Source organism: Centroberyx affinis, unplaced genomic scaffold, assembly GCF_046629955.1.
Source record: "Centroberyx affinis isolate AG114_WGS23_722 - 3 ecotype Tasmania unplaced genomic scaffold, CSIRO-AGI_Caff_v1 ptg005318l_1, whole genome shotgun sequence".
NCBI classification, from domain to species: domain Eukaryota; kingdom Metazoa; phylum Chordata; class Actinopteri; order Beryciformes; family Berycidae; genus Centroberyx; species Centroberyx affinis.
Window position 1 is genome coordinate 3,699 of NW_027282653.1, and position 72,089 is coordinate 75,787.

A 72,089-nucleotide genomic window follows, 5' to 3' on the forward strand; every position below is an offset into this window, starting at 1 on the left:
AAACTTTAACTTCATAGTGTGCGCTGGTACCCTGAAAATTAAGTGTCTCATACAAACTTGTATAAAAAATAGCAGTTAAGCCAATATCTGATGACTACTTAAGTATGTTATGTACCTAGTACAAAATTAAATAACAATAAAATAACAGTAAATATTGGCATAAAGAAATAATACGACTACACATATAGAGATTTATAAATAAAACAAACATGGAGAAAATTGTAATAATAATAATATGAAAAACAAAAACAACCGTACATTAAGGAGAACAGTATTCAGAAGAGACATGTGAGAGGGGGGGGGTTAAAAACAGAAATCCTCAGCATTCACATTATTCAACACGACCAAACAAAAAATCCATTCACTTTTTTTTTGGACACGGCCACCAGGGGGCAGTACAACCACACACACACACACATGTTCTACGCTAGCAGGGGAGGAGGGATGAGGGGGGGGGGAAAGCTACAGTATCTATATGGCTAAAGCCCAGAGCAGCTCACAGGATGGCTCGAAGCTGACAGGTGTTACGGAGGAGCAGAGGGCCGCGGTGACACCGATGATGAGGAACAACGGGGGACACACCATCATCACACCTTCCATTTAAAAGCAATGGTCCACTTAGTTTTAACATGGGGGTTATAATCTATTCACCAAGATCGGATGCAGCTGGACGAGTTTGTAGCGTTTGGATTTTTACGTCCCATTCATTTGATTGAGGCATGAAAATAAACTGAAAACTGACATTTAACACGTTGGAGAACAGATTCAACAACAGATCCTGCTGCTGTGATCTTCAACTGACTGTTGGTCCAACGTTTTAGAACAGAATTTCGCCCAATAGCATTTTTATTGATAGAAGAGAACATAGCGGAGGGATACCATTTAGGAGAGATAGTTCCTGTTTGGGAGACCGGATCTTCTTTTGTTTTTAAATACAAATTTTTGTGTAAATCTGTTGTTTAAACCAGTGGTTCTCAACATGGGGTCCGGGGACCACCAGGGGTCCTTGAGGGGGTTCCAGTGGGTCCCCAGCAAATTGATGAATTGTTAAACATCAGCATTGTTTCATTTACATGAAGTTAGCACAATTAGAGAATGTAGAGGAATGACTGTTTTGATCATAGTTTCTCTGTTATCTCTCTACCTACAATACAGATAGTCATGGGATTCTGGACAAAATCATATCTAACAATAAAGATATTCTCAGATTTGGGTTTGAGAGACAAAATCTCATCAAATGGGGGTCCGGGGCCCAAATGTGGACTAAATTAGGGGTCCTTGATATGAAAAAGGTTGAGAACCACTGGTTTAAACTGTTCACCAATGTGATCAATGTCAGTTTTCAGTCTATTTTCATGGCCTCGTTCAAATTAATAAGTAAAAATCCGAACACTACAAACTCATGGCGGTCAAGTGCTGAATAACCCCCATGTTAAAACTAAGTGGAACATTGCTTTAAGCTCACGGCTGAGTGTGCCGCCGATAAAACGACGACAACGTGTCACTTCCTGGTTTAGATCACAAGGCTTTACACAACACCCACGAAAAAGAAAAAAAAACAAAAACAGAAATCACATCATCTTTAAAATGCAGCCAGCGCATTTTTTCTTTTTTCTTTTTTTTTTTTTTTTTTTACACATCACAAAACCTTCAGAAAAAAAAGGGGGGATGGTCGACCACATGGAGCGAGAGAGAGAGAGAGAGAGAGAGAGAGACTCAGGAGACGAACACGAAACAAAAAAACGACAAATAAAGAGTCGCTTCATAAACAAACAACAGTGTTGCAGGTGAGGTTTGAGTTCTCCGTACAGAGAATGCTGGCTTGTTGAAACAGAGGGAGAAGCCGTTTTTGTTTTTTTTTTGTTTTTTTTGTGTTCTACCCGTTAGGAACGAGTTAGCCGACCGGCGGCTAACGTGTAGCTTCAGTGGAAAATACATGTTGAAAAGTGTGCGGGGGAAACAATCACCCCCAAACACACCGTCATGCTCACAGAAGGAAACTCGGCAAAATGCTTCGCACAAGAAGAAGAAGAAGAAGAAGCAGCTGCCTCGGCCATTACTGTGACTGGTCGTAGCGTTTTCTTTTTTTTTAAAAAGACTACAAATTCATACAAAGAGATGAAAAAAAAATAACAGCTGTCCTGAAATATACAGCACAAAGAGCAAGAGGATAAGGAAAAGCAGAGCTCGAGAGCCTCTATAGAAATCCGACGCCGGAGGAACACAAAAGGAACTCTCCAGCCGGAGTAGAGATTGTCGTTTCCCTTCCAAAATGGGGATACTCGTGTTTTGGACAACAACAGCAACGACGAGGACGGGGCGCGGCTCGCTCGTCACGGGGTTCACCTTCTGCTTTCTCCAGGGGAGTCTAGACCCTGCTTAGCAGAGTGGATCTGTGGAGACACAAGAGAGGGGCAGCTGTTAGCGGCAGGACATCACTCACAAAACAATAATAACATTTTCAAATCACACCGGCAGTTATATGTATACTGTGATTTGAAACAACAAGAACAAGATCTCAGTCACACACACAGACACAGACAGCTTGTTTTCTTTGGTCTGAACAGTAGTGGAAAAGTTGACTTTCACTATGTGTATGTATTAATCGGATCGAAATGCAATATATCGCAATACAAAAATGTGACAATATGTATCGTGGGGTAGAAAAATGAATCATCATTTTATTCTGCTGTAGTAATCACAAATGTGACGCTTGACCGTTACAATTTCACAAATTAATATTAATTATATTATTTGCATTTTGTAATGGCATTTTTAAATTGTTGTTTACATTCTGGCAAGCCAAAGCCATCGCTAGAAATATTTGTGACTTAAACTTTTATTTATTTCATCGTATCGTGGTTGTATTGAATTGTATCGTCCCATCCCTAATGTTTTACTATTCTTGTGTTTTACTATTTTTGTGGCTTCCTTTCCACTGCAAACTCTGCTTTTAGATAATTGAAATATGAATCAAGTTTATTGTTATATTCCAATGCTATAACTTTATCAAGCTCACTGAACATCGAAGCCAGGTGTCTGTATAGGCGTCCAGTGTAAACAGCACATGGGGTCGTTGCATCAGATCCTGTTTATTGGTTAATCCACTCTTAGACTTCCGACTCCTCCGCTCTTTTCTTTGCCATGGTCAGATGAGAGGAAGGGGGGGGGGGGGGGGGGTTGGGGGGTGGAGGGGGAGATTCGTGCGTCCCGAGCCGAGCGCCACACACGTTCTGCTGACACGGCCCGACTGGAATAAAGTGACAGATCGTGTCACAGCGGAGGAGGCGAAAGCTCGCGGGGCAGGAGAGGCTTGGCAGGCTCTCAGGAAACGTGACCACACACACACACACACACACACACACACACACACACACACACTGCCAAGTGGATTCAGCCGGTCCAGCACAGCCAGGATCTGGATCCAGTCAGACTGACACCCGGCCTCACCTCTGACCCCCTACCAGCAGATTTAACCATCTGATTCATGTGTGTGTGTGTGTGTGTGTGTGTGTGTGTGTGTGTGTGTGTGTGTGTGGGTGTGTGGGTGGTCATCTAGCTTAAGCCTCACTCTCAGCTATGAATCATTTGTTCAGTGTCTATAAATAGCAGTTCTATTTTTCTGCTGCGTGTATTTTCACATTAACTGTCAGTCCTGTTAAAGTGCTGATCCTACAGTTCCTTGTTTTTTTTCTATTTTGGTGACATTTCTGGTTGATAGTTGTTGTTTTTTTGCACTGCATTTCTATCAAAGAACCGCCATTTATTTATATGAAAATGTTGCAAATTCTTACTTTTAGCTACAGGATATTGATTCCGTTGTGTTAAAAGAACTGAAACCCTTAAAAAGGCAGTGATGGATGGGACAGAAATCATAAACGCTGAACAACTCGCTTCGTCTCTGCTGAGAAATAAAAAAGCTCCTGACTCGCTTTGTTGTCAAATTAAACTTCAGAGTGTGATGCGAGCCGGGCTCCAGAGAGAGGACAGACCCCCCCCCCCCCGTCAGCTCCCCCGGGCCTCCTGACTGAGTTACTACTACAACTGCACAAAGACTATCCTCGCTCTCATCCATCTTCCTGGAGGTTTACACGTACACACACACACACACACACACACACACACACATTAAATGTCCAAAGTGCTGTGTGATGAGGAGGGTATGGTGTGTGCATAGGATGTAATTGTGTGAAAATGACTGATGTGGTGTCCTGCGTGTGTGTGTGTGTGTGTGTGTGCACATGTGATGGTGTGACCAAGAAGAATGATGAGCACATGCACTTCTGCTTTTGTGTGTTTGTGTGTGTGTGTGTGTGTGTGTGTGTGTGTGTGTGTGTGTGTGTGTGTGTGTGTGTGTGTGTGTTTAATGCATTTTATTGAGTAGCGTGCAGGTCAACGTGCGTCTGACCTACATCCCACTGGGTATGCGTGGTCAACTTGGATGCGGGAGGGAATATGGGGTGACAGCCATGATTGAAAGACTCTAAACCCCTGGGGGTGTATGTGTGTGTGTGTGTGTGTGTGTGTGTGTGTATGTATGTAGGGGGGGGGGGGTTTATATACACACCTCAGAGACTTCCATCTGTCCTTCTCCATGTTGTTCTCAGGACCTTCGCTCTCGTACGAAGCCAGATACAGCGCTGTGGTGAGAAAAAACAAAAGGAAACATTTGAGTTTTCGTTCCAGCATCTGGAAAATGCGGCACCTGCTCGGACAAAATGATCGCTAGCATGAAATTAAAGACTCGCTATTAAATATTACTGAAGTTATTAACTATATCCCCGAGTCCCCGCCAAAATGAAACATAGCCGTGTGAAATGAAGACCCAGTGGAATTAATTTTAGGTCTCTCAAACTTGCTTTTTCCTCTCATTCTCTCACTCTTCATCCTCTGCTTTTACGGGTTTCCAATCACCTTAGTCCTTTCTGTATTGATCGGTGAACAAACACCAGGCTTCACTGACCAGCGGATGCCACGTCCTTCGTTTATTCACGGTATTTTCAAAGTTACATAAGCGTAGTTAACGGTGGAAAGCTTTGTTATGATACATGATTCTGATGACTCATCTTCAAACCGGACAGTGTGTTTTTGAATGTGTGTGTGTCAGCCCAAAACAGGCCTGGAACTAATCTGAACAGGATGCTATGGGTGTGGTGTGACGTCAGGGTGATGAAGATGAGTTTGAGTCCGATCTGTTTTGAGAGTTTCAGCGTTCTGAGATGCCAAAACGTTCTATTGAGACACACCCACTAGTGTCGGGCGACTGGACAAATACACGGGGGATCGGTAATATTTAATAAACGGAAAAACTCCACTGGCATCAGGGTTTTTAACTGTTTTTGTTGTACAGTTTGGTTTTATTGGTCTGTTCCACTTTTAGCTGTGGTCTTCTTCCTAAAACTGTACATTCCGCATTGTTAAACCTTTGTTTTGCAAGTCATAATGTTAAATAAACTCAAAGTCATGGGCTGAACCCATCACCGGTGGAAATTCCCTTGCCGATTTAAATTCCCCGTACAGATCTTTGGTCATTTAAAATGTGGCCAAGTGCAAAACTCCAGAAATGATGCTCAAGTTGATTTAAATTTCATTTAGAGCCTGAACACAGCAGGGTGTGTTGGTTTTCATGCTACTGCTTCCTATTGACTGATACTTGCTCAGGTTGTTTTTGTACATATTTAAAATGTAAAAATACCCCTTCCTTGCGCATTTAAAAGCTATTTTTCAACTCAAGTCGTCTCACCTACACTGTGCATACTGTGTGTTTTTCACTCCTTATATGTGATGATGATTGGTTGACAGGAGGTTTTACACTATTGCCCAAACATAACACCCCCCCACCCCCCTCCTCTACCCCCACCACTACATTCTAGTCTTGTTAAATGGCTCTCTGTTCTCAAAAGGAAGACCAGGTGGGGTATGGAGCTCACGGATGGCCGGTCGGTCCTGTTGGTGCATCAGGAGGATTACACAGACTGTCCTGTCTAGCTATGATAAGAGACTGATAAGGGCCGGGCCCAATGACAGCTCTTTGATCTAGATTAAAAGGGGAGGGGCTTCTGTCGGAGCAACCGAGGCGTGGGATCGATGCTGCTCAAGTATGGGGAGCTGATAACAAGGTGTGTGTGTGTCGGGTTGAGGCTCAGCTCAGATTACTGGCAAAAACAAACAAAGCCCTTTTGTTTCCCCAGGTCGATTATATTTTAGCGTGCTATTTAAATAAAGCTTGATTGATTGATTGACTGGCGTACCGTCTTCGCTGAACACCGGCGCAGTGAGCAGGTACTGCAGGATCTTGCGGTCCTTCTCGAACGGACACTCCACCTTCTTCCAGGTCATGAACTCGCTCACTTGCTTGGCGAGCTCCCAGAATTTCTAAAAAGAGAAAAATAAAAAAGGTTAATATTCACATGGCTGCCACAAAATGTTTTAAGAAGTGAATCCAAATGATCCTCTATCAAACGTCATCACTTAAGTGAATATTTTGTGTAGTCAGGAGGATCTGGCTCTGACCCTTGACCTCCTTTGTAAGCTGCTTGTTTGTAATGTTTGGTGTGATAGGAATTTATTTTAATGTTGCAATGTTTCTGAAATCTGTTGGTCTTTTGACATTTTAAGTCCTTTACTGTCAGGTTGTCTTTATCCTTTAACCTTATGAAGCACTTTGTATCAAGTGATTTAGTGTTCAAGGTGCTATATAAATAAAGTTGCTCTGGATAAGAGTGTCTGGATATTCACTGAACACCGGTGGTTCATTTGAATGGGGTTTGTCGTCTCCCACTTGTTAATTAACAGTCATTAGGAGAAAGATAAAACAAATAGGATGTACATTAACAAATCAAACACTGCTGAATATTATCGCTGGGAAAGTCTGGTGGGGAAAGTGAAGGAGAAATGTTTTTTTCCCTGCCTCACTAGCTGCCATCACGCTGCCTTTGAGCAAGGCACTTGGCTCTGAGTGGCACCAGTGACCAGCAGGAGGAAGCTGTGGTTGACCTGGGCCAGTCCCGAGTGAGAATGTGTACAACTGTATGACTGTGAAGCAGGGCGTTGCTGAAAAAGGACATACATATGGGCGCAGCAAACCTTCCCATGATAAAATGAAGCTTAAAAATAAGCCTCTGATTCAGAATAGCTGTTAGCAAAGGCCAGTGGAAATCTTTGTGTATATTTGGTCACTACTAAGTGTGTTTTGTTCCATGGAAACAGCAGAAACTGAGGCAGTCAAGTCTTACTTCCTCGTTCTCCGGCACTCTTGGGGAAGTTGAATAAAATAGCAGCCAATCTGTTGGCACGCATAGTAAATATGCTGATGTTTAGAATGTGGGGAAGTAGGCGACGGGGAAAACTGTCCTGGTTAAAACCTGGGGAAATTCCCCTGGGAAATTTTAACATTCGACGCACCTCAAAGTTGACGTGTCCGTTCTGCAGCCTGTTGGCGCATCCCTCGTTCAGGAAGTAGATGTCTTTGATCAAGAGGCTGAAGAAAGGGATGACAATCTGCAAGACAACAGAAAGAGAAAGGGATTAAATTTCACTGAAGAGATATGAAGGGGATTTCCACATGATTCATAGGTAAACGGCTGCGGTGTGGGATCTTTATATAAACCTGTATTCAAAGGAAGGGGGTCACACCTGACAAAGAGGATCTACAATGTTTGACTCAATTACATGGCGGGAAAAACAAAAAAAAACAAAAAAAACATGGACACAGGACACTTGTGGATGACAGCTGAATCCATTTGGCATTTGACTATTAAAATATTCAAAGTAATGGTTGACCGCAGTGTGTATAAATAGGACCTTTATTAACCACAAAAAAAAAATACCAGACACAAATTCCTCTAGCCGAAAATGGAGAAGTGAGACAGAAGAGAAAGAGGTTTGTTAGGGAGAAAAATCCCCCTTTAAAGTCCCTTAAATAATTCATCGGCACCTTCATGCACTGATGTAGGTCAGTGCTGACTGAGGCCTGACACTGATGCTGATGGAGAACATGCAGAACCACCAGACACCGGGTAAAGGCCAGTCAGCTTTGGGCTGGTAGGATTTGTCTTTTCTACCAGTTAGTTTGGCAGGTAACCAACCATCATATCAATGTCCTATTATATAAAAAAAAACATCAAATTGGCTGGTTAAATCTGGTATTTATCAGCCACTGTGGCTTGTAGACAAAACATCACATTCCTTCCAACCAGTGGAAGAGAGTATAGTCTGAGCAGAGTCTGTCACTTCTCCCCTCTCCTGCCTGTCCCATCTCAGCCCGGCCCGGCTCCACCCTGGGACATCAAACATTCATGACAGAAGCTTTTTTTAAAGAATGCCACGGGGGAAGGGAAGAGACTCAGCTGTACCTCCGCCTGAGACATTTCACATCCAACATCATCTCTCTTTTCTGCTTTTCATGTGTAGCATTTAGTCAAGATAATACTCAAGATCATACTTCAGTATAAACCATCTATCCTCTTTCCTCGTATTAGTTAATACAGGTTTTTGCAAAGCTGGTGAATCCATTGGATGTGTATTTTTTTTATATATATACTCTCCATAGATTTGCACTGAGATTACGTGAATTTGTGCCCCTTCAAAACATTTTGGGTGCACTGACAACTCAAGTGAAACCAGGAAGGATGCAAATAAAGCAAAAATGGAGGCGATATGGAGAGCTTAAAACCAGAAGGGTGTACCTGGTATTTTGGGCAAAAATTAGATCTATATGTCATGTAAAAGCTCTTTAAGAGATTTATTTACTAGAGTAAGCATCTATATTTGTGTATTTATGTGATGAGTCCAGTCCAGAAACTACTGTACAGTCCCTCCAGGAAACTGCGATTTTGCGATCACAATAATTAAAACGTGAATTCAAGAAATCTCCGCAATATTTGCGAGAGCTTGCAGTTTTGCAAAATTGCCGCAACTTTTCCGCATGAAATGACCAAATCAACAGACCGCTTGTGATTTGGACAAATTGTCGCATTTTGTGGAAGATGAACAAACCTCAACTGCCAACAAAAATTACTGCCATAGACCGTGCAAAACAAAACAAAAGCAGCAAGAATCGAGGTGAGTGCAAAATTCAAGCTCTTGGAAGAGTTAATAGCTTAAACGGAGAGTGGGAGAGAATAGGGGGAGGCTGTGTGTGTGTGTGTGTGTGTGTGTGTGTGTGTGTGTGTGTGTGTGAGAGAGAGAGAGAGAGAGAGAGAGAGAGAGAGAGAGTGAGTGTGTGTGAGAGAGAGAGAAAAAATCAAAAAAAATTTCCTTTGCTTGCAATTTTTCCAAATTCCTGCAATTTTACCGCAAAAAGACAACATAAAACCTCACAAATTGTATCGCAATTTTTGAGAAAAGCCGCTGCAAAATCAAGCATTTTTGGCCTCAATAATCACAAAAAAACTCAGACATACAGTCAGTCCCACCAGGATTTCGCTCAGTGTTTCACAGGTCAGTCGGACAGTGAGCTCTTCTCTCTGAAATGTTCCCTTCATCATCCAAGTTTGGAGTGTTTCGACAATAACAGCAGGGAGAAGCGATGTAACTGGATGTAAACTGTAATATGTCCTTGTAAGATGTCTCAGTGAGCCGTTGCCGTAACGACCAAACATGTGACACGCCAAGTCTGGTTTAGATCAGCTGTTTGGCATTTGTGAAAATGTTATTTCACCCAACATAGCAACAACTGTCTGATTATTCCTCACGCTGACATGGGCACAGGCCAAAACACTGCAGGGAAAAAAAAAAACGGGGTCGAGGAAAAAAACATGTTGCATAAATGTTGGCCGGGTTACTTCTGTTCCTCCAGCAAAGTCAACAGCTTTCTGCATGCCTGGAAGAGACCATAAACACCCCCCCCCCCCCCCCTCCAAAAGTAGAGGTCATAAGAGCGGGAACATACCAGACTGCCTGGGAACTTTCCGTTTCATGACCCCGACCCTTTGTCCGGGTCTGTTTGCATGCCGGGGCTCGGCTCTCGGCTCGGCTTCTCAAACCATAGATTTCCCCAAAAAGATCCCCCAATCCTGGAGGAACCCAAACCTCAGGCAACCAGATCCGTTACCGACTCCCGTCTCTCGGTCAGGAAACACTCACTCTCCTTCACTCTCTCTTGCCATGTGATGACGCGAGGATAAGCTAACCGCTAACGTCTGGCGACCCGCGATGCGTTACGGCGGTTCAGATGCGGTCAGGGGCGCAGAGAGGCAGCAGAGAACGCTATGTGATCTGGCAGGCGGCCATGTTTTCTTTTCCCTCCTCCCTTCAAGAGAACAGAACGTAGCTGATGAGGAGGAAACCGCGGCCCTCCTGTGCCGCTCTGCAGACCTTATCATGACCCACTTATAACTTCACCCCCGCGACCCCTCTTGAGCCTCACACACACTGTTACACAACCTTCCCCCCCCCCACCCCCCCCTCCCGTCCAAATCCCCCTGAGCGGCTGTTTATAGCGTAAACACGATGGGAACGCCGCTCCCGGACGATAACAAGGCCCCGAACGTGGACGTTTGTTTTCGCATCAGAGGCTGGAACGCTTCATAAGGACCTCGACATCAATGCTGCACTCAAGTTCAGGGCCTCAGTACAAGAAAGTAGCGGGGAAGCATGATAACCATCTGCACTTTTTTTTTTTACATAACTGTTATCAGCTTAAAGTGTGATGGAGCGGTTTGTCTGGGCTGCTAAAGAGAATGCAACATGCGTCACCAAACACTTAAAAAAACCCTTTTAGTTTAGGGTGTTTTGTTCTGATTTTTGTGAACCATCGAGGACAGCGTTGGAAACAAGTGTGTAAGTATGTATGTGGGAGTAAGTCACACATGTGCAAGTCACAAGCAAGTCTCAGGTCTTAACCTTCAAGTCCCCAAGCAAGTCCCAAGTTACTGTGGTGAGAATCAAGCAAGTCAAGTCGAGTCCCTGCTATAAGTCAAGCAAGAAAAGTTAAGTCATTGCTCAGGTCAAGCAAGTCATATGAAATTCTGATGATCTACCCCAGTTTCCACATTTAAAATCAGTTAAAAGACAGCGGTCGTGAAAAGTTGAGTTTTATTTTCAACATTAACGAAAACCTTTGAAGCCTGCTTACATCTTATAAATCTTACTGATGTTTCACATTTTGTGGCAATCAATAACAAGCCTCCTAAATGAACAACAAGTAAATATTTAATACAAAAAAAAAAAGTCAAGTCCTTTGGAGTCATCTGTCTCAAGTCTAAGCCAAGTCTCAAGTCATGAATACCAAGTCAAAGTCAAGTCGAGTCTTTTATCAATGTTAGTCAAGCAAGTCTCAAGTCCTCAAATTTGCGATTCGAGTCTGACTCGAGTCCCCCACCTCTGGCTTTTAAGTGTTATCCTCTGGGTTGTACTGTTGTTTGTACCACTTTATACCCAGTAAATCAATCAATCAATCTAGTGGTCAGAGAGACCATCCTGAAACTGAAAGATCATGTCTGATCCCTGTCAATTTTCCTTAAGCAGGATACTGAACCCCCTGCTTGCTCATTGGAAGTCACTCTGGAGAAGTGTGAGCTAAACGCCTACATGTAAATGAAATTGTGGGGAAGATCTGGAGGGCAGATGTTCCTCAAATTTAAGGTTTATGCTGCTAGATTTCTCAGGAAAGGGGAAATGTTCTCAGACCGTTTGGCAGATTGGACTCCGTCAACTGCCACCCACTCAACTGGATTCAGATTTTTTTATCCAAAAACTCCCAAGACTAGCCCACTTTCAAACTTTCCCACTGGTGGTTTTAATAAAATTTTAACCACATGATCACTTAATGAAACAAGCCGCACTTTAAATGTCAACTTATAAAATTGATTAGCACTGCTCACTACTGCCAGCAGCCAGGCACAGTGCAAGTTGAGACTGTACTAAAATAAGTCCTGCTCGGTGGATCATGTGTATGGCAAACTGAAAATTACACTCTAACAATTCAGAAAAGGTCGTGTTCTCCAAGGTATGCGTGTTTTCAGATAAGCACAGGCAACATTAAACTATCACATTCGGTCATGCAGTCCAGTGAGATGATCTCTCCTATAGAAAGAGATAAAAGTCACGTAGCGCTGCGACAGCTCGGCCTCACCTTCTCTCTGCTGCTGTTGGCGGTGATCGACCTCTGAGTGGCTCCTCTCAGCGCCGTCCTGTAGTTGTAGAAATTGCTGGAAGGATCCATCTGGTGCTGAAGAGAGAGAGAGAAATTGCACAGGATGAGTTTGACCACAGGTGAACTTCTTTTCAAAGCCTGACACTCGGCACCAGGAAGGCCAGTGGATTTTGGGGGTTTATGAGAGCCGTCAGTTCAGTTGGGTAAATATAATTTTTAAGCACCGTTAACTGTTGTGATATTGAAAATCTAACAATACTGGTTTGTACAGAAAGAAAAACTCATGGAGGGACATTTTGAACGCTTAAATCTGAAAACAGCAGGGAACTGATAGCCTTTCTAATGTAAATTGAACAAATGATGCAAGCAGTGGCAAAAAAATGGAAGAAATTAAATACCCCCTTCCCTCAAATCAACCCCCCCCCATAGCTCCTGTGTCTCACCCACACACACACACACACACACAACTCAGTAACTCAATCAAGCTCTCAGTGGTGTGACATAAGCTGTCTATGTCAGGAGATGGATGGTGCCATCAAGTCCATGACCTCTATCAAACCGGCAGCGGAGGAGCAAATTAACTCCGCATCACCGTCACAGCAAATACGGCTCGGTGGAACTGAAACTTCACGATTCACCTCAAAGACAGAAAAGGAGGGAAAAAAAAAAAACAGACGAAAGAAGAAGGTGTGTGATTGACGGAGAAAGAGGATGAGAAACAGAAAGTGAGAAAGAGAGAGAAATGGGATCATGCAAGCAAATGAGGCAGCAGCAGCAGGTAGTAAGGTAGGAAGGGAACCTGCAGGTCTGAGCCTTTGAAGGCAGCAGGATCCCGCTGAGGGTCCCGACCTGACTCCGCTCTGCATCTCTGCCACTTCACATCTCTAGACTTCCAAGCAGCCGCTGAGGACGAGCCTGACAGCCTGTTGGGCTCAGTTAGCCGCTCTTCCCCTCGCTATCTGGGGCTTCTACGGGCGCCGGAGGTGGAGGGGGGGAGGTGTATGTGATGTGAACCCCAGCTAGACCTCATCATCTGGGGCTTACAGCCTTCTGGACCCCCCCCACCTCCCCATGGAGCCGACACCATCGTGCTTGGTGTTAGAGTTGCTGGTTTGTTCATGCCTTAACACTCGACTTGGCTTGTGGAAAAGTGTGTTACGTCTTCTGAAAATGCCTACTGTGTTTTGTTCATTTTTGTTACATTTTTAAAAACAGCAAAATATGTAGCGCAGGAATGACGGGTTTCAAATAAAGAGTGATGCGACACTGGAGCTGCCACTGAGAAAAGGGATTCAGATGATAAGGTGGGCTGCACAATTACGGCAAAAAATAATTCTTATAATTGCTCTGCTAGATTTTATTATCACCCTTCTTAAGTTCTTATGTCCATAGTTGTCTGTAGCTGCTACCTGCATCGTTTTGTGAAATCGTGACTTAAATATTGTTCTGATATCAGTTCAAAACTGTTTCCAAAGCCGTTTTATAATTTTTTTCCTGTGCCATAATACCATATTGTGAATATTTTGTGTTCGTTTAGGGTTGACTCTGAACTTTGCCTCGTCCTGCACATCTCTATCCGTCAAATGGCTTGCTGGGAAGAGAAATGAAATGTTTCCGTACTGCTGATACGCAAATACTTGACGATTATTTAATCACAATATACGGTTACACATGATGAATTGTGCAGTTATAAAGGAAACACGTTGATTTCCGTTGTTTTCCTCCCATCTGTGTGGGAAATGGGTGAGTCACGTCTGCATGCAGAGCAAGGCCGATCTCTGATCCCCCACTCTGAATCTGAATCTGATCCATTTTCATAAAGTTTCTCTCAGCTGCGTTGTTTTCATCTGTCTTTGTCATTATGTTTAACCCAACAATTCATCAACGAGAGAGAGGGGGAGAGAGAGAGAGAGAGAGAGAGAGAGAGAGCTCCCCCACCCGCCCACAACACGGTTAGTCATCAGTGTCACACACACCCAAATCAAAGAGGCGCTAATATGCGTAGGCAGACGGGAAAACACACACACACGCCTCTGGAGTTGGACAATTAATTGAAAAACAAATGAAATCCCAATATTCATGACTGCACTTTCTAAATAGCAAGAGGCTGCTTTTTCCTGGCAGAGGGTATTGCGTTTCAGACGGGCTCTCCTGCTGGCTCACAAATCAAACCCCTTTATTCATTACATCCATAAATCCTAAACATCAGCACCTCATTTTTCACTTCGTGTTTCTTTCGAGCGCCGAAGAACAAAAAATTACGCAGAAAACGCTGCGTCTGCATGTTTTTGAAATTCAAACGTCGCAGTAATCAGCAAAAAAAAAACAAATCGCAATATAAATCTTTTTGGGCCGACTCACTTCTAGGATGTCAAACTTGGCCGTCTTGACTTTGCCCCAGGTCTTCTTCAGGCGGGACACCGGACTCATGTTCATCCCAGCTGCAGGGTGGAGCAGAGAAGACAAAAACAAAAACTACAATGAGAGAGATATCACACATCCAGGCACACACCCAAACATGCTCGCTTTAACACATGGCATTTTTCCCATTCAGCCAGACGCACATCCCCCCTTCCTCCCATGGCAGTCATCCTTCAGTTCGTACACCCCCCCCCCCCCCCCGCCCCCCTTTCTTTATACTGTTGTTTCTTCTGATGCAGCGAGGCAAAGGCCAAAGGAACAATGGAGTTAACACACGCCTCGTTTCCCCTCCCAACACTCTGCTTCCCATATGGTAATCCTCTGTGTGTGTGTATGTGTATGTATGTGTGTGTGTGTGTGTGTGTAGCGGGGTCAGCACCAGAGCAGAACTATTCTCATAACACCAACAACAACACAACACCCTCAAGTAAACAAAAAAAAAAAAAAACCTCAGCATTTTGCTCGGCACACGAAACGGAAATCTGACACCCAGCTGGTAAACCTCATCCTCCGAAAGCCCAATTTTTCTCATTGAAGTCTGTTTTCTTCCACTTTCCTAGAGATAATTTCAGTTTGACATCTCATTTCAACGCGGCATCCCGGGCTAAAAAAAAAAAAAAAAAAAAAAAAATCAATGAATGTTTAAAGAGCGACCACAATGGCATGCGAGGGCGTGTGTCAGAACGTGTCTTGCCTAGGAAGTCTACTCACAAAGACAGCCTGTGTGTGTGTGTGTGTGTGTGTGTGTGTGTGTGTGTGTGTGTGTGTGTGTGTGTATATAAGGACAGGTGTTGGCAGTGGTAGTCGGCCCCATTGGGACACACACACTCCCTTTATGCGAACATTAATACGACGTCTCCTCCTTTTGAGCGCTGACACAATGTGGCGGAGGAGTTTAAAAGAGGCGAGGGGGGGGTGGGGGGTGGGGGGGGAGATGGGTGCTGACAGCAGCCATCCCGGGACAGGACAGGACAGAGGAGGGGAGCCGCTCTCTCTTCCCACGTCGGGCGTTTGCTTTTCTTTAATCACATCACTAACACACACACACACTATCTCTCCCCTTGTGGCTCCCTGGAGAGCGGCCGGTCGGTGAAGAAGGGATTTTGCCTGTGGCGCTCTCTCTGGGGACGGGAGTCAGGCAAAAGCGAGAGACAGCTGGCACTCCAATATAGTCGTCTATACTCTCCATCACAAACCCCCCCCAATCCCTTCATCCCATCCTCCCCTAACTCTCTCTCTCCCTCTCTCCCTCCTCCCTCCTGTTCTCAAACTCTCTCTGGTCAGTGCTGACCATCTGCCTGGATGGGTTGCTGTGTGTCCCCCTTTCCAGCTGCCTCCTCCCTCTCTGCTCCACCCCACCGGACGCTCAAACGCACCCCCCCTCCTCCACCCATCCACCCCCCCTGGGCCTATAAGCCTGACCAGATGCCCTCCTCCCCAGCCGCTTGGACCTCGGACATCTCCTGGACCCCTGGGGACCCTCTGCCTCGCCTCCAGCAAGGTCTCTAAACTCTTTAGGGGGAGCTTTGGGTCTCTGTGTGTGTCTAAGCTTTATTTACCCTGGGAGGATTTGCAGCAAACATGTTTCTGTTTCAGCAAAGTACTCAGCTACAGATATTCACACCTGGGAGCAGTCCAGTGCAACCACAGTCTTAAAAAAAAAAAAAAAAACTATTGGATGTATCTTAAATTTCTGGGTCCATTTTGTAATCTTTTAGTGTATTTTTCTTGTTCCTGTGGATAACTGGCCAATCGTACACAATGTCACATCCCGTCCCGTCCAGATATTTCCAGCGCAGCTATAACGGAGTTTGATATCAGCAAGTGTTTCAGGATCTAAAACTTCAGCATTAAACGTCAGGTTTCGGTGTCAGCCCCCCAGAATCAAAGAGCGAGGGGCTTCTTTCTAGAGCCGCCATTTTGCACCATTTGGCGGTTGTTAAAAGTCGTTCCGGGAAACGTAGGAAATCACTAACTGAAGCAGAAGTAGACGAGGCGGGTTGAGGGAAAGTGGGCGCAACAAAAAAAGTTAATTATAACACTTAATCACAAAATATCTCCTGGAATGCAGTGAAGATCACAGATTGATGTCTAACAGCGTAAGAGGAGTTTTTCCTTTAAGCGTCTCATTCAGAAGCACATCAGTGAAAGATTTTGAGTGAGGAGAGAGGGTCCCAAAGTATCCAGGGTGCTTTGCGGCACTGTGTGTGTGTGTGTGTGTGTATGTTTCTGTAAATACAAGAGATCACAGGTCGATGGGTTTTCCTCCTTTGACTCAAGGACAAATTCTAGCGAGACAATTATCTCAATGAACAACTGTTCCATTTCCTTTTCTGCCGAGTCTCACTGACATCATTAGAGTGAAGTGAGTTACGTAACGGAGGTTATGGCTACAGGGGGAGATTAGATCGCTGCACAAATTGTCACTGAACAACAAATTGCATTTACTGTGATGATCGGATTTCCAGACGACCAAAAAAGGTCTTTGTGCGGGAACGTGGATCTCGCTATTGAATTGATTTGCTGTCTTCAGGTCGTTTACTTGCAAAACAATAACATTTTAGAAGACTTAATCATCTGTGTTTATTAAGAACTGAGAGATCTGTTAACTTTTTTCCGCCCCAAGATAAGATAATAGATAATATAATAGATTGTTTTGGATTGAAACCCTTAAAGTTATCAGGCAGTCTTGTCTAGCTGAATGGGTTAGGAGTACGATTCCCACTGGGGCTTCCCATGCTAAGAATATAGACACCAAATGGCATATGTCATGTTATTCTGTCTCATAGGGAAGGAACAAGAACACGACAAAGACACAATAACTTACATATGATGGCCATGAGGGAGTTAAAGTTGCCGATGTTGAAGCATTCGCGCGCCACGTCGATGAAGAACTCGATGACTCGGGCTCGGTGCTTCTTCTTCACAGGCTGTTAGCGAAATGGAAAAAACACTGCATTAGCCCTCAGGACACTATACACACCACACTGTCTGCTAAATGCATTGTTGGGAATCGGCTGAATTTGCTGAAAGGGTATTATCATTATCACGAAAGTTGGTTAGTGAAGTGTTAAGGTACCATTAAGTTTTTCCACATTTTCAAGCTACATTTTCATTTAGTCCTAGTGGGATGGATGAAGCAGGTGTGGGGAAGAGAGACAGCGCAAGTATAGTGAGCGTTTTACACTAATCTAGGCAAACCCTTCTTATAAAAAAAGCGGCTCAAAAGTGGGTCACTATGCATGCATCGTAATAGGGGGTGTAGTGGAGGATGAATCTGCCTAAACTCAGCTTAAACACCTTTTATTTGCAGAAAACAGTTTACTCACTTTGTTAGGCTGAATCTTTATGACGTAAATTGATACTATACATCACAGTAAGTCCTATCAAACTGATGGAAGTTACATGAAGATAGGGTATTTTAAGGGAAAAGCAGAAAGTAATGTTTTTTCTTGAAAGGAAAGCTGTTTTTTGCTCATATAGGTGGTTGTTTGCCTTATGATGGTCACCGACTAGAGGTTACAGCCTAGTTTACCCAGCATTTATTTACCACTGCATTACTGATTGTAAGGACTCCCTTAGTGACACTATTCATCCTCCTTTCTCCTCCACTAGAGCACGGAGGACTCTTATCCAAGGAGGGAGTTGGCTCCATGCTAATTACTCACCATGCAGATCTCTGTAGCCACCAGATAACTGAGTCTGTTGAACCATTCCACATAAGCTTCCAGGTTGCTGGCCTTCTTGTGATCACTGAAGCAACTCTGCAACAATAAAAACACACGTTCAATTAGCACTTAAGCAAATTGCTAAGCAGGAGCAGTGCTGAACGGGTGAAATAAAGCTGATATCTGCCTTTTTTTCAACCCCAGTCACTGAGTCATTGAGCACAGAAAATAAACTCCTAGCTCAGTGGGCCTATATAGCCGATAATGGTCAACTTCACTCTGCTTTCCATAAGCACAATTGGGGCGCTTCGTTATTCACATCATGCAGGCCTGGTCCTTTGTGTTGATTCCTCTTGATCTAATTCCACACATTCCTTTGGCCTTACGCCACTCTCCCCCACGCAGTGTTTCCCGCCAGTGGTCACCTCTCACATTTTAACACACACACACACACACACATACACACACACACACACAGCTATTCCTGTCTTTTTCCAAGTGGATTGCTGGGGGTACGAGGAGGGCTAGCCCGAGGCACAAAAGAGAGCCTTCACCCCCACCACCTTGCTTCTAAAAAAGCCTGTTGCCTAGCAGCAGAATGCCAGACAAGAGAACCTACCACCCTCCCCACACTGCCAGACACTCACACACACACACACACACACACACAGACTCCCCCTTCCCAAAACAAACCCTTGGCAGCTCTGGTTGCTAGGAGATGAGGTGCATGCATGCCCATCCAATCCAGACACTGGGACGTTTAGAGAGGAAATTGTGGATGAGGTGTGTGTGTGTGTGTGTGTGTGTGTGTGTGTGTGTAAGGACCGGATATTTGGTCTGCTACTATGGTATGTCTGGGCTTCACCGTCTCCTTGCCCTAAAATGGTGTCCTTACACTGACCGACCTGCTCGAGGTCAGAGCTGGGCAGTGTGTACTTAATGTCTGTCTGGAAGAGAAACTGGGACAAATCAGGTCTACACTGACGTTAGTTCTGCAAGACTCCAGCCAACTGGATTGCATAACCACAGTATATGTTTCTTTTATCTAGCGATTTATTACCATAAAAGCACGCAGACGTTACCTTATCGTTGTCCAGCGGGTCTTTCTGAACGAAGGCTTGGACGAATTCTTCGGGTCCGATGTAACTCAGTCTCTCCTGAAAAGAAAAGGCAAAGGGCAATTAATCCCCCCGATCCATCTTTGGTTGGGTCGATGTTGACGAATGTCCTGCCAGGTTTTGCATCACCTTAAAACCATCACTCATAAAAAGGGGCTTAGGGGAACCTTTAGGGGTTTCTTCAGGTTGCAACCATGAGGGGACCCCAAAAGGTTCCCTGAAGAACCCCTTAATAAAAGGGTTCATGAGTCCTGATGGTACTTTCATTAACCTCTTAACATATGGGAGTACTTCAAGGAACACTCTAGGGATATTTTCTCTATTGCGGAACCTTTGGATCTTGGATGAAACCCTAGTCTTTAGAGTGACTGGTTTGGTTTCTCAATGACAAGCTGACATCATGTAATGGATATAAATTGCTGGTAAAATGCCGTTGTTTGAAATCAATGCAGCGGCAGGTCAGAAGTGGGAGGAGCTGCGGGGGTTCAGGGGTTCCTCCACCACAGCACTGATTTCTAATTCATCACACATGTCAGCTCTCCGCTCTCGCACATGTTCTCCTCTCCCATATTGATTTGGTCTCACTCTCCGTGGGTCATATGCCAATATGGGCGTGGCTCATTAGCAGGATTTCTGATTTCCCTTCCAAGATAGCATTCACATTCTATTTCGGATTGACATGTCACTACAAATGAGAAAACAAAATTGATTTCTAATGAGACTGTACTTTTGAGCCTTTCTCTGTGTGTCAAGCACCTAATTCAACAAAACATTTGTGATGGGTGGTGCCCACGTAATAACCGTCCCCCTTTCTTCCAACATCAAAGGCAGGTTTCTACATAAATAGCAAATAGGTAATAGCACAATGCAAAGTTACAACTGACCCGCAGGATTGGTTTATGTCACTATACAGCATGAACCCAGGATGCATTTTACATCAGAGAAAATTTATCAGATGCACTTTTAGATTTAGATCACGATTCAAACAAAACATTTGATCCCGATTATGAACTATATCATTTGAAAGCTGTGGCTGCTGTATCTTAAGGCTTCAAATTCCCGGATGACTCTCTCACCAGTTCTATGTGAGTGAGCTGCTGGGCGACAGTGAAGGGGTCGTTGCAGATGGACAGCATGTCTCTCTGGATGGCCGCCTGGGGCTTGGCCTTCAGGGCCGTCAGCCGCTCGGCCGCCGTGGCGTTGATCTTGACCAGGGCCTCCTCGTACTGGCTCAGCACCGTCAGCCTCCTGATCAGGCTCATCTGACCCACCGCCTTCCTGTAAACCTGATGGACGGAAGAGAAAGAGGAGAGTCAGTCAGTTGAACCGGAAGTTAAATAGCTTTGAGGGAGTGTTTTTTTTATTGTAACCATAATGGAGGTTCTTCAAGTAACCCTACAGGGACATTTGCCTGGTCACGAACCCTCTTTGGATCTTAGAAGAACTCCAGATGAACCCTTGCTTTTCACAGTGTACTATGGCTTTGTTTACATGCTATGCGGTTGCGTGCTTGTTAGAAAAGTGCTGGCACAGTCTGTGTGGTGAGACAGATAATTTGCCTGGTGTTAGTGCAACAATGTGAACGCAGTTACTTCTCTTTTTCATTTGGTTTGGTGACTGAGAGCAAAAGAGAGCAGAAGAAAGAGAGGCATCGTTATGACAGGAATAAAGACGAGAGACGGTGAGTGTGATTTGTCAATCTGAACCAAATGTACAGTCCAGTAGCACGAATTCTCACGAATAGCTCAGCTGTAGGTATTATAAGTTTATCCCTAACCGCAGAGTGATATCAACCTCAGTGGAATTTACAACACACGTTTCACTCCATGTCAGCAGAAATAACTGCAAACTGATGCCAAATCCCAGCCCAAACCACAAAACACTCCTCAAAATCTGACTTGTCCGTGTTTTGAACAAAGCATCCCCTAGGTCACATAACAACAACACATGTGAACTCTGAGAGGGTCACTCACAATGTTATGCAAGGCTCTTCCTGCCGGGCTAATGAAGGTCTCTCAGCTCAGACCGGCGCAACAGGAGGAGACCCTTCCCTGGCCTCGGGTGGAGAGGTCATCCTGTTTTGAACCTTCCCCCCGGACTCTAACTCAATATAAACCACTATTAGATAACTGGTCCTTTACTGACACACTTCAGAAACAGCAGTTGCATAAGAGGGTCCATAGAGAGAAGGAGGCCATGTGTGTTTGATTTTGTGTATGTGCTGGAGACTGTGTGTGTATGTGCGAATGTGTGAGTGTAGCGGGGCCTTGCTCATGGCCTCTTTCCATACCGCCGGTATGAGCTGACCAAAAAAAAATTGGGGTGAGGAGGCCCCATTTTCACGACCACATCCCTTCTCCCCGTACTGGCTGCCAATTAAGCCTCCAAAATCTAGGTTCTACAAACAAGTCTCAAGTTCGACAGGGTGGGAAAGAACACAGTTTCCTCGAAAAAGCTAGCCTTATAATGGATGTGAGGGCCTGGTGCCTAGAGAGCAATCAAGCGTCTGCCCTCTGCCTGGCTCTGAGGCGTCGGTGTGGTGCTCAGGCACTTGAGAGAACGAATGGACTCTCATCAATCTTCTGGAAGCGGCGAGGGCGGGACTTTTTCCTGAAATTCACTTTCCAGGGTGTAACTAATGCATTTGTCTGTTGCTGGTGTGGCTGTTATATAGGTGTGATGACACACGCACGCACACACACACACACACACACACACACATCAGCCAATCACCTTTGCAGTTTTGACAAGCAGTGATTGCAAGGACACGGGACTTGAGAGAGAGAAGAAAATGAGGTTGCAGAGAGAGAAACAAGGATTGGAATATGAGTGAGTGGAGAGAGATTGGAGAGTTGAATTAATGTATTCAATTATGTCTGCTGCTCAGCATACTGTAATAATACCTTTGTAGCATGCAAGCCCCGGGGCACAAAGTCTCTTGAGGAACCTACTGCTAAACCTGCTATTCCTGGACATAACAGGCAACCAAATATCAATTGCATGGAAATACCTTCATTCAAACACCTAGACCACACTACATACTGTATGTCATCATTGTATGCATTCAGCTAATGCTTGACCATGCTCATGCACAGTTGGACAACACCAGTAAAAATCGCTCCAGTCGCCTCTTCAGAGTCCACCATCTGCCATGGCTTCTGTCCCCACTACAAACAGAGGACAGGCCAGGGTCGGCTAAATATAGCAGCAGATCTTGGGAGATAACAGCATGCCTGACATTTCTAAGCAGCGGGAGGCACATTTGCTCATCACAACAATTGGCGTTACGAATGAGGGGGCTTAGCGTGGGCACCCCGTCTCCTACGCTTTTGACCCTGGCGTTGGACCTGAGGCGGCAGACGGCCGCTCAGCGCAAGTCACCGTGACGGAGCGCACAGGGCCGATGCATGCCACCCCTTCACTTGGCGCCCTTTTGCCTTGGCCGTGTGACATCACTTCCTGTGGAGCACCACCTGACCCAAGCCAAAGGGCGGACTGTTTTTAGCATGTAAGCCAAGCAGCACTAATGGAAACACATTTAAAAAGGTGCACTAGGCAAGATTTTTTTTATAAAAACGCACCCATCTTATCTGTCCTGCTAATTGATTCGCCATAGATTCGCCCTATTTTTTAATCTTGACTGTAGAGGCTCATGCACACCTTCAGTTTCGTGTAGACAGGTGCGTAGGAGGAGCATTTCCCTGATGAAGGTCTAAGGACTGAAACGTTGTATCAGTAATAAAGCTTATTGCAGGTAAAAGGACAGTGTGTGGGAATGCCCTATTTTTTAATAAAATTCAGGTGTGGACATTTCTTTGCCCACTGGAAGTGGCAACTCAAAACTTAAGAGCAAAACACAAACTGCCTCCTAAACAGCAGTGAGTGAGAGCTCTGTCCAGAGAAAGCTGGACTCACCAACAATCTATTTTTTTCCTCTCTCCCTCTTCCCTGTGGCGTCCTTTGCTATAAAGCATCACTGCCATTTGGAGCCGCCGACATGCAAAGTTGCCTAGTGCAGCTTTAAACATGCAGCACAGTGGCACCTGTTATGGAAAGGCACACGCACCATATCTGGTTAAATAACAATATTGCTTGTGCATGTGCGTGCCTTGTAGCAAAAGCAACGGGCATCTATTCTGGATGTATAATGAGGTATCTGTCTCGCTGCATTAAATGAGCCATAGTTATCGTAATAAAGCAGCAAAGAACTTTAGATGCGGCGAAAAGGAAAACTGCACGTTTTGAGGGAAGGCTAGAACTCCTTCCCTCCAAATGAGGTCAGGTCGAGATCACAGCGCTTGTTTACTTCTCAGCTGCTGCCTCCCTATATATCCAACCACATCCATAATGACAGCCTTACTAGGGAGATCAAGGTCCTGGAATGTTTTGAGTGTGGTCTGGACGCAACTTTTGACCAGATGTTAGGGGCATCTATTCTGGACTCGCATCACTACCATCTCTTTCCCGGAGAGCTGCGGTCCTGCGCTCTGAAGAGTCGGCGTCTAACTCGAGAGGTCAGTGAACCCCGAAGCCTCGGATCCCTCGCTTATGGTTAGACGTTGTGTTGTGTTTTCAAACATGGTTTTGGGAGATGTGTGAGAAACTAAGATGCAAATCACTTCTGATTAAATGCGTGCTGTTCTCTCAGGCTGCTTTCTAAAACTTAAACAGCTTGACTCCTTCTAAGAAATGTCCTGTTGCGTTGGCTTCCAAGTACTAGAAAGGAAGACAAAGAGGAGTGTACTGGAAGCGCTACCCAGTGCGCAGAATCATGTTTCCTGATAAATGGGGGTTATTGTCTGTGGGATCATGGGTAAATGGTATTACGACTCAAACTTCCTCACCCGTTTGCTTATGGCAATACAGAAACCGGAGGTACAAAAGCTCTCCCTAAGAACCATTCATTTGAAACCCATTTGGATCACAATGTACTAATCACAAGCACACATGCCCACGGCTAGCTTGATACCATATAGCACATCTGAAGGGCTGTTTAAAGAGCAAATCAACACTAAATCACATAGGGCAGAAAATCATTGCTGCACTGCTCTCCATGGGTTGACTCTCCAATCAGTGATGTCAAAGCAGGCATTTTGCCTTCGACAGCTGATGCAAAACACCTGCTTTGACATCACTTGATTTGGGGTGTGGCCAGTTTCAACCCACAGAGAGCAGTGCAACAACGATTTTCTGCCCTTGTGATTTAGTCTTGATTTGCTCTTTTGGTAGTGCACAAGGATGCTTTGTCAAAGAGGGTCATGCATCTCGTGTTTTTTTAATGTTTATTTAAGAAAGGTTAGCCTGGTTCCAGAGAGTCTGGTGTTTCCCTCGTCAACGGCTTGTTCTCGCTCAGAGAAACAATCGAGCCAATCAGAGCCTTTGTGGGCGGGACTAAAGTTTTAACTGTTGGTGCAACTGTTTTTCATTGGCGTTTCGGCTGAATAGATTTGTTGAAATGACCCCCTTAACCAATATTGTCTGCGTCAAGATGATATTTTTGTCAAAAACGACCAACATTCATGGTAAAGTTGGTAAATACGCTAACTTCAGAGCGGCGGGATATCTCAGATACATCACTAGTGATTGGTTAGGGGAAAATTAACCACCCCACCCACACACAGGAAAACAGCTAACAAGGAGTTCATCTCAGGCTGAATAATGGAGTGGCAACTAAATGGTTATCCAGTCTGAATATCAGGCTAGGGAAAGGTGACTGAGCAGGTCTTTTTCATAAACACCCTGCTTTACACTCACACTGCCTCACACTTCTACCCTCACCAGTGGTTATTGAGGCACATGGGTTGTAGCGCATTGCTCATTCAGTTTCTCCATGCAGATTTTCCCAGCCAGTCCAGGATTCAAACCAGCTTCTCTAACCTCAAGGCCCCTGCCTTCCCTGATAGTGCAGTCAACGCCTGTGGCTTTCAATTATCTGGATATCCTTGAACAAAAAAATGTGGCACATCAACATCATTTTATTTTGTTTCATACAGGATACTGACCCTGATGTCACCTCCAGGCAGAGTACCAGGGAATCTCGTGGTAAGTGGTTTTCTGCTACCTCATGAGCAGGATCGATCTGGACTATCAGAATATCAGCGGAGGGGTGGTGTGAATGTCAACTGTAGCCAATCTACCGTGAAATCGAAAGATGTTTGTGCGGCCATCAAGAGCCCGGGGTTCAGCATTTGTTTCCATGTGCATGACTGAGTGGGTGTGTATTACTGTTGGTCGCTTAACGTTAGCGCAGCTTTGTCTCCAGGCAAACATCCGCCTGCCACTTAGTCACAGCTGTGTGAGAGGTTGCACAAGGATAGCAGATACGGACCGATGGGGTGGGGAGCTGTAAATGTGTCTGCGGTGTCATGGGAGAAATGTATTGATTTCTAGATTAAATCAGGATCAATACTCGTGCTTGTACTATTGACGAGTCATGTGAAACCTGCATGAAAAGGGGGGTGGGTTGTGTTTTTCTGGTCTTGAGCAGTGAAAGAGGGATGCCATCCATCAGGACAGATGGATGTTTGTGTTTTCCATCACTGTCTGGTCCTAACAAACCCCCTGCTGCCTGTCATTAGCACCACGCCCAATACACACACACACACACACACTCATATTCACATGCACACACACGCTACTAATTCCCGAGCTGAGCACGGCAAGACGCATGTGAAATCATAGGATCATGCCCTGAAAGCACCCGGATTCATAATCACTGGCACTAATCAAATTATTTGTTCTGATTGGAGAAAACAACAGTGGGAATAATACCGCTGGTAACATGAAGGAAAAGAACATTTGATATAAGACCATGCTAACCCAATTAGAGAGGGAAGAGATGAAGACAGTTTGTGAAAGGCTTGATCCCTTGAGAACTACTTTGCAGCGCAAAACAATAAATATGACAGAAAAAAAAAGGAGAACTCAACTAGCATGGAACGAGGTTTGCAGGAAGTTCCTGTAGCTAATTTTGGCTTTTGTTGCCAACATTAGCTTATGCTAGCATTTCTTTTCATGGCTTAAATAGAATGAGTCACTGCTTGTTAAAACAACTTTTCTATCTCCAAATGTCAAGCAGAGGTTTTCATGCACAAGGTTTGAGTGGATAGTAAAGATAACAGGGTGCAGGACAAAACCCACCCCTAAAAAACTTTATCAAAACAACCTGCGGAGGCAAACGAAGCGCTAAGCCAGTGACTTTCAGCTCAGCAGTGGTGGAACAATTCAAACGCTGCCTAGGAAGGAGAACACCACAGATGACAAAAAGGCACCTAGCCCGCGAACAAAAGCGCTTTTCTTTCGACTCGGCCAGCCTCGAAAACCGCTTTGTCGCCAGAGAGCCCCACCGCCCCGATCTGACAAAATCAACCTCCAGCTTCCCGACATGTGCGGTCTGCAAAACAGCAGTCAACTGCTGGTGATAACAGCTGAACTAAATGCATGAACTTCTTCCATTAACAACCTTCTGACTTCTTAACATCCATGTTTTGTTACACTACCAGTCAAACGTCTGGACCCACCTGACTGAATGTTCTATGTTTCTCATTCTCTTAAAGCCATTTTGATCTAAAGGCTTCTGCTTAAATGCTTGAAATGTGTTTCTTAGACAAATATAAATAGTGAAGTTGATCCTATGTATGAATTTCTTTCCAAAGCCTTTGCCTTTCCATCAAGGCAAAGGGCGGCTGCTTTAAAGAATCTAAAATATAAGATAGATTTGATTTGTTTAACACTGTTTTGGTCACTGCATAATTCCATTTGTGTTATTTCATAGATTTGACGTCTTTTCTGTTATTCTAAAATGTGAAAAAAAGTAAAAATAAAGAAAAATGTGTGAAAAAGTGTGTCCAAACTTTCGACCGGTAGTGTATTTTATTACCTAATGGATCATTTTTGCTCCTCAGATCATTTGAAAACGATTTTGTTGGCATAAAATCCTCTTTTGTTACTCAACTAATTCAGCATGAAGAACTTTTTTGTTGCAGAGACAAACAGGACAAAGGGACTGTGAGGAGGGAGGACTGACCTCGTCTCCACTGGCCAGCCGGTGGGTCAGCTCCTTCAGGCTGCGCATCATCCTCTCGTCCCTGAAGTCGTACGGAAAGGTTTCCGTCCACTCCGTCAGCAGCTGGAGGATCTTGGGAGCGATCTTCCTGATTCTCATCTGGAAGGTGGGATAGGTGCATGAGTGAGGGACAAAAAAAAAGTAGGGAGAATGAAAAAGAGACTTTGCTTTACTGTTGCAGTTGCTTTCTATAGTGGCCCCTAATCCTGGTGAGAGTAAACATTTATGTCTTAGACTTGATCATCGTTGGATCTGGAAATATAGTCCAGGAGTGGAGAGAGAGGAGAGGTGAAGCATGATCTCCTCTCCTTCACATCCATGGTAACTTAATGAATAATGGCTACGATCACTGACAGTTTTGAGATTTATAGTCTTAAGAGTGACGTGCAACATTAGGGTAAGTTCAAATGTCTAGATCACCAATATTACAAGTGTCCAAAAATATTCCTGTGATCCTAAAATGATCACGTATGATAGAAAGGAACTAGGAATTGAAATAGCTGAGAATAGATGGTAGAAAGGATTTTTTTATTTTGTGTACCTTGTCAGCCTGGGGGTCGCTGAGCCGCTGCTGCTCCATGCAAAGGTGACACACTTTGGACATGAGCTCATAGGGACGGATGAAGAGGCGAGAGCTGAGCAGAAAGGTGAAGATGTACGTCCGCTGTGGAGGGGGAAGACGTTCAGTGAATAAAAAAGACAACAAAAAAAGGGCTGTGCAGGTGAAACAAAGTAATCCCAAGGGGTTGAAGCATGATAAACAGAGACAAGTGTGACTTGGGCATCAAAGCAACATTAAATCGAGAATGGCACATAAACAACAACGTGCATAAATAGTAAGTAGGGGGAATTAAATCATTTCAGATACCAGAGAGAGAGCAAGAAAGAAAGATAACAAAGGAATATGATTTTTTAGTGACTGCTTTGGCTCTTCACCGGGTCCCAACGCACCGCAGCTTCTTACACAAAAAAGGCTTCAATTCCCAACTTTGATGACACTTTAAAGTCTGAGTTGAGGAAAAAAATGGATGAATTAATAAAAATATCACTCACATCTGGATAATAGTCCACGGTTGGGACCAAGTGGTGAATGAGGGCCTCCAGTGACCCAGACACCAGGTTGTTGTCATGGTAATAAAGGCCGGCGTAGCCCTCCTCCTTTGTCTGGTACAGGTTTTTGTTGTAGCCGCCGGTCCCCAACTGTCCCGTGAACGGTGGAGTCTGAGGCATGTTGTCCTGCAGGAGAGAGGGGGAAACACACAGGAGTGGTCAGTCGGGACAATAGCTCTGTTTTTTTTTTTTTACTGATATTTCACCACAGAAGCTGGTGCGGGACGGCAAAACAAATCCAAAATAGCTCTCGGACAGTCTCTCAAGACACAAACACAGACGGCGAGGTTTGTTTGGGAACTGGTTTGGTCGCAGTGAACACCCTTCCTCCGCTGGATTCCTGCTGTCCATTTCAAGGCTTCTGGTTTGGAGTTTAGTTTATTTGGATGTACAAATGGTAACGACTGAAAAAAAAACAAAAAACGTAGAGAGTAGAAATACAAACTGTGCGGTTGAGACAAAGAAAACCAGAGGAACAAAAAACAAGAGAAAAAGAAAAGCAGGAGTCTTGTGAGTCATCCGCATCACAAGGAAACAGACTGGATCAGACCACTTACAGGAGCTTTGCCTGTTGATCTTTGACCCTATTGAGCTACACAGGGAATTGAACCCCTAACCCTGTCAGTGTTAGTGCCTCGCTCTACACATCAGGCTACACAGGACCAGGACAAATTATAGGCAAATCATAAATGGGCAGTCTTGATACGCTGTATTATGCAATGGTGTAAGAACAAAAATACCCCCAAGATTGAAGACTCATATGGTGGATAAAAGCCAAGACAGGACATTACAGCCATTAACTGTGGGAAATAATATCAACCCAGGCCAAAAACTCAAATAACAAGGAAATGAGGGTTTGGGAATTCACGCCGCTATAATTTGGTAAATACACTCTTCGTTTATTCAGGACAATTCATTCATTCATTCATTCATTGTAAAGGCCTTGTGACAAACAAAAAAGTTGGTATCTAATGATGGGGCTTACAAAGAAAGCTCTATATCCCCATGTGCGCACACACACACACACACACACACACACACCCAAATGAAAGAAACACCAAAAACGTGTAAGAGCTTGTGAGAGATTCGGGGGCTGAGCTGTGAGCCGGTGCTGTTGTTACCCTGCGGGATGTAACGCTGCTCATGTTACCCCGATAACACACGGCTCACGTTGCCTATGTGTTTACTTCCACTGCTGCATGTGTGTGTGTGTGTGTGTGTCAAAACGTGTGTGTGTGTGTGTGTATGTGTCAGAGAGAGAGAGAGAGAAAGCGAGCTGGAGTGTGTGTGTGTAAGAGAGACAGAACAAATCAGTATGCGATGTAAAAGGGAGAATGTGAGAGAGAGATGCCTCTTTTGTCTGCTTACTGCCTGTCTTGTGGTAGTGTGTTAGCATCATGCCAACACAGGCTACTGTTCACGCCCCCCACCACACACACACACACACACACACACACACACACACACACACCCACACACACACACACACACCCCTCTACCAGTCTACCAGCCTCCTGACCTTTGATCCTGGCTCCATCCCATGCCAGGCAGACTTATGGAGAACACTTGCCCAGAAAAAGCCTTCTCTCCCTCAGCCTTCTTGGAGGTGGAGCGGGGGTGGGGGTGGGTGGGGCAAACAATAGGCCCTTTCACGTTTGGGGTCGGCACAGGGTGCAACAACCACCCCCCCCCCCCACCCCTGTACACCCCCCGCGCCCCGACAATATGCCGGCCCATGGCTGCCTGCCTAATCAGGAAGCCTTTTAGGGCCGATCGGCTGCGGAGCGGCCAGGAGGGGAGACGGGTAAAGAACCGGGATGCCAAGAGGTATAAATTGCGGCTGCCCACACACCGACACACTGAGACAAACAATTCAATTTAATTTAGTGTTTCATTGTCCCGTAATGGTAATTTGGTTTGCAGAGAGAGGGCTTATAAAAGAAAAAAGACGTGACAAATCAGCACGTTATATACAGTACACCACGCAGATGAACATCAGCTGATGAGAGCAGAGAAGGAGTCACACTGTCCAGAGAAGCCAAAGAGCAGATACTGTAAAAATAGTGAATCTGCAAAAAAAATGACTTAAAAGATTATCTCCTGTCACACCAAGTGTACTGCTGCTATAGAGAGTGTATCATTTAGTAGCATTTAAAGCAGTGTAAGTTTCGTTGATATTACCTTTAAGCCCAAATCTCGAGGTTTAACCTTAAAAAAAAGTAGTTACTTCTGTTTTCTTTTGCAGGGCAGAATAGCTTGATATAGGTGAAAAACAAACAAAAAAATGATTAATCAGCGCTCATAAGTTCATAGAAACCCTCCACACACACACAATACACACACTCAGCCTCCCACCCTCACACACACACACACACATGCCGCTCCATAATGCAAGCGTGCGCACACCAACCATCGCTATTATTCAGCCAGACAACCATAGCCATTTCCATGAGAATGGCAAGTGTGAGGAGTCAGCGCAGCGGCCTGTGCATCTGTTGCGCCATGTGGCTCCCCCAGAGAGAGGCGGATCACGGGTCGGGTGCAGGGAGGGAGGGGGGGGGGACACGGGTGGGAACGGCCAGGCACATGGTGGGTCCTGCATGTTGTGTTTTTGAAGCCTTTATTTACCCCGGGAGGATTTTGTTGAACATTGATGCTCTTTTTTCTCAGCAATATCCTGAAACAGACTTCCACTGTTGGTCACTGGGCAGCTCTACCTACACAACCGGGGGTTAAGTGCAGTACAGTGCGGCTCATTCACTTGCCCCGCCCAGATTTCCACACCTGGGATTTGAACCAGCGACCCCAGAGTCACAACCTTGCTCTTCTAACCGTTAAACTACTGCTGTTGCTTGGTCACAGAGACCGAACAATTGTCTCAGATCAGCAGCTGCATCAACTTGCCTGCACTTTAGTGTAGATACCAGAATTTTGCCTTCAACACCAATACTAAGTTTAATATCAAAAAATTAAATACGACCACAACACAGCAAAACGTAGCACCTTCTGCACAGGGGTTTTGATGTCAGTTAGGTGTCTAAATAGTTCAATATTTCACTCCTGGCACCAGTTTGTCAACCAGTTCAGGTGGACTGGGATCCACTTAAAGACTTCGTGGACTGTTTGATGCTGTTCAGTGTTTTCAGCTGTTTGACTCTGAGCCAGACTGACCCTCTGTCTACTCCATTCCTTCTATTAACTACTCCAGTCTGCATGTACCTGCATGCCCTCTGGAGGTGACGATGACATCGAACTGCAGCTTGCAGAACACACTTGGTGAAGGTGCTGTTAAGTTTATAAAAATTCAATATGGAATTCAAACTTTTACAACGGTGCTGAAGTAGTATTGAAATTCCAGTTTTCGTGACGACACCATTCCACTTACAGTCTCTGATGTCTTTGAAAAGGAGAACCGTTTGGATTAAACCTCATCCTGCCAGGGGCAGGTAGGATTCTTTGAAGATGAAAGCCGTGTCTAGTCCGTTTCTTAAAAAAAAAAGAAAAAGGGGGAGGGGGGGGAGTGGGTCTGTTTTTTTTTAAAGCCATGGATAGAGGATGGGAGGATCAGATGCTGCACTCTGTCCTCCTCTCTAATCTCTGTATCGCTTATGTTCAGAGCAGCATCTCTGCCAACAGCATGAAGAGAGTGCTGTGAAAGCCCCTGTGAATATGTGTATGTAGGTGGATGTGAAACACATATAAGTCAAAGGTTGACCACATCTGACTGAATGTACTAAATGTATATATTTGATCTAAAGGCTTATGCTTAAATGCTTGAAAATGGTTTCTTAGATAAATATAAATAGTGAAGTTGATCCTATGTATGAATTTCTTTCCGAAGCCTTTGCCTTTCCATCAAGGCAAAGGCCGCCCTTTGCCTTGATGGAAAGGCAAAGGCTTCGGAAAGAAATGCTTTAAAGAATCTAAAATATAAGATAGTTTTGATTTGTTTAACACTTTTTTGGTCGCTGCATAATTCCATTTGTGTTATTTCTGTCTTTACTGTTATTCTAAAATGTGTGTCCAAACTTTTGACTGGTAGTGTCTACATACACGTATAAGTATTTATTCACATCTCTCACTATCGCAATGATTAGGGCCACTAATGGAGACAACTGCGACTCTACCCTAAGGTCAAAAATGCTAATAAGTATGGGGGTGTTAGTTAGTGGTGGGGGGCCACTACTACCACCATCACCATCACCATCACCATCACCATCTCTCCCCTAAAGCCAAGTCTCTCTATTCTTCTCCCCCCTCTGCTCCACAGATGCCAGCTGCAGCCGCCAACATAATCCTATAAAAGTGTAAGACAAAGAGAGGATGGGCTACAAGCGGGGACAACTGAGACACACTGATTTACATTTGGCTTCCAGGTGTCAGGAGTAGTAGTGTTGGACTGGGGATGGGGATGGGGATGGGGTCGGGGTGGCGGGGGGGGGGGGGGACCACATGTCGAGTCCTCGGGTCTGACAAAAGCAAACTTTAACACGCTGCTGTTGGTTTAGCGTGGCCGCTGGGTGGGTGGCAGCTGAAGGTAAACAAACAAAATGCCACGGCTCGCCTCCCGGTCGCTCAAAGTAGGGGTTTGTTTAGGTTGGATGGATTGGTTTTAATTATAGCCTCGCTGGTTGTGTGTAGCCATCTGCTTTAACATGTAAAAGAGCTGTTTTCCAGACCTAAATTGGATTATAAAACACAAGAAGTTCAGTTTTTTTGTCCATTTCTGCTCAATCATGATTTAAAAGAATGTCAGGTGAAAAGCTTGCATCTGCAAAATGTCAACTTTTCACGAACTGAGAAAAACAGCCTTGTTTTTAGCTTGATGACAAAGCATTTTTGCACTTTGTCCAAAGAGTTTCATAAGCACAAGTGGTCAGAGAGTTTTCTGAAACCCACAGAGTAATCCTTCAACAGCGATATTCTCGAATGTTCACAACTGACATGAATATCTTCCGGCCTGTTTACGCCCACACAGACTTTGTTTCCAGTTCTTCTGTGGCGGTTATCACATGGCCAGCAGCTTCTCAGATGACTGCCCGGGTGAAGAGTTGAGTCAGGGTCGTCTCGTGCTCGTCTTGAGGCCAGGGACTTTCTCCCCTCCGTCCCACCCACATGGGGAAGCAGTACACTCAGCCAAGAAAAACGGTCATTCAGAAACGAAACTGAAAGACATTAGATATGACAAAATATTCCTGTGACCATGGAGTGATCATGTATGATAAGAGTCGCAACAGGGAGGGAAATAAGAATTGAGGAGAGGGTAAGGAAGGATTTTTTTGGTTCAGGGAACGATAAGCCAAAAGGTTATAGAAATGTCAAAATGTTTACCGATGGTTTTCCCCCTTGGGGAAATTTTGAAACTAAAGGACTAAAGAGGCAGCAAACCGCCCCGGGCAAATGTCACTGTGAATGTCATATGAGGTGTAAAACCCACCGTTTACATGAAATTACCTTCAGAGTCTAGACCCGGCAGTGATTCAAGCAGGCATGTCATTTTTGTCAGCACAACCCACGACCGATGGGTGGGGTAGCCTCCCCCCGAGGCTCTAGTGTAGTCTAGTCTCTCACTCGCACAAAAAACAAGATATCAAAGAGCCGGCGGAGCCTCTTCTCTTCTCTTCCCGCCCTGCCCACAGCGCTAACGACAGCTCATGATGATGCCAATCAGCGGTGCGGAGGCTGTAAAACAGCCCGAACACACAGGAAGACATTCCCATGGTCCACGAGCCAGACAGGAGCAGCCAGGCACTCACATTTACAATTTAGGCATTTAGCAGACGCTCTTATCCTGAGCGACCTGCAACGAGTGCAACATTAGTAAAAGCTTAAATTCTTAGATCACCAACATCAAAAGCAACAAATGAGGAGTGCAACGTTCAAAGCAGCGGTGAGCTGAAAATAGATGCAACAAACCCTAAAATGTATGACAGAGATGTGTGAGAGAAGCAAGGAAATAAAAGCTGAGGAGAAAAGGTCGAAAGGGATTTTTTTTACTTGAAGACAAGGGGCTTGTAAGAGCCAGCAGAGCAGAGGGGGGGATGTGATCCAGGCTCAGAGACAGAGACACTTTGAGGAACCTTAAATCAACAGCCCCCCCCTCCTCTGCGTAAACACTCTGAAGGGCATGAGGAATCTCACTCATCCATGGCTTGAGGAAATGAGGGTGAGAGATAGCTTAGTGTCTGCAGCACTGAAGCAGGCTCCTGGAGGGTCGGCTGAGGCCGGCTGGGGGGTGGGGGTGGGGGTGGGGGGGTGTTAGTGGCTGAAGTGGCCACAGTGGAATAGTGCAAGTAGCCTAAATAAAGACTAATTCAGACGGCTGTTAGTCTTGTTTGGAGCTGGAGTGCAGTCACAACAAGTATACGCACGTACTTAAAGCCAAGATTTCAAGAAACTCCTGAGGTGTCGGGTTCGGACACTTCAACACCCGCAAGAAGCGACCAAACAATAACATTTAGAGCGAAATACAAACTCTCTCTCTTGGTATAAAGCGATCACAGAACATCCAGATTGGTAAAGTAAACACATTACATGATTTCTAGGTAATGACATTTTTCCAACAGTTACCTCTTGCTGCCTTTTGGGGCCGCCAATGAGCATCTTAGAGTCCACTTCTTTTTTTGACTATAGCAGACTGATTAGCATTCCCACCTGCAATGATAGCAATTAAAAAAAAAAAGACCCCCATCCTGCATCCATCCTGTAACTATTTTCCACTAGTACTGCAACAGCCACTGCAGCCTAATTCTCTCTCAAATGCTGTGGACAGGACTGAATGGGCGTAAACTATTGTAACACAAAAGCTGAATCTTTCAAACTGCTACTTTCCACACCGTCCTTTGCACCTTCTAACGGCTGAAAAAGAGAAGGAAATGTAAATTTTGCAAACACCTCCTCTGCTGCAACAGTGCAGCAAGAGCTCCACGACAGCTACATCTGTATGGAGACTGTCACCCACGGCACATCCACCCTCCTGGACTGCGTCTACGCCCCTGATTGGGAGCGCTGTAGTACAAACAATGCTTTTTGCTCGGCATAATGTATGCAGCTGTCACGCAGAGTGGTAAAAACACGGCTCCCTATTGGATTCTGTCACCTGGCATCATCAGTCCTTGACAGCGACATGCAGCCCCCCCGCAGACAGCTAAACATCCTGCACAGAGGGAGACCGCGGCAGAAAAGCACCTCAGCCCTTCTCATTCTGATTCCTCTGGTAAAAAAAAAAAAAAAACGAGTCGACAACAACAAACAGGCTCCTGGATCCTGTCTGTGTGTTTAGCAGCGATACTGAACACAGGACAGGCATGGGAAGGGAACGGCTGCTGGTGAGCAAAGAAACATCAAACAGCCAAATTTCAGCACTCAGTTTGACGTGAAGCTCTCTCCCATTTAAAGAGAAAAATGGTGAATGGCACAGGGAGAGGACTGTGTCATCATGAGAGTCCAGACTGAGGTGATGGAGATTCACACAGCTGAGGTTTAATGGAGGGGGAACCCACTTAAACTCTATTTTTGCCCTCCTTTTTGGGCTTAGACATACATCTTGACAAGAATTCACTGTATACATCATATGATGTATATGAGATGTGGGTCTTTTAAGGGGAAAAAATGCATAGATTATTGCTTTTCTGACAATGTAATTGATTTTAGTGTAGATTGATGGTTGTTTTGCTCTGTTTGAATACAGTCAAAGTGTTTTTTACAATCAGCAATTTAATTTACAGGCCAGAAACTGGGCTCAGCACCACAATACCTTGTTTAGGAGTTCACTCTGAGCAGCAACCACTCTGATAAAATAATTGCAGCCTGTTGTGATTTGTGATTATATGTGCAGCTCTACAGTTCACCCACCTCTTTCTTTACTACTAAATCGATATTTGCACCCCCAGGTCAGGCTCTTGTGAGTCCACTGACCTCCATTGCAATCTCTGATAGGAAATGTCCAATTTCCTCTACATCTGTCTGTATTTGTGGAAACAAGGCCCACCAAAAAAATATACAACACAATAGTACAGCACTAATTAGAGGAGTGCGTGTCACCCACACAGCAGTGTTAGTAGCAGTAACTCTCCTCTTGCTGAACAAGCACTGGAGTCTCTCCCACTACAGAGAGGCACACTCATTGTCGGCAGGCCAAAGTCCTGCTAAATCACCAATAAACGGATTTAACTTGTCAGCACATTAAAAAAAACGCATGCATGCTTGTAATACAGAGCAATGGCACTGAATCGTAAGGAGAGCAGGCCAGTGTTGTTCTGGATAGATACGGGATTAACTTCGCTGATCCCTCACTGTCTTGTAGGGCGGGATGGGGAGGGGGAATCCTCTTAGCCAGAAGGTAGTGGAGGTTAAAAATAGTCCGCCATTGACACTAATTGCAAAAATCCTATTATTGGGGTACATGCGGGGGTTACTTGGGGGAAATGAGAAGACGAAAACAGCTAGTCAGTATTCCCAGCCAAATTGGATACAGTGATAAAGTCGATACAGGGCGGTTTGCACTTGCCATCTCCCTCAATGCAGTGAAGGTACAACTACAGCAGTAGAAAATGCAGCCATGTTCTTTATATTTAAAGCATGGAAAAATCAAGTTTGTACAAGAGTCAAGCAACATGGTCAATTCATTTAAAAGCACTGCAGAATTCCTCTTTGGATATAGAACAAGTGCGCTCTCTCCAACCTGCGCGCGTAATGAAGTATTTGGAGAGGCTCCAGCGGGTCTCCAAGGTGCGCAAACCAACACAACATTCAATTTCAAATCTCCGATCAAACATATTCCCGCAGCACAGCGCACACCTCACCTCAACAATCAATAATCCGGGCGCGAATCTGCCGTATCCTTCCCCAAAAACAGTGTGAGAAATAGCCGGGCGCTCGCTGAGACTTCCTCCTGCATGTGAATGAAGCGATGCGGCGGTGAAACCAGGAGCTGCCCGGTCCGTCAGAGCGACATTATTCACTTGTAAATGCGGAGAGTAAAACGTGTATTCCCGGTTTTCGCAGTCCCGCAGGTTTGGTCGCAGCTCGAGCCCCGCTGTGCGCTCCGCTGTGCTCCGCCGCTCGGTTCACTTGTATGAGCGCAGGAGCCGCGAGAGCCTCAAGACTTTATTCTAAGGCAGAGGCAGCAGCCAATCAGAGGCGAGGACGGGGTTACACACTCCCTCCCCCTCCATCTCTCTACCCTTCTCTCTCTCTCTCTCTCTCTCTCTCTCTCTCTCTCGGTGTCTTCTTTCTCTCTCCATTCAATTCAACTCAATGAGGCTTTATTGGCATGACCATTGTAAATGTACAGTATTGCCAAAGCTGATAAGGTAGTATGAACAAGAAGACAAATTCTATCAGCAAAATAAATAAATAAATAAAAGTCAACATGAACAACGAGTAATCAGAATCAGAAATACTTTATTGATCAACGAGGAGAAATTGGGTTACGTTGCAGTTGCTCACATTCTAGAAGAGAAATATATATGTAAGCATAGAGAAATTATAAGAAAAATAGAAATAAGAAAAATGTTAAATATGTGCATTATAGGCTACTACAATGTATAACAATAATAATATAGAAATAAGAGAAATAAGAAATATGTACAAATATGTGCATCATACTACAAGATATACAACAGTTGAATTATTGCGCAAAACTATTACCAGAATCAGTATTGCACAATCATATGGAAGAAAAACAGGAGCTAACCTATAAAACGAAAGTCAGCATCTCTTCTCTTTCTCTTTCTTTCTCTTTGTCTCTGTCACTCCCTTTCTTTTTCCCACCACACCTCTGTCTCTCTCTCTCCCCCCCCCCCCCCCCCCCCCACACACACACACACACACACACACACACACTTAATCGAGGAATTTAATAATCTGTCCGGTTTCGTTTTTTCAAAAAATAATTCAAGGTAAGAACTGATTCAAAGTGGTGACGCATAACTGGATGGGAAATGGAAAGCTTTGGCACATTGTATTAAAATTCAGAATAAGACCAAATCATCGGATGCTAAAAATGTTTGCGGATTAAATGAAGTAAACATGTAAACCACAATCATATTTCAGTGGAAATTGTATCAAATCCTAGGATGCAATGTTCCCGATTTACTAAACTGTGGCAAACCGCACCATGCTCTCTGTCCAGTGAGTTATACAGGGCCAGTGTGTGTTTATTCTTCTATTTGTTTTATATATTTAAGCTTTTTTTAACCAGGCAACTCAATTAAGAACAAACAAACTCAAGAGGCAAGAGGCAAAAGGCCTTTTGGTGGAGAACTGGGGCAGGAAACAGAGTAAAATTAAATAAAAAATAAAAACATATATATATATACTACATTATTTTTTAATAAGATTGTTACTACTGATAATAATAATAATAATAATAATAATAATAATAATAATAATAATAATAATAATAATAATAATAAGACTACTAGCCTACTACTAATAATACATATATTTTTTCTTTTTACTGCAGACAAGTCTTTCTTCAACGTTACACAGTAGAACCAAATTAGTATGCTAACATAAAACTCCCGTTTCAATTGCTGACTAATTACCAGTTCTTTGTATCTTCCAATGACAGAAAACAGAGCAAAACCTGATTTTTTCCAAACAGTTCCTCTAGAGGATGGAGCCAAAGTGCAGCACTAATCCAGCAGTAAAAAGTGGGTCTTCTACAACAGGCCTACTGTCTGTTTAGCAGCAGAATCCCTTGTTTTGGCTGACTTTCTCTACATTTACAAGCAATGTAATAAGCTATGGTAAAATAACGGCAAATCTTCCCAAATCTCATCAACATCCAGGAGTATTGCGTAATCTGGTATTAGCGCAGATTTACGTATATGCGCTAATCCCGCTTTTCTCTCGCTAAATGACCGCACAGACAGAATCTGGCCGCATAGATTAGGATTGCATTGTCAGTCATTATGCATGGGCGTCATGCGACTGGGACACAGTGTGTGATGGCATGGCATGCTTACATAAAGGCCTACAGTGTAACTCCTCAGCCATGCAAAACACTGATAGGTTTGGATTGGGTTTCATTAAGACTGGAAGACAAAACATCAAATTTTTCATTTACATGTTAAATTTTAGGCAGCTTTCTCTCACAGATATTGCAACAAAGAGAATGGAGAGAATTCAAATTCACCAGTACAAGCTGATTAGGAAAGCGTATATGTATGTATATTTTGGAAAGTGTGAGCCATACAAAGTCCTCTATAAACATACCATAAAAGTTGTCCAAGAAAAGAGAAACAAATTCCACTGGACTTAAAATGAAGAGTTGAAGATGTTTCGCCACTCATCCAAGAGGCTTCATCAGTTCTATACTTAGCAGTGGGGAAAGTAGAATGAAGCTTCTCAGATGAGTGGAATTTGTTTCTATTTTCTTGGACATCTTAGCACCTGGATGACTGAAGTGACTCTCCACAGACAGACTATAAAAGTCTTGAATCAAACATTTTGTGACAATGACTTCATCTCTGTTTGGGTTTTTTGTTTTTTTTCTGAGGCCATAGTTCCCCTCATAACATCCATTTACAGTAAGTGCAACAGAAGTCCCCAGAATTCCCAGATCACCTACATTACATAACAACCAATAGTAAGGAGTGCTAGGGTATTCCTGTATTTATTCCAAAGTATTCCTGTGTTGTTAAACAGAGCTTAACGCCACATCAGCATAACAGTGTATCAGTTCGACCAGTGTTGATTACAGACTGGTTTCAGCATTTCAATAGCTAAAGGAAGTCAAAGTGGGGCTCTTCCATTTCAAATAGCCTGGTTAACACTTAACTACCCTCAGGGCAGCTGAGGAAGATTTCCAGTTTGTCTGTTCGGGTTTCAGCAGCAGCTCAGAGGTTTTGGTAAGTGGGATTGTAACTGTGAGTGTAAACCAGGGCGCTGAAGAGAAAGTAAATTCATGCTCATATCATCTTGCACAGGAGAAAGACAATTCTGAAAAGCCACGGCCTCATGTTGTTCGATCGATAAGGCATATAGTAGTATGAGGGTTAGGGGTTCGACTCCCACTGGGCCCACCAACGCGTAAAATGTATGCACCCATGGTACTGTGAAAAAAAAACCCCTGACTGAAGTGTCTTGAATGCTTTAAAGATGTTTTTCCCTATTTGCCATAAGGGTTTCTTATGCAAGCGTGACACCGTGGCAGGCGGGAAATGGGATTCCCTGCACCTTCAACATATTAACAGTTAGTGATGAAATTAGGAATTAAAGGGAAATACCTAAAAACTATACGAGGGATATTCCTTGTCAGACACGCATGATACGTATGAGGAAGAAAAGGCATGAAAGAGAAAGAGAAAAAAAGACAGTGGTGCCATGGTTTTTCTTTGGGGAATTCATGCTTTTACTTCCTCATACGTACTTTACGTGAATGACGAGGAATATCCCTAGTAGGCTCGATTTTTTAGGTATTCTAACAGATCAGCTGTATTTTGCTGTCCTCTACTACTTCAGATCCAAGAATCTCTTCTTTCTCATTGTTTTTTTTTTTAGGAGTTATAGGACTTTAGAGGAGTCAACTGTCTCTCATTTGTAGCAGATGAGGGTTCCATCCTTTGACAGGGAAAGACTCTCTGGGTGTTCAGGGGATCAAACTTGTGACCTTCTGGTTGAGGAGCAATCTGTCTAACCTCCATCTACCCTGCTGACAGTGCAATGGATGATTATCAAACATACTGAAGTTCTCCTTTATCCTCTGTTCATGTCAAAAGTTGTTTAACTCCGACAGATAACCCCGCTGCTGGTCATTCTATCTACTGCTTCCTCCATTGTTTTATTAAGTGTGTCATATCCGCTCTGTATTGTCATGATGTATTGCTGCAGGCCATACTGCAGGGAAATTTGTCCCATTAAAACTTGAATACTACAGTTATAACCACAGTCATCGTATTTAATGTTGCTGTTACTCTTCATAGGTGAGCTGTAGCTTTGCTTGGCCTGAAGGAAGCCGGAGAGAAGTCTGTTCTGGCTGTGATGATGTTGATTATTATTTTCTAAGGATGGACGATTCCACATTTTTTGGGGGTTGATTCCAACTCCGACTCCTTGTAAAGGAATTGATGAAATCGATTCTAAATCGATTCCGTTTCCAAATTCAAAAAGTTGTACAACAAAACTAATTTATTAGACATTACCACAAAATGGTACATGTTCTATAAAGTCTGGTTAGAGTTTGGAGTCGAAATTGCAACTGGAGTTGACTCTTATTCTGTTTATTAATAGAATCGATACTCAGAATCAACGTGATGGAATAGAGAATAGAGAATTGTCGACTCTCCATCACTATTATTTTCCAACAAGGATAGTCAATTGTAATCAATCAGCTGAAGATAACAACAGCAGTGAACCAGGGTGGCATCTGTCAAATTCATAGGTTCCTGCTTTACATGTCATTGTTGATAAATGTAAAATGAGAATTCCCTATTTTCCAGACTTTTCCATTAACATAAACTCCCTTCTGCCCCACATCTCCAACATTTTTCCTCTCTTCAGGCTGTTTTCCCCCAGGAACAACTCTCTAACAGTAACACACATTCACATGCACTGCTACAGTAGCAGTGACGCTTTAACAGAAGTGATGAAGTCCTCACTTGAAGCTACTGATATCAGTGCAAGAGCTGAGACTCAGTCCTTCAGCTGCGTGTCAGTATCACCAGGCATCATTACAGATTAACACTTCTTCATCAGTGTTAATAAGGCCACACTGCTGTCATACCTCAATCTCAAAGATGAAAAGAGAAACCAGTTGAAAACAAAAACATCAATTTTTTTTATTAATATAAAAGTGCATGAAACAATTCCATTACAGTTGGTACAGGTCATTTAAGCTTAGGAAATTCCCCTCACAAGACAATGGAGAGAAGTACAAATTCACCTGGACGAGCTGAGAAACAGAGGTACGTTTATGTGAGCCATACAGACCCCCCCCCCCCCCCCCCCCCCAGGAGCATCACAGAAAGCGTGTTTGTGTCGATGCGTGCACCAAGCGTTTTGTGACAGCGACTTCATGTCTGTTTGGGTCTACGTCTTTCACCGGGGCCACAGCTCCCCTCTCTTTTGGACTGGGTTTTCATACCAGCTCCGCTCCTGTCCGTTCAGACAGCATCAGACTGAGGGTGCGATCACAGCTGTTTTTGTTTTTCTTTGGTCCGAACCACAGTGGAAAATAGGGATGTCCCAATCCAGCTTTTTTTTTTTGTCTATGATACCAATCTGGGCTATTCGATTTTGAGTATCTGCCGATCCGACATGAATCCAGTGTGTGGTCAAGCTCAGCAGTGACATGGGGCAGACGGCTGAACTGCATCACCTTTCATGCAGTCAGAGAGGTGTTCATATACTGTATCTTGTACAGTAGCAGGAGGGCAGTCTGAGTCGCTCCAAATGCTCCATTAAACGACCAAAACCCACATGTTCTGCCACGAAGAAGGGCTGCTCATCTAGTGCAATACATTCAACGACAATCCTCTCGTTTTTTGTTAGTTTTTTCCGCTGTTGTGGGGTAACTAATCTAGTTTTTTCAGCCTGGGTGTAGACTTTGTGTGAGCTACAACACGTAACACTCAAATTGAGTTTCTTCAAAGTGCCTGTTTGAATTAGCAGTATTGTAATTAGCTCTGCTGCTGTCACCCCCCCCCCCCCTCCCCTCCAAACACTTGCACGGCAAACCGAACAATTAGCTGTTTGACAGCTTTCGGTTTTAAAGTATTTCCAGACTGCAGATATGGCCGCTGCCCAGCTGCTGTCCAACAGTATGCCGCGTTGCCATAAGTGATGGATGACGCTTGTTTATGGCAAATACTTTTTTTTATATGTCAATTTACATAAATGGGGTAGGAGCAGGGAAATGGATCGGAAGCTGATAGAACAACCTGTGGCTCATACTAATACCTCAAAATTCACCCGGATTGGCTCTGATTCTGAGACTGATTATTGGATTGTTGCATCCAGTGGTAGCACTTGTGTATTTGGTTCAGGTTGTTCAGGTTCACACTGCCAAATTACAAGCGAACCAGGACTTGTAAATAAAAGTACAACGTACTCACAAGCAGCTTGTTTATTGGCCAGAGTTTGGCAAACTGTCATCCTGCCAGGTTATGGCTCTTTGCCATAATTTCCCTTCTCTGTTGGTCACACCAGCTAAGAACACATGAAGAAATAGCTGAATGTGAGCATCAGTCCAGATTTCAGTTTGTTCTGCTCGGCTTTCCATGAGGAACTTCTGGCTATCAGATGTCAGACAGATGTAGATAAGCAGACAGATGTTTGCTTCTACCCATAAACCCTTAAATGTTTTGGGGTGGTTTCCTGCAGTTTGTTTGGATTCTGTTCTCACTCCTAACGAACCGCACCGCAGTTCTCTTGGAAGAGGACCAGGAGACTCGGTGCCACCTGAGTTCGAACGGCATTGTTCTCACCTGCCCAAATGAACCGAACTAAAGGAGTAAACGCTCCAGAGTCCAAACACGCTCGGTGTGAACGCGCCCTAATTTCCATCTTTGGTGTTGGTATGGTTCGGACCGCTCGGTGCCTCTGCTACAGTCTGGCCGCCTCCACAGCTGCACCGCTGTTCTCCCCCCACTTTCCTCTGCTGGGCCAGACTGGTCAGGAGCTCCAGCACCCGGATCTCATGCTCCATGCGGGCTTTCTCCCTCCGCTCCTCCCTGTCGGCCATCTCCCTCTGCCGCCGTTCCTCCCTCTCCAGCCACTGGGCCAGGAGCTCCTGGTGCCAGCGGGACTGCTCCTGCCGCTGGCCCTCCAGCTGCACCAGCAGGCCCCGGGTCTCCGACACCAGGCGCTGGAAGCACTCCGACAGGTGCTTGAGGACGGGCTCCAGGCAGGAAGACTCGGGGTGCTGGTGGCGGGAGGCGGGGAGGGCGCCCGGGCTGGGGTCCGGGGGTGGAGGGAGAGGGGAAGCACCGGGCTGGAGGAGAGGAGGAGGAGGTGGAGGAGGAGGAGGAGGAGGGGGAGGAGGTGGAAGTACAAGTGGGGAAGGAGTGCTGAGGTTGTTTTCCACTGGTGTGCCTGTGATACAGGACAGAAAACAGTAGGGCATGAGATTACCACTAATGACAGGAAAAGCTGGCCTATATAATGCCTGATTAAAAGGTTATGGTCAAGTGAGGCAGTGGTGGACAGAGCAAGGAGTGCACAGTTAATAAAAAAAAAAATCACAATTATCAGTATCACAATATTGATACTGATAACTGCAATTTTCCGATCTTAAGAGGCAGATTTTTTTTCTGCTTCCTAAACAATGTATTCTGGTGCTGCGTAGGATCCCTGTCCTACAATTCAACTGGCATGTTGAAAGAAATGTTTATGTTTCTCTATTTTTATCTCCATTTTATTCAAACTGAACATATCCTAGGTATCCTCATACCATAATACCTTGATTATAGAAATTGTTTAAATGAAGAGATCATAGAATCGAAGAAATACTGTCCACATGTATTACAACTCATATCACATAATATTCTGCTTGTCTAATGTGTTTTTGTCAATAATGTGCAGCCTTTCACAGAGCATTGTTGTGATGATTTCAGGTGAGAAGTTTATATCAATTAATTCAATTACATTTTTGTCTCACCTGCCAAAAGCTAGTAAATGAAAAATAAAAAATACCTATCATTAAAATGTCACCTTGTGGATGTTTATGTTATTTGGAGTATAGAATCAGGTAGGCCTACTCTGTGTTAATTTAAACCTTGCTCACTCACTTACATAACAGATCAAGTTTGTAATTCATCATGAACTGTAACAGAATTAAAAATTACAGACAGTGTGGCGGGTGACATTTCATCCACCAGAGACAAATTTTACCAGCATTTGGCGGGTGCTAACTTCACACCCTGAACATGTATGACTGAAGCACAGTACATACCACTAGGTTCATGATGGATGGATGACTCTAGAAAAACGTCGTGGCGTCTGTCTCTCGGAGGCTGTGGGAATCCCGCGTCGCTGAACTCGAACTCGTCCGTCGACTCCTCTCTGTCCTCCTCCAGCTTCACCTCGGAGTCCAGCTGCCATGACTGCCGGCCCGCCTTCTCCTCCAAAGAGCCCAAATGCTGCTTCGCGGTCCTGTCCAAGAAGCCAAAGTGGTGACCTCCAATCTCTGTATTAGAGCTCAAATCGGGCCGAATATTTCCTGTCCTGTCGACGGAGCCCGGATGGCAGCCGACCATCGCTTCCGAAGAGCCGAAATGGGGCCCCCCTCCCCCCTCCGCCGACCTCCTCCCCAGCACGGCGTCCATCTCCGCGAAGTATTTGAAAGTGCACGGCTGCGAGCTGTCGACGCTCTTCTGCAGCTTGGCTCTCACGTAGTTGGCCTTGAGAGTTTTGACTCGGAGCCGGCACTGGTGCGGGCTCCGGGAGAAGCCCAGCTCGCTCATGCGGGCCGAGAGGTGTTTGAAGACGTGGCGGTTGCGGAGGTTTTCCGCCAAGCTCTTCTGGATCCGCTCGTCGCTCCAGGCGCACAGCAGCACCTGGGTTTCCTCCACCGTCCAGTTCACCGAGCGCTCGGCTTCTCGTTTCCCTGCGCGTGCGAGAACACAGTTGAGCACGGTGAAGGCTTTCACAGAGGGAGTTAGTGGTCTAAGGCAGTGATTCTCAACCTTTTCCCTAATTTAGACCACATTAGGTCTACGGACCCCCATTTGATAAGATTTTGTCTCTCCGAACCAAATCTGAGAATATTTTTACTGCTAGATATGATTTTGTCCAGAATCCCATGACTATCTGTACTGTAGGTAGAGAGATAAGTGAAACTATGATCAAAACAATCATTCTTCTACATTCTCTAATTGTGTTAACTTCTTGGAAATTAAATAATGGTGAAGTTTAACAATTCATCAATTTGCTGGGGACCCCCTGGAACCCCCTCAAGGACCCCTGGTGGTCCCCGGACCCCACGTTGAGAACCACTGGTCTAAGGCAAGGGTTCCCAAATATTTTCATGTCAAGGACCCCCAAACCGATATGCATTAGACCACAGACTCCAATTTGCTAAGATTTTAACCTAAGGAACCCCGACTGAGGAGACTTTTCTTGCTAGATATGACTTGGTACAGAACTATACTGTAGGTGAGGAGTAACCACAGCAGAAAGAGTGAAAACTATAGGATAAAATAGAAATCATTCAATCAACCTACATTCTCTGACTATGCTAACTTCAATAGAGTGAAAAAAACAGTAAACTTAAAATTAAACGCTACTCTCTATTTGGCTTTATTAGGCTGTTGTCATCCCTCCTTTTGCTGGGGACCCCTGGAGCCCCCTCATGGACCCCTTGTGGTCCCTGGACCCCACTTTGTGAACCACTGGTCTAGGGCATCTAGGTTTTCATCCCATCCAAACACCACACCCACTGATTTCACTCATCAGCACACCTTCGGATCAGAGAGGGAGTAATCAGCAGAATCAGCTGGTGTGATGTTTGGCTGGAATGGAAACCTGCAGACTTTTGGGTCACATGACACATGATTGTAAACCAGTGATCCAGGGTCTGACAGTCTATGGATGACAGCTGCAACATTAGGATTGGAAGACTAGAACTTGGTAGCCAAAGTGTTTCAACTGAAATTACACTTAAAACACAACTTCATATTGTCCCCAACAGCAGAACTATGCATGATTATTATTATTATGGCCAAGCAACACAGACTACAGTAACATAACACTGCCATGTACTGTGCTGTTGGTTTGACTCATTATGCCGCAAACTAAATTTGTGTCCATCTTTAGGGCAGACAGTGTCCTCTCACATGATTCATGCTAGCTAATTAGCCAGTCAGCAAGCTATTAGCTGACATAACGTTACATAAGTGAGCTACCGGCTGACATAAAAGTTGAGGATTAGCCAGCAAGCTAATTCAGTTTCATACACAGCAGCCTGTTAAGGTTAATCTTACTTCCAAACGCTCGTGGGGTCTTTGTGCAGACAGGATCTTTGCAGCGAACAGTTTGACAGTTTAAACAGAGGGTCAGCCGAGCCAGAGACCCTCTGCTCTGCTCAGCAGCAATCAGTGTCGTTGTTAGCACAGCTAACGCTAGCAGCTAACCTGTAAGGCTATCTAACTCTAACGTAACGTAACGTGCATGCAAAACATTAACAGAGAAATGCCGCCAGTCGTTTGGCATGCTCTTACTTTTTGATGTTGAAACGGAGTTCGTCGAGTTGATCATCGCAGGATTCATTTTGACGGGCTGCAGCAAATGTAAACAACCCACAATCCACACACACTCCGAGCCTCCTCTCTTCCGGGTTTCAGAGTTTTGTGCGTGACGTCAGCAGAGCTTCGCTTTGCCATTGGAAAGCCAAGAGAACAATGTTACAGCTTTGTAATGAGATGGAAAGATGGAGAAACTAACACAGAGATGAGAGCTGAATGGAAAAACTGTGATAAATAGAAGACAGATAAATGTACAGATTCTGTACTCATCCTAATAATGTTGTAATCCATATTTTCCCCATCCTTTCCATTTACATTCTACTTGATGTGTATTGAAATTGTTGGTTGTGAATGTTAATATTGCCCCAATTTGCTATGTTCTCGTTTATATGCTTTCCCTGATATATCCTATTAGTTTTTGCTGTTGCAACGACCCAATATCCCCATATCCCCACAGAGATCAATAAAGTTTCATCTGAGAAGGATACTAGAGACTAGGAGTCTACTTCATTTTATCCTCATAACATAATTCCCTTTGAACAGATAAAGAAATCAAATCAAGCGCCCACCTGTATTGCAATTCATATTATACAATATTCAGCAGAAATTATCGGTACACCATGATTTTTTGTCAATATTGAGAGAGCATTGTTGTGATGGTTTCATATGATAAGTTAGTTATTTTTGAGTTCAGGATGGATGATGGAGTCCCAGTAGGAATGCTGACATACCAAAGGAGATCAAAAATACCATAAGAGACAATAACGTCACTATAAACTCATCACAGAGTACCAAAGACACACTATGCATCCCTATAGGAATATTATAGTGACTTTATGTATGTGGGTGCATGACTAGTCTGCAATATAAGGAATTATATTCACCGACATTTGGCATCAGAATCCAAATCAGAATTGAGTCATTTTTTATTTCATTACAGGACAGCTACACAGACAGGCTTGACACACTATAAACATAACAGGATGTCACATAGTGCAGACCAGGCGTTACTGTATGAGGATAAACCTACACACGCTACAAGCATACAGTCAAAGTCAGAGGTCAAAGAAGCAGCATACTTTTAAGGTCCTTTTAATTACCTACAAAGCTCTTAATGGCATAGCACCTTCATACATCTCTGACTTTTTAATATCCTATCAACCACAAAAAGCCCTTAGATCCTCCAATGCTTAATCGTGCCCACAGTACTCAACAAACAAAGCGGGGAAGCTGCTTTTATGTATTATGCACCAAAATTGTGGAACGCCCTGCCCAAGTATATCAAACAGGCAAGCTCTGTGGACATTTTTTAAAAAAGAGCTTAAAACTTACCTGGAAGGCTTTTAGCTAACTCATTTTTATCTTGTGCTTTATCCCCTACACAAGTTTTTATCTTATTTAGTTTATTCATTTTATTTCTACTAATTGGTTTCAATTTATTGTCATTTATGCTGTTGTATTCATTTGTTCTTGCCATATTTATTTGTTTTTGTTTTAGTGCTTCGAATGTAAAGCACTTTGAGCTGCATTTTATGTATGAAAGGTGCTATACAAATAAAGTTTTATTATTACTGTAGGGGGTAACAGCAGTGAGGGGGGGGGTGAGTGAGTAAAGAATGCGCATGTGAAATACTCAAATTCACCTCGTCTTTGAATAACAGAAGGGACACAGCCAGAGGACGCAGCTTCTAAAGGAGCGAGTGAGGTGCTAATGGGTCATTTTGTGCATTCCCAGGTTGCCTGTTGGGAGCATTAAGCCCCGCCGTCCCTCCTTCTATTTCACTGGTTCACTTCCTCAGCCTTTCATCCACAAACACAGCAATTAGCTGGAGTCCTGAGGTGCTGCTAATGCAGTTTCAGTCTGCTGTGCTGCCGGCACATTTACATTTTGAGCGTTTAGCGGATGCTCTGTTACAGAGTGACTTACAATGACAACAGTAGAATAAGCTTAAAGGAGAATACCGTTCATTTAGAGTTACACCCCACTTACTTCTGTCTTTCAGAAAGCATACAAAGAATTATCTTGCCAAATTACAGGATAAGCACATACCCCTACATGTATGTTTGTCTGATTGTTAGGTTATGTTATTTTACATCCTCAAATTCTTGCCTTCGTCTGTCTGTTTAGTCTGCTTGCTTTAGTATCACTTTATATCTATTAAGTGTTTTTTTCTTTGTTTTTATGTGGAATTGTACTGTTATCTGTTATCACTTTATCCTTAATTTCACTCATTTGTATATCTGCTTAGCTTGCCTGATTGTTTTTATATCCTAAGTTGACTGTACTTTCTTATTGTATGTCTGTATTGTATTTCTATGTTCAGGACCCCAGGAAGACTATAGAGGCACATCCATGTTCTTCTAATGGGGATCCTTCAATAAACATAAACATACGTCTAGTTTACATTGCCCACAGTTATTTTGCAATGCGTAACATATGTAATTTGATTTTTTTTTAACATTTAATTGTTTTTCCTTGTTTTTAAAATAAAAACTTTACGGTATCAAACCTAGCTTGAAACAGCAGAGCGTAGCGTAATGCGAGCATTGATATGAAAATGCTCAAATGAAATAACAATAAAACAGAAACTTTGACCAAACCAAATGAAGGCTTCATGTTTCCTATGATGGATTCTCTCAATCTGTGGAAGTTGTTTTTCATACTGAACAAGAATGAATGGCGGCAAATGGTTTCTTCTGAAGGAGGAAAACGAGTCCTGATATCTCCAACTATGCTGAATGTGTGCAGACACCAGATAGGAGGAATATAAAGAAGAGGGGAACCTAGACAACTCAAATAAACTTAAAAAACAAAAAAAATAGAAAGATATGGCAGAGGGGGGTATGATCCAGGGGGGAGAGAAGGACAGCAGAAATTCATTGAAGAGATGAGTTTCCAGGGGACACAAAAAAGTGATGAACCCGGCTGGGACACGCTTGTTGTTCAATGCTTTGTGACTTTTGAAGTTATTGAAGTCGGCTACTCGTCAGTGGTGTTGGAAAATGAGCTAAAATGTAAGGTTTTTTTGGTTTATTTTAACATCGTGATCGCATGATTCAGATATTATTGCAGATATCTGCTGTTAACCTCGCCTTAGCCTCACTTTTTTGTGTCCCCTGGAAACAGATCTGTTGTTGTCTGTGCTACTTGCAGCGCGTTTCTGTATTCTGTAGTTGTCAAATTGATGAAGATGAAGATGTTTTCTTAATTTGCTTGTGTTTTGTCTATTTGCATGTGTTTTCTTAAGTTGCAGTGCCCTGAGCTCTCTCGGCCACCGTAGGGAAGCTTTGAATGGCTGGAATCAATTTCTTGCTCTTGCCAGGTGGAGCCATTGTTCATGAAACAAAATCAGGTGAGCAGGTAGGAGTTCAGCTTCTTGCCAAAGACTCTTGGTGGACAAGTTGGCTGTTTGCTGGGATTGAACCTGTGACATTTCAGTTACGAGGCAGTTCCAAAAACAGAGTCGAAACGGGTCGAAAAGTGAGTTTTTAAAGCCAGAAATCTCAGCATCTGGCTCAATAATCATTCAGTCACTAGTCCATACCCGGGGATGCGCGCGCCACAACTCCGTGCAGACTTGCCAAAAATGCGCATAAACAGTGTAAATTTGGGAAAATGGAAAAATCAGCTATGTCAGTCCCTGCCTATGCCAATGCTCAATGCCCATGTGCAGTTTCAGATTGATTGGCCAACCCATTGAGGAGCAAAATGGATGCAGACAGACAGACAGACGGACAGAGTTTCCCTCATTTTATAGTAGGATGATATAGTAAGATAGTTATCAACCCCCACCTCCAAACCAACGGAAAGGAATAACTATAGGTGCTGGAACTGCAAGCTGGCATATACAGGCTATTCTCCACAGCACAAAGCACAGCAGTGAATGCTTGTGAGAACACACACACACACACACATACACACACACACACACACACAGACACACATACAGGACGATGAACCCGCGACAGCGTGGGTAATTACAGAGGAAGAGGGGAGCCGAGACAGTCGACTGGACATTCGTCTCATTACTCACGCATGCCTCTGGGCTGTTCCCCACTGGCCTGCTGAGGAACATCACACACTCGCTCACACTGTAGCTCCCAGGCATACACACACACACACACGCAAGCAAACAGACTCCAATACACACACACACACACACACACACACAGACAAACATAAACCTGGAATGTCAGGGTAAAGAGCTTGGTGCATCTTTGCTAATCACATCACTATCAACAGCAATTGGCATAATATTATGCAAGAATACTCATTTAGAGACAGATGTTTCCATCAGCATGAAGCACAGGAGCGCGATTAAGAATGAACAAATCTGATTCTTGCATATTTTTAGGCATTTAGCAATTCTCTTATGTGTAGCAACCTGCAACCTCTTGCAACCTGTCCCGCTCCGCTCAACAGTTACAGGTGCACAGGTTAGTTTTGCAACAGGTTTATCGCAAGAAGTGTTGCAAAAGTCAAGGCACGCAAATTCGAAACTTTGTGATGCAAGAGATCACATCTGTGAAGCTGAAGTCACCAATTTGAGAGGCTGTAATCACTGAGTTGTGGTTGCACTGGAAAATGATAAGTAGAAGATAAGTAAATGATAAGTAAGTGAGTAAATGTTGTATTACAAGTTTGCAGCTGTCATGGTATTTATCTTAGTATCAAGAATTCTTTGCCTGTGACCCTGTGCAGAAAAGTGTGCATACCCGAAAGAAAGGCTCGTAATATACGACTGCAATAAATAACAACGGCAAGGCCCTGCACCGTCTCCTGTCCCGGACCGTCTTCTTCCTCGTCCTAGAAGAGGAGAGATGGGTTGTGGATCTTTTCCCGGTGTGATTTGTAGCGCAGAAAACCAGGTCAGCGAACACAAAGCGAGGACCGGACGGATAACACGCTGCAGACGGGACGGTTACGTCAGCCGCGGGCCGGAGGAGGAGAGAGGTTCCCCGCTGCGGAGGCTCAGGATCCCGCCTGCCGCTACTGAAGCTGCTGAAGCTGCTGAAGCTGCTCTCTGGCACCGCTCCATTTCCCCTTTCATGTTTCCCGACAACCAGCAACAGCCGTGTTGTTTAGATCAGTGGTTCTCAATCTTTCACATCACACACACACACACAAATTCACACACATTCATGAAAAAACCCACTATAGGTGCAATGCAGCTATCCGGGAAATCTGTGCTTTAGGGCTGCAACTAACGATTATTGTCATTGTCGATTAATCTGTTGATTATTTTCTCGATTAATCGATTAGTTGTTTGGTCTATAAAATGTCAGAAAATGGTGAAAAATGTGGATCAGTGTTTCCCAAAGCCCAAGATGACGTCCTCAAATGTCTTGTTTTGTCCACAACCCAAAGATATTCAGTTTACTGTCATAGAGGAGTAAAGAAACCAGAAAATATTCACATTTAAGAAGCTGGAATCAGAGAATTTTGACTTATTTTTCTTAAAAAATTACTCAAACCGATTAATCGATTATCAAAATAGTTGGCGATTAATTTAATAGTTGACAACTAATTGATTAATCGATTAATCGTTGCAGCTCTACTGTGCTTCTCAACTTTCTCAGCTTGACCCTCCCTAAAAATCCCCTGCAGGTGCTACTGTGCAAAATGGTAAACTCTCACACCAAATGATGATTTCTATTTTCCCATTTTACTTAATTAATGATTAGAAGAAGCCTAGAGGCTGTAAAAAAAAAAAGAAAAGAAAAAAAGGCATTTATCACAAAGATTAACATTATAATACATTTCTTCATTAAAAATATTCCATAAATCATCTTGAGACCCACACCCCAAAAAAAAAAAAAAAAATCCTAACCCCCAGGATGACCAATTAAAACGGCTGATCCCTGCTGAGACAAAACAGGAGAAGATTTATGCTGTTCAGTTCAACCCATGGAGATTGAGTATTTTACCTGCAGAATGTCTGCTTACTGTTGAAAAAACAAGACATGTTGGCAGATGTCTTACTGCTGGCATCGCTCTCATTTCCAGATATTTACCACCGGAGTCAACGGGTGAAAATAAATCTCAAGTCTGGAGGTGGTAATCATAAGCTCATCATAGCTTGTTGATGTTATAGCAACCCGTCCAGAAAATGTGGACTTTACGTCCGTTCCCCTATAGCTGTTGTGCAGCTGCACAGCATATGGCTTTCGCACCAGGGTGGGATGCTAAACCACAGAATTTCAAAAACACACATGGAATAACCACCGTAAGTCATTTATCAGCCGAAGCAGTGGGCTTCAGAGCAGTTGTGATGTGGGGATGCAAGACCTTCTGTTTTCAAAGCAGTTAGCCTTATTTCACTCGCTCAAACCAATTACAGAACTCTCGGTGCCCTGCCTGGATGCCCTCTAATTCGGTCGCATTTTTATAGTAGCCACCAATTTGCAGAGGCCGTTTTGACCAACAGGGAACTTATGGCAAACCATTTGTGCTTCACAGCGCTTCCTATGAGCACCAGATGCCCATCTGAGAAAAGCATCACATCCACTTCACCAGACACTTCAAAACAGATCAATTTCAGACACATGTACTGCAAAGAAACCCACTTCGGAAGTTTGTCATAAAAGTTTGGCTGAAGATCTTTGAAGAGGCACGTTACGATTTTAATATGAACACAGGTTTTTCATTTCCCCTGCTTCTTCACAGCGGCATTGTAAAATTCCAATTCAACCACACAGGGAATACACCTCTCTGTTTATTATCATGGTCATGTAAAACAATGGGGCCGAGCTAAAAATGGTTCGTCTTTGGTCACACGCCAGTCACAACTTTCCACACGCCTTATTTGAGTCACAGTCATCTGCAAACATATGTAATGCTGCGGGCATTTCCACCTTGAATTCCTTTCCCTTTGTGTGTGTGGGGCAGAGCCTTCAAACAGGAACCGAGGAGCTAAAATTGGAACAAAGAGATAAAAGAGTCCTAAACACCTCACACTGTTGCACATATTTCTGTCTCGCTTTTTGTCCAAAAAGTCACATTCCTCCACGCAAACTTGCCCGTTTCCAAATAAGGTTGGGAATTCTTACGTAAAGGGGACACTAGTGATTATTTACAAGGATGGGAATGATAAAATTAGGTCAGCGCGGTCTGCTGAGAAATTGCCCACTGTCCGTCCATAAGCCTGAGAGATAGAGAGCGCGGCGGTTACATCACAGCGTTAGCGTGACACTGTGCCTCGTAGGCAAGACCGACCGAAGGATTGAACAAGTAAACAGTCGTATGAATCATTCCCCTTGTCCTGCTTCGACCTGCCATGGTGGTCTGGGGTTGAGACAGTAGTGTGAAAGAGCTTCCAGTGCGGTCAGTGGTGTTTGAAGTGGCCTTGTTAAGGCACCGAGACGCTTCTCTCAGGCCATTTCCATTCATTTCACAATGGCTCCTCAGTCGGTGTCTGTGCTTTCTAAGATTCCCTCAGTAAATCATTCCAGGTTTTCTATTGTGGGAACCTCAGACTCTCCCCTCCTCTGGATTCACCGCTACAAACTCCGACGTCGACCCCCCAGCCGCCTTTTGGATCTCAGGGATTGCGAGGAATGCGTCCCACCTAGGTCGCCGGGGCAACCCCCCCCCCCCCTTTTGGTGGCCGAGGAATGCCCGGCGTTAACTCCGCTCAGACTGTTTTCTCAGCGCGGACAAGCGGCCACATTTCTGCTGGTAAACTGATCCCGACCACACAGGAGGAACCACCTCCGCAGCACCCAGCCCCCCCACTGCTGTCAATCAACACCTAATGCTCCGAGCAGCACAGCTGATCGAAACCACGTGGAGAAAACTGCTGGTTCCAATCGACCCAAGAATGTGCTTATATAAGAGAAGAAAACCAGGCAGATCCGTTTCCATGGATTTGGAAGTGGTATTCCTATGGCTTTGCATGTGTGAGCAGTGGATGATGTTACAGATCAAAGAGTAAGAAAGGAGGTCACAGGCTAATCAAGAGCATCAGTGACTTGAGTGAAACCTACTAACCTACTTCATGGTTCTCAACTTTTTCATCACAGCACAACCAATGGCATAACACACTGAATGATGAACTCTAATAACAATTAAATTTATCTTACTGGATTAATCCTTGGATTGGTTTAATCCTTGGAAGAAGTATAGAGGCGACAAACATTCAATATTTCACAAGAAAAAGCATTCATCATTCACAAGACTTAAAAACATGATGATAGGGCTGCAACTAACGATTATTTTCATTGTCGATTAATCTGTTGATTATTTTCTCGATTAATCGATTAGTTGTTTGGTCTATAAAATGTCAGAAAATGGTGAAAAATGTGGATCAGTGTTTCCCAAAGCCCAAGATGACGTCCTCAAATGTCTTGTTTTGTCCACAACCCAAAGATATTCAGTTTACTGTCATAGAGGAGGAAAGAAACCAGAAAATATTCACATTTAAGAAGCTGGAATCAGAGAATTTTGACTTATTTTTCTTAAAAAATTACTCAAACCGATTAATCGATTATCAAAATAGTAATTAAGTAATTAATCGATTAATCGCTGCAGCTCTACATGATGATACATTTTTATATTAAAATTAGATTTCTTCAGATTCCATAAATCATTCTGATTTACACACAGAATGATCTTGTGGTCCCTGGGGGGTCCCAACCCCGAAGTTGAGAACCACTAACCTTGCTGCCACACAACCCCTTCTCACACACACACACACACAAATACACACACACACACACACACCCCACCACCCCATCTCAAAGGGATTTATCAGGTTACATACAAGTTAAAACAAATCTCTCATTCCTGATGGAAATTACAAATGTGGCACATGTAATAACAGCACAAACCTTCCAAAACTTATCAAAATTTCTGTCATTCTCATTCAGGGAAGTGCATTAAAATAAAAGGAATCTCATGCAGTCTATAGTATATTTTTGCCTGTAGTCTGCACCTCTTCGGCTGTGTATTCTACCATTTTTTGAAAATGACAAACAATGATATATCAGCCATTATAACAATGATTATTAGGAATGACTCGTCCCAGATCATTCCCTCTGACTGTGATGACAGCGGGGAAAGCTGTGAGGCTTATTGAGAGAAACGAGGCGTCGTCATAGCGATGCCTCTGAGGCCGGATGTGGCTTCACCCTCTCTCTCTCTCTCTCTCTCTCTCTCTCTCTCTCTGTGTGTTAGCAGGTGTCTTGATGGAGGAAGGCCAGCGGCAGGTCAGGCCGGCCTGAAACACAGACACCATGTTCTCTGCTGTGTTAACTAGAGCAGGGAGAGACGGGATGCAAGGCAACAGGTCACACACACACACACACCGTCACAGGATAGCTGCTCCGGTGTGTGTGTGTGTGTGTGTGCATGTGTGTGTGTCCTATCATCTCTCAGAAGTGTGTTCAGTGTTCAGCAGTGTGATGTCTTCATATTTGAGTCTAGTCCGGTACAACAGAGAACCATGTGCACATTCTATAGATGAGAGTCCTATTTCTTATATTTCTATTTGTAGTTTTTTAAGTATATATTAGGGATGGGACGACATATCGAAATTCAATATATCGCAATACAAAAATGTGACAATACATATATAGTGGGGCAGAAAAAAGAGAATCGCGATATTAGCTCCATGTTATTCTGCTGTAGTAATCACAAATGAGACGCTTGACCATCACAATTTCACAAGCTCTCCATTTAAATTATATTCGAATAATCAAATTCCTTGTATGCGCAAACTTAATTAGCCAATCAAACTGATTCTGATTCTGAAAACAGGGTGAGAGAGAGAGAGAGAGAGAGAGAGAAGGGTAGAGAGATGGAGGAGGAGGGAGTGTGTAACCCTGTCCTCGCCTCTTATTGTGGTTTACATGTTTACTTCGTTTAATCCACAAACATTTTTAGTATCCGAGGATTTGGTCTTATTCTGAACTTTAATACAGTGTGCCAAAGCTTTCCATTTCCCATCCAGTTATGCGTCACCACTTTGAATCAGTTCTTACCTTGAATTATTTGAAAAAACGAAACCGGGCAGATGCTTAAATTCCTCGGTGTGTGTGTGTGTGGGGGGGGGGGGGGGTAGAGAGATAGAGAGAGACATACAGAGAGAGAGAGAGAGAGAGAGAAACGGAAAGGGGAGAGAGCGAAAGAGAGAGACAGACAGAGGTGGTAAGAAAAAGAAAGGAGTGACAGAGACAGAAAGAGAAAGAGAAGAGATGTTGAGTTTCAGGTTAGCTCTTGTTTTTCTTCCATGTTGCTCGTTGTTCATGTTGACTTTATTTATTTATTTATTTTGCTGATATAATGTGTCTTCTTGTTCATACTACCTTATCAGCTTTGGCAATACTGTACATTTACATTGAATTGAATGGAGAGAGAAAGAAGACACCGAGAAAGAGAGAGAGCGAGAGCGAGAGAGAGAGAGAGACAGAGAGAGAGAGAGAGAGAGAGAGACTATATGTATGAACCAAATCTGTTTCCAGGCTTGTGCGTCTGTGTTTCCCCAGCTGTCTCCTCCCTCATCTGGCCCCACAGACTGTTCCTCTAAACTGTCGTAAACAGCATCCATCCCACCCAGACACTCTGATTTGTACAGATTAGGTTCAGATTTGTTCTCGCTCCTAACGAACCGCACCGCAGTTCTCTTGTTTGAGGACAGAGGACTCGTGTTTTCAGGCGTCTCGGTGCCGTTATTCGGTGGCGTCCGAATGGCGTTGCCGTTCTCACCTGGCCGAACGATCCCGAACTACAGGAGAAAACACTCCAGAGCTTGAATAAACCGCTCCAAACATGCTTAGTGTGAACGCACCTTTGGAGAGTTCATTAGTCAAGGATGGGAAAATGCCATGGGCCGATTGTCAGCACTGAAAGGACTGAAACAAAAGAGGGAATTTTACCATTTTGACTGCAAACTTAATGAAAATCAGATTTTTTTTCATTGATTTCATTCATTTTGTTCGTGTTCATATTCAATATTCATCCAATATTCGAAACCATGTGGAGAAACTGCTGGTTCCAATTGACCCAAGAATGTGCTTATATAAGAAAGTGCATTTAAATTATATTATTGTCACTTTGTAATGACATTTTTAAACTGTTGTTTACATTCTAGCGAGCCAGAAAGATTTGTGGCTCAGAAATAAACAGAATTCTGCACAGTCAGACTTTGTTGTCACTGAACTATTATTTATTACATCGTATCGTGGTTGTATTAAACCTATTCCCTAATTTCTACTTATAAATTTATAATGCTAGTTCTTTTATAAGTTATATGAGCCTTCATTTTGTTAGCGTTCATATTCAATACTCATCCAATATTCAAAATCAATTTGATATTCATTTAATATTTGATACAACAAAAAAGTGCAGCTGCCACTCCATGGATGCCATCTTGCCACTAGCTGCATCCAAACAGCCTTCAGCCAGTCACTGCTTCATTCTCAGCGTTTCAGAACACATTCGTAGCTTCCTGGAGTAAAACAGCTCACGTGGGAGTTAAAACACTTCTAAGCCCGCTTCCTGGCCGCTCTCCCACTGAACAACCGTGTCTGGGTTTCTGGGTTTTTTCACCTGCCGGCAGCCTGTTAGAGGGGGCAGGTGCCGCGGCATCGAGAGGAGCGGCGACAGTCCCAGCAGCCTCGCCAAACAATAATATCATTAGCTGCATAAAAAACACAGAGGAGCACTGCTGCGGGACGGGGGTTACTGGCCTGGGAGCGGCTGTAATTAGCCTGAGCAGCTGGGGCTGAGGGGTGTGTGTGTGTGTGTGTGTGTGTGTGTTCTCTCATTTTCTATCAATTCAACTCAATTCAGTTCAATTCATTTCAGTGCTTTATTGGCTGTGATTCCATATATTGCCAAAGCAGAAGGTGACAAAATGAATTATTCACTTCAGAACAATAACAATAAAATAAGAACCGATTTGCTATTCACAGTGTTATTCTTCATTCAATAGTCACAACTAGGGTTAGATCAATATATTGGTTTGCCGATACACCGGGTCGATATTTCTTTGCATATTTTCTTTATCATTTTTATCATTTTATTGTTCAATTATGTTGTTTTGTAAATTAATTCTTCATTTAAGCACAGTAATGTGTCCCAGAGTTTCTCCACCAGTGAATAGGTGTGGTGCGGTCTTCCTGCCTTTAAAAACTGCTGACACTGAAAGAATTTCATCAGTCTGGGTTTCAGTGGAGAGTTTTAGTTTCCCATGATGGTCTGAATGCTGTTTCAGAGGCTTTTACACCCTGATGAGAAGACGATTCTGTGGGAAAAACACTGAATACTTGGATTTTCTTTGCCATGAATAAAGTCAAATTTAATGATATTGAACACTGGCACAAAATATCAACAGTCTAAAAATATCAGTCTTCAAAAAATCTAAAATTGCACTCTGACTCTTCTCACTGCCTAAATAGGGAATGTTTTGACTGTGGAGAATGTTGAACTGTATATTAGAGTTTTTTTTCCCTCTGTCTTTATCTCTGTCTTTCTCTCTATCTCTGCCTTTCTCTGTGTGTTTCTCTCTCTGTTTATTCCATATGTTTGTGTAGTGGGGGGAAGTGACTCAAGGAAACCGGGGAAACAATGGGACACCGCCAAGACAAACTGCCCCACCCAGCTCCACCTCCCCCTTCCTCTACTGCCCTCTGGCCCTCCTCCCTCCCTGGGGTGGGGGAGCAGGGGGGGCAGGTTGGAGAGGATGCCCCTCCCTGGAGCAACGAGGAACAGCGAGTGGTAAGAAGGATCAATTTTTTCAGGGTTATATCAGGAATACCATCATTTTACATTTTATGGTAATAATGTGCAACATTTTCATATAAATATAAGTCAGTTTTGCCACTCCCTATCACCGATTAACATAACACAGACAAACATTCAATATTTCACAAGAAAAAGACTTAAAAACATGATAATACATTTTTATATTTAACCTTTATTTTTAACCTATATTTAACACTTTCTATGAAGCCAGTGTCTATAATACATTATAATCATACTTATAACACATTATAATGCCATCATAATGCATTATAAGTATAGCTATAATCATGCATAGACAGTTATAATGTTTTATAACATTATAAACACATTACTTACAATCTGTTAAAGCTTTTTCATTACCACTTAAATGAAAAAGCTTTATAACAGATTATGAGTAATGTTATAAAACATTATAACTGTCTATGCATGATTACAACTATACTTATAATGCATTATGATGGCATTATAATGTGTTATAATTATGATTATAATGTATTATAGGAAGTGTTACCAAATTGGATTTCTTCAGACTGCATAAATCATTCTGATTTACACACAGAATCATCTTGTGGCTCCAGGGGGGGTCCCGACCCCGAGGTTGAGAACCACTAACCCTGCTGCCACATAACCTCTCCTAACCCCCCACCCCCTCGATCCCCGACCCCCCCCCCCCCCACTTCACACACACACACACACACACACTTGACAATGAGTGCAACAGTAGAAAAGGCTTCGATTTCTAGATCACCAACATCTCCACAGCAAGCAACCAGCAGTAAGCAGTGGTGGAAAGTAACTAAGTACATTTACTCAAGTACTGTACTTAAGTACAATTTTGAGATACTTGTACTTTACTTGAGTATTTCCATTTGATGCTACTTTATACTTCCACTCCACTACATTTCAGAGGTAAATATTGTACTTTCTACTCCACTACATTTATTTGACAGCTTTAGTTACTTTTCAGATGGAGATTTGACACAATGGATAATATAACAAGCTTTTAAAATACAACACATTGTTAAAGATGAAACCAGTGGTTTCCAACCTTTTTGGCTTTTGACGTCTTACAAAAAGCAGTGTGTAGTCAGGTCACATTTCAGATGTCTATGAGTTGTTAACAGCTCCACCAAATAGTGATTTTTCCCTCTAAACCTCACATGGTTTCATTTCAATAAATGTTCAAATGATCCAATATGTCAGCAAAAATCAAAGATTAGAGAAAAAGTTCAAAAACTGAAAACAGATTTGTGTATCAGAACTTTGTTTTTTCTTCTTTCCTCTCCCATTAATCATCTCACGACCCCTCAGATTTATCTGGTGACCCTTTGGAGGGGCCCGACCCCTAGGTTGGGAATCACTGAACTAAACTAGCTAACTCTATATAAAGTAATTCAAACTAGTTCCACCTCCAGCAGTTACAACAGTAACATGCTGCTTACACACTGATGCTTCAGTGTTAATAATCTAATGATGTCATATATAATAAAATATCAGTCAGAGGGACCAAACCACTACTTTTACTTTAATACTTTAACTACATTTTGCTGCTAATACTCATGTACTTTTGCTGAAGTAGGATTTTTCATGCAGGACCTTTACTTGTAATAGAGTATTTTTACATTGCTGTATTAGTACTTTTACTTAAGTGAAGGATCAGAGTACTTCTTCCACCACTGAATGTTGGGGAAAGTTACGACCATGAAAACCCTTCTCTTTCCGTCTCTTTCCTTTGTGAAAACCCTTCTCTTTCCGTCTCTTTCCTTTGTGAAAACCCTTCTCTTTCCTTTGTGCGTGAATCTTAATAATCCAGCCGCTAGCCGAAAGTGTGTAACATGAAAAACAATGATCGTAACAACAACTGTTTTATGGAGTGTGAGTGAGGAGAGAAGTGCTAGGAAAAGAAATAAAATAAGAGCTATGGAGAGAGGTAGAAGGCATTTTTTAAGAATGAGCAAATTTTTAAGAATGAGTTTTTGGCCTGTGACAGATGATGAGGAGTGACTCTGCTGTTCTGACTGAAGTGGGTCCAGGTCAGTCCAGGTATTGGAGATACAGTATATGGCTTTTCTCATATTGTTGCTACATGGATCGAAGGAGTCCGGTTTATCAGAGAGAGAGTTCAGGGTATTTTGGTATTTTGCGATCCTGCACTCCGACCTCCCAGTGAGAAGAGAATTTCTCTACAGGGGATCAATAAAGTATCACATTATTAGTATTTATGAGAGGGTTAATAAAAGATCACAGAACTTCAAGCAGTGCTCAACCACAAGTATCTGTATCACGAGAAGTTGAAGTTTTAATGATACCGCTTTGACCTCAACGGGCCAGGATTGCGTTTTCTCCACCGTACCTCTGAGACGTGAATAAAGAACATTTCTTATTTCTTCTTAAAAAAGTTTAAGGAGTTCTGCTGCTGCCCTGTTTTTGGATCACCTCTGATTTTGATTTTTCTGGAAGTCGGTTTATACTTCTTGGCATCCAGAGGGTTATATGAGGAGACGGACCTGCTGTACATCTTTAAGTGATTGTTTACCGTTGGCCAGATGTAGTTGAAGTCTTTTATATGCAGCATACTGGATCTACCTGTCTGAGGCCACATCCACACTAATACGTTTTCGTTTTAAAACGGCGTTTTACAACGGCGTGCCGGTGTAAACAGGAAGCAGATTGTCTACTCTGCGGTTGGTTGCAGAAAAAACTATGGAGGAAGAACAGCAATGGCGAAAAGTACGACCAGAGATTTCTTTGCTTGGACCGACGACGAGGTGGAGGCAGTGGAAAACATAGATTATTGAATTAACCACTGGTAGTCAAGGCTGATGTTGTTTGTTTTCTTCCGGAAAAGGGTCACATGATAGGGGCGTGACGAATCAGGGAAGGACACGTCGTGACTGATCAGACCCAATCAGGAAGTGAACGTGGGCGTCTGCGTCATCGTTGTCAAAAGTCTCAGTTTCCGCCCCTCTGGACTAAAACGCAATCCCGGAGTTTTCAAACTAAAACGGGGTCAGCAGCGTTTTCAAAAGTCTCCGTTTTAGGGGTCCGAAAACACCGGAGCAGTGCGGACGCTAGGCGTAAACGTAGCAAAAGTTCTGCGTTTTAAAACGAAAACGTATCAGTGTGGACGTGGCCTGAACTTCATGATATGAACTCCAAAATCCTCAAACCACAACCGACCGCGCTGTCAGAGGAACCACTGGAGGAGCTTGTCTGGTGATGTGACGGGTAAACAATTAGGGACCAGGGATTCTCAGCATGGGCATGTCTCCAGTCTGTGTGTGTGTGTGTGTGTGTGTGTGTGTGTGTGTGTGTGTGTGTGTGTGTGAGTGAAAGAGACTGTGTGTGTATACAGGCTAGGAGGCCAGCATGGGCATCACAGCTGATCAGCCTCAGGCCCAGCAGGTCGCTATTCCGATACACACTCAAACAACGAATGCTCATACACACACACACACACACACACACACACACACACACACACACACTCCACCACCCACTGGCACTTATTTGTTCATCTGGAGGTGAGCCCCTGGCAGAGCCTGTGCAGTCAAGTGCCACACAGAGACTTGAAGCCGCCGCTGTCCTGAAGCTGCAGTGAAACCACACCGACTGTCAAGAGGAACAACACACACACACACACACACACACACACACACCGACTCACAACAACCCACTAATCTGACCGGCTTACATAAGAAGAGTCCGCGCTGGACGGCTACGCTCCTCCATACCTCCTTTCATCCTCCCATCCAAACCGGAGAGAGACGGAGCAAACAGCGAGACACGCCACAAAGAAAAAGGAAGACCGGACAAGATGTCCGAGATTGTCCATTACATAATTTGGAGGCTTTACGTAACGGAGGCAGCAAGTCAGTCAGTCGGAACAGGCCTTTTTAGGGCCATTTTCTCTCTCCGACTGTCTCGCTGTTTCTTTTTAGGAGAAGATGGATGAGCGGATGGATGGATGGATGGATGGGTGGATGGATGGATGGATGGATGGATGGATGGATGGATGGATGGATGGATGGAGTGCCGCTGGCGATGCCCCAGAGCGGTACCTCTGTGACAAAGAGTGGCACAGATGGCGGCCCAGGGCTGGCCGGCGTTCAGGCTACCAAATGGCATGCCACAACAGGTCCAGATGGACTCAGCCTCTCGCTTTTATTTTTGCCTTTGAATAGACGGAGGATAAACAGTCCAAAAGAGAGAGAGAGGAATACAGAAAAAGAGGGAGAGAGTGAGAGGCGGACAGATAGAGAGGCAAGCGGGCGGAGAGACAACAGTTCGCCTACAGTGTGAAGAAGAAGAAGGCAAGAGAAAGAGAGAGATCTGGAGGAGGAGCGGGCGAGAGAAAAGGCAACAAGAGAAGCAGACCGGTCAGGCTAACTGTCCATCTGCCCGCTTTGGTGAAAAACTCTCAAAGAAAGAAGAAACCGACCGGCTGCATCTTTCGGTGGCCGTCGCTCCTTCAGCTTCAGAGTTTCAATCGCAAAGCTCAGGCCCGGTGCAGAGAGTCTGAGGAGGAAACATGACAGCTTGTGCATGGGGAGAGCGAGGGGAGTTTAGCTGAGGGGCTGAGAGAGAGAGAGAGAGAGAGAGAGAGAGAGAGAGAGAGAGAGAGAGAGAGAGCGCACACTTACATAACCAGAGAGACGGCCTGCGAGGAAACTCTGCCTCGGCTCAGCGGGAGCGGCCGAGCTCAGCGGCTGGCTCATCCTTTTTTCTTTTCTTTTTTTTATCTCCCTTTCCTTCTTGCCTACCTCAAAAGCTTTTTTTCAGAAGGCTACTGTGAGCATGTGGTTTAAATTCAGACTACTGGCTCCACTGGTAAACACAGGTATCGGCCATTTTGTAGCCCAGCTGTGACAGGGCGCCTAATAAAAAAACAGACTATTAACGCATTTCTCTGGGTAAAAAAGAAAAAATACACACTAGCAGTCAAAGGTTTGGACCCACCTGATTGAATGTTCTATGTTTTTCATTCTCTTAAAGCCATTTTGATCTAAAGGCTTCTGCTTAAATGCTTGAAATTAGTTTCTGAGACAAATATAAATAGTGAAGTTGATCCTATGTATGAATTTCTTTCCAAAGCCTTTGTCTTTCCATCAAGGCAAAGGGCGGCTGCTTTAAAGAATCTAAAATATAAGATAGTTTTGATTTGTTTAACAATTTTCTGGTCGCTGCATAATCCCATTTGTGTTATTTCATAGTTTTGATGTCTTTACAATTATTGTAAAATGTGAAAAATAGTAAAAATAAAGAAAAATGCATGTGTCCAAACTTTTGACTGGTCAGAAAAGATGAATTCATTTCAGCTTCTGGTAAAAAGATAGATATGTCACCCACTCTTTTGTGATGCTCATTAACTTTTCACCCAGATAAAACCTCTGATAGCTGCCTGGAGTTCAGACCTGGAAGCAGAGAAGTGTGTCAACAGCATTTATAGAGCGAGGGGGAGGCGGGGGGGGGGGAAATTACTCCTTTGAGAAGATGAAACCAAGCCTGCGTCGCTCTTATTATGAAACATAATTGTCCGAAGGCTGTGAGCGATGGAGTGTTATTTCACAGATCTGCCCTCCAGGCAGCGGCAGGGAGGGAAAGGCTTCATTTGGAATGGAGCGTTAAGAAAATATTTTCCTCCTGCAGGAAATTACTCGAGAGAAACACTCATTTTCAACAAGAGGCGTCCTATACGAGCCCGGTGTTCCTGAAATTAAAACCTATAAGAAAAATCGTTGAGTGTAGCATAGCCTTGACCTTAACCTTTGACACCCTTAAGAGCTTGGGTATCAAGGGCAATATGAAATCTGAGGATATTTTGGTTTTCGGGCAGGAATTCCAAATGATAACAGCACATAGCGGGAAATATCGTATCATTTTTCCAGCAGGCTGCCTCTGAGCGGAAAGCCTCGGTGAGCGACATCTGTCCAGTGTTGACATTCGCCGCTGCAAAAGCTTTGAAAATAGCTCCGCGCTTTAAAGGTTGCTTTGCTCCGTTCACCGGAGAGGGGAAATCCACTGCTCTCTAATGACCATTCATAAATTACTTCACATTCCCTGTGAGGAAAAACACAGAGGAGCTCATTCTATTCTTAGATAAGCCATTCCCTCGCAATTAGCGTCTATCAGTGCAGACTCTCCATAGTAATCTCTGTAGTATAATTACAAATGAATGTCTATTCTGAGGGCAACGAAGAGCGACACTCGGGTTCCTGCTGCGTTTCCTCGGGTAAAAAAGGGACAGAGGTGATCCAAACACTGAGTGGAATAAATATGGAATAAGTCCAGACCTTCAGAAAGAAAAAGGTTAATCTACAGCCACAATGCTATATACAGAAATATGCTTTAGTGACTCATTGTAGGCCTACAGCTCATTTTTTTTGTCACTATGATTCTCTGCATTCTCCTTTTTCTCCTCTCTCTGCACAATAATGGAGAGTTCGTTCCCAGATGCTATACATCCATTCTGGAAACAAATTTCACTGCTTGATAGAGAGTAAGGATGAGTGACACCTGGGTTTCTTCTGGCAGATTGGTATGGCGGCAAACACAGTACGAGAGCCCAAAGCAATCGCATCAAGAGAAACGCGCTGCAACTTCAGAAACGATGCAAATTCACAAACACAAATACGAAAATCCAAAGCAAATACGACAACGGAAACGTGCTGCGAAAGAAGAAACGCGCTGCAGAACGCCAAAGCAAATACATTAACAGGAAAACAATATTGGTCCAATCAATATTTGTGAACGTGACCACCTATCTACCAAAGCCAGAAATCAGAGAACTAAGAATTGAACCTATGACATCTTCAAAATATAAAATCTAGAGCTGCTCTGGGGAAAATGGTAAACAGAAGTCTCTTCATTGACTATGTTTACATGGACAGCAATAATCCCATAATAACCTGATTAAGACAACAGTCTGAATAAGAGACTGCCATGTAAACAGCATTTTCTGATCATCTTAACCTGACATGTGGAGTATTCTGATTTTAGTCTCATTATTGAAGGACATTTTAGACTGTAAAAACCTTTTTTCCATGGAGATATATGCACATCCAACTATCTCCGATGCAGGTGGAAAGTATCACTTCAGTCCTGAGAAAAGAAGATCCCGCACACTGCTCTTGCTCAGCATCACAATTTATTGATCATACTAACTCATCATACTACTAAGTGTATACTTATGTCTATTTACAAAAATATTTACAGAAATTGCATATCTATTGAATGAAAACATCGGCCTTGCAGCTTTCATAATGAAAGCTGCAAGGCCGAGGTTTTCATTCAAACACCTGAATCCAACTAGGACTCTCTATAGGAGGATTTGCAGCTTTTTGCAACACAACACAACACAGCGGTCGCTCTGCCTTCCAGAGGTTGGAACTTGTTTACAGAGGAAAAAGACAACTGACAGCAGAGAAAAGAAGTCCCAACATTTTTGCTGTGAGGCTGAAACTGTCACCAGGCTCAGGAATTTTAAATGGATATCATGAAGTTTTCAGGAAAGTCTTAAACTGTCCGGGTGTCTCCAGTGATTCTCCTTTGTCCTGTTAATGGGACTTTGCTCCGCAGCATGTAAACAGGAATATGAATGGAATAGTTCTATAAGCAACTCGTCTAAACAGCTTGATCTGAATATTGTCATATTTAGATTATTGTCTCATGCAGCTGCTCCAGATCTTTCCATCTTGACGGCGTCGCAGGTTTGAGTCTCACTTCTCCGTCTTCTGGATGGAGGGAGAGGCTCGAACATGTTAGGAAACCAGACTGCAGGAATAACATATGAATTATTAAGCTGAAGTGGTATTCCTTGCAGATGAGGCATAACTAGGGCAAATTCCAGCAGTGAGACTGGGGGCTGCTGGGAGTTTTAAGGTGGAATGCAGTCTGTCTCAGCAGAACACACTGTACTGTACTGCACTGTACTGCCTCCCCTTCCCCCTGTTCTGCTACCAAGAATGTGTGTGTGTGTGTGTGTGTGTGTGTGTGTGTGTGTGTGTGTGTACACGCCCATATGTAGCTGTTCTCAGCCTGTGTGGGACGGTGATGTTATGCTTTGCCCTGCCCGTCTCTTGTGGAGTGAAAAGGAAGCCTGGTGTACATAATTCACACCCTGACAATGGTGCGGCCCAATGCACACACACACACACACACACACACACATACACACACTGTACATGGGTTTTAGAGGTGCTTTAAATGTGGGTTTTTAAAGGCCGATACCAATATTTATAGACTATCATCACAAAAACCTAGCAGAAAAGAATAAAACAAAATTCTGTTAGTCCATGGACACATTATTAACAAATAAGTAGATGTACCTATTTTTACATGTATGTAATGGATGCAAATAGTTGCATCGAAACACAGAGAAGCCTCAGGAACGAATTCTCTCACTGAAATAAATGAACTTCCATCAGAGAACAATGCATTCAGCACATTAAGTGTGATTGTGACTTAAGACTGAGTGTTAAAGCGGTTGGATGGGAAATCCACAGTAGGTTAATCCTTAGTAAGTTATCTATAATACTCAGCTGGAGCCCTTTAAAGGAAGAGCAGGGGTTGTATGAGGAGAGGATGATCCTTCTGGATTACTCCTCTCACAGCTTGGGTCTGCAGATGAAGAACTCTGTGTGTGTGTGTGTGTGTGTGTGTGTGTGTGTGTGTGTGTGTGTGCGTTTTAGCTGCACTAACTGTTTTAGTTGCACTAGATGAGATTTGTAAAAATACACCTAAACAAAAGGGGGAGTGCAATAAAGAAAAGCATCCTATCTTCCTTAATTGAGACCCTGTAGATTCGCCTTATCTACCAAAATGTGAACTTCTGTTTGTTCTGGTGTCACTTCTCTTCTCCACCCACAGTGATGAATCAAAACTTAAGAATGAAATCCAAACTGTCTCCTAAACAGCAGCAGAGAAAGCTGGACTCACCAGGGTTAGATCTTCTCCTCTCTCGTCTCTTTGGTTTCCTTTGGTATAAAGCATCACAGACCGGCCGGTTGGTAAACAGTTTACTGACGTTACCGCACAGGATTTCTGGGTGTTGAAGTTCAAATTTTTTAAACAGTTACCTCTTGTTGCAAATGTGCAAAGTTGCCATTGTGCAGCTTTAACCTTTATTCATGGCAAGAAACCTTTGGCACATAGGGCGTTTTACAATGACACCCATTCTCTCCTGGCAGCTGCCCAGTACAGCTACAGTCTGCTGCTGTCGCTGCTGCCGCTGGAGCAATTAGAGGTGAAGTGCCTTGCTCATGGGCAAGTGGACAGTACTGAAAGAGGCGAGAGAGTTTCTCATTTGCTTTCCTCACCCAGATATTGCCGGCTGACCCTCTAGTCCAGTGATTCTCAACCTTTTTCCATATCAAGGACCCTAATTAAGTCCACATTAGAGACACACACCCCCATTTGATGAGATTTTGTCTCTCAGACCCAAATCTGAGAATATTTTGATTTTGATTTTGTCCAGAATTCCATGACTGTCTGTATTGTAGGTAGAGAGATAACAGAGAATTTATGATCAGAACAGTCATTCTTCTACATTAACTTGTTGGAAGTTTAACAATTCATCAATTTGCTGTGGACCCCCTGGAACCCCCTCAAGGACCCCTGGTGGTCCCTAACCTGACTTGCCAGATGGTTTGTTACACAGAACCATCTGGGAAGTCGTCATTGGAAACTGTTTGGAAAAAGGCAGGCACTTTCAAAAAATACTTGGCTTGAACCATCTGTCTATCACCGTCTATCACGGGCTAACTTCAACCAATCAGATCAACGAACCATATAAACAAACTCTTGCCGAAACACGCCCCTGGCTGCCCTCATAGGACGCTGATTGGTCCGCACCGCTGTGGTTCGGCCACAAACGGATAACTTGAAGCCTGGCAAGATGGATTCTCGCGTGATCATGATCTCGCGAATCCAGCTGCCTCGCAAGGTAAGGTGGTCCCCGGACCCCAGGTTGAGAACCACTGCTCTAGTCAACCGTCTGCTGTCCTCTTGACTGAAGCCAGCCTCACTGGTTATTGAGTCAATGAGCAGCAGTATAGAGGACCAGAGGAACTGGACTTAGTGTATAAACAGAGAGTAAATAATTTGTGATAAGTGTGATCAGTTTGGCGCTAAATTGACTCGATCTGGATTAAAACCTGGGATCTCTGGCATGACAAACCTCTGCTTTACCAACTGAGTTAAACTCAAGGTAATGCAGCAGTCAGGCTCACTGTGTCCTACAACGGGACACGCACAGTAAAGTCGTTTTTTTTGTATTTTTGGGAAAAACCACTGACTGACCGACAGACTAGCTGCTGGTCGCAGCTAAAAAGCTCTGTGTAGAGTTTTAAAATAGCTGCGGATGTTAAATTAGTCATGACAGTAGACAGAAAAGACAATACTGCTTACACAGACTGAAAGGCAGAGTTGGTAGAAGTACACAAATCGCCCTACATAAGTAAAAGTGCAAATACTCATTTAAAAATATACTCTGGTAGAAGTTGAAGTACCATTTCAAATCCTTTACTCAAGTCAAACTATAAAAGTACGTGGACTTAAATTTACTTAAAGTATAAAAGTAAAAGTCGTTCTCTAAGAAAGTCATTTCTAATGTTCTAAACTGGTTTTCCCAGATGAGAAAGAGTCTGCAACTCAAATCACTAACCACTAACTCTAGCAGCTGAATTCACTAACGTTAATTCTCTCTCTTGTTGCTTCTCTCTTCTTCGTGTTGCTTCTCTCTCTGTCCCTTTGCAGAACAAGCAGATCAGCTGCTTCCGGGATGGAAGCCGTCTGATGCTGAAAATATTTTTTTTTTTAGAAAATCAGTTGATGATTTCCCAGAGTAACGAGTCTGTTTTGAAAATGTAGTAGAGTAGAAAGTACAGATTTTTCTTTTGAAATGTAGTGAGTAAAAAAGTCTTCAGTGAAAGAAAAACTTGAGTTAAGTACAGATACTTACTTAAGTACAGTAATGAAGTATTTTTACTTTGTTACATCCCACCTCTGCTGAAAGGTTTTAGTTCGCCTTCATCAAGGACACTGTATGACTCGAGGTCAGGGGGAAAAAATCTTTGTTTTGAGGACAGTCGGTTTACCCAGTTCAGATAATCTACTGTCCTGCCAAGATAAACCCTTCTTTAATTACAGAGGCCAGTCAGGGAAATGGAGAGCGGTTACCATTGTACCACTGTAACTTTATCGCCTCTTCTTCCCTGACAAAACAACAGGAAAACATCTAGTGTCAGTGTCAGTGGCAGTGTGTCCACATCACATGACGCTGCAAAAGAGGGAGAGACGATCATTTCATCCATTACCGAGCTGGAGAGCGGTGTTCATCAGATGTGATAACGCTACAAGGTTTCATTTCATTGTCGCTCCTTCCAACATGGCGGCGTGCCACTCGTAACCATTGGATACCGCTCCCCAAACATGCTGTGACAGGCCTCTAATTGAGAATCTGTATTCTACATTCTGGTGCATTTGTCATATTGTTTCCCCCCCCCTCTCTCTCTTTCTCTCTCTCTCTCTCTCTCTCTTTCTTCTTCGTCTCTCTCTCTTCCTTGCCTCCCTCACCAGGGAACGATACCCTGACAAGCTCTCCGTGGAAAGCCATGGGACGTTTCTTCTTCTTCTCTGCGGGGAGAATAATTAGCCTCACCTTCCTCCGCTCTCTG

General features: G+C 43.7%; 2 protein-coding genes across 2 annotated transcripts; both read right to left on the reverse strand.

Annotated features, from left to right (window-relative positions):
- Positions 1-1,693: 1,693 nt before the first annotated feature.
- LOC139667144 (ras-GEF domain-containing family member 1B-A) lies at positions 1,694-37,376 on the reverse strand. The gene is made up of 14 exons (XM_071546563.1): positions 37,284-37,376; positions 28,423-28,605; positions 27,911-28,033; positions 27,331-27,468; positions 20,381-20,590; positions 19,269-19,343; positions 18,187-18,282; positions 17,346-17,448; positions 14,459-14,538; positions 12,077-12,172; positions 7,405-7,500; positions 6,252-6,375; positions 4,568-4,640; positions 1,694-2,393 (listed from the first exon to the last, which is right to left on the reverse strand). The coding sequence occupies exons 2-14, from the start codon at positions 28,597-28,599 to the stop codon at positions 2,369-2,371; spliced, it is 1,416 nt and encodes a 471-aa protein (XP_071402664.1). The 5' UTR covers positions 28,600-28,605; positions 37,284-37,376; the 3' UTR covers positions 1,694-2,368.
- An 8,242-nt stretch (positions 37,377-45,618) lies between these two features.
- Positions 45,619-47,738, reverse strand: LOC139667145 (myb/SANT-like DNA-binding domain-containing protein 2). Its single transcript, XM_071546565.1, has 3 exons — positions 47,646-47,738; positions 45,744-46,033; positions 45,619-45,651 (listed from the first exon to the last, which is right to left on the reverse strand). The coding sequence occupies exons 1-3, from the start codon at positions 47,692-47,694 to the stop codon at positions 45,619-45,621; spliced, it is 372 nt and encodes a 123-aa protein (XP_071402666.1). The 5' UTR covers positions 47,695-47,738.
- Between the last annotated feature and the right edge of the window lie 24,351 nt (positions 47,739-72,089).

Coding starts and splice junctions, on each gene's coding strand:
- LOC139667144 (XM_071546563.1), bottom strand. CDS start 28,599: ATGCCTCAGACTCCACCGTTCACGGGACAGTTGGGGACCGGCGGCTAC. Junction 18,283..19,268: donor ACCCGCTGGACAACGATAAG/GTAACGTCTGCG, acceptor TTATTGTTGCAG/AGTTGCTTCAGTGATCACAA. Junction 14,539..17,345: donor CTCCCTCATGGCCATCATAT/GTAAGTTATTGT, acceptor TCCACCCTGCAG/CTGGGATGAACATGAGTCCG.
- LOC139667145 (XM_071546565.1), bottom strand. CDS start 47,694: ATGAATCCTGCGATGATCAACTCGACGAACTCCGTTTCAACATCAAAA. Junction 46,034..47,645: donor CTCCGTTTCAACATCAAAAA/GTAAGAGCATGC, acceptor TCGCACGCGCAG/GGAAACGAGAAGCCGAGCGC. Junction 45,652..45,743: donor ACTTCGCGGAGATGGACGCC/GTGCTGGGGAGG, acceptor CTCCGTCGACAG/GACAGGAAATATTCGGCCCG.